At 40.3% G+C, this 72089-nt stretch overlaps 2 protein-coding genes and 2 long non-coding RNA genes across 4 annotated transcripts; 3 read left to right on the forward strand and 1 right to left on the reverse strand.

The window, feature by feature from the left end:
• Window positions 1-355: 355 nt before the first annotated feature.
• Window positions 356-3070, forward strand: LOC134011413 (uncharacterized). The gene is made up of 3 exons (XR_009928424.1): window positions 356-379; window positions 475-667; window positions 765-3070. It is a non-coding gene; the product is annotated as an uncharacterized LOC134011413 (long non-coding RNA).
• A 5384-nt stretch (window positions 3071-8454) lies between these two features.
• paics (phosphoribosylaminoimidazole carboxylase, phosphoribosylaminoimidazole succinocarboxamide synthetase) lies at window positions 8455-17011 on the reverse strand. The gene is made up of 9 exons (XM_062450410.1): window positions 16827-17011; window positions 16502-16699; window positions 15833-16011; window positions 15366-15545; window positions 14736-14849; window positions 14571-14654; window positions 12939-13119; window positions 12709-12867; window positions 8455-8789 (listed from the first exon to the last, which is right to left on the reverse strand). Exons 1-9 carry the CDS (start codon window positions 16840-16842, stop codon window positions 8623-8625), a joined length of 1278 nt encoding a protein of 425 aa, XP_062306394.1. The 5' UTR covers window positions 16843-17011; the 3' UTR covers window positions 8455-8622.
• A 97-nt stretch (window positions 17012-17108) lies between these two features.
• On the forward strand, window positions 17109-58785 carry ppat (phosphoribosyl pyrophosphate amidotransferase). The gene is made up of 11 exons (XM_062450408.1): window positions 17109-17576; window positions 32655-32721; window positions 34074-34280; window positions 55923-56035; window positions 56129-56274; window positions 56463-56535; window positions 56630-56781; window positions 57032-57159; window positions 57331-57552; window positions 57718-57838; window positions 57981-58785. Exons 1-11 carry the CDS (start codon window positions 17449-17451, stop codon window positions 58154-58156), a joined length of 1533 nt encoding a protein of 510 aa, XP_062306392.1. The 5' UTR covers window positions 17109-17448; the 3' UTR covers window positions 58157-58785.
• On the forward strand, window positions 45881-54854 carry LOC134011015 (uncharacterized). Its single transcript, XR_009928368.1, has 3 exons — window positions 45881-45943; window positions 53396-53458; window positions 53557-54854. It is a non-coding gene; the product is annotated as an uncharacterized LOC134011015 (long non-coding RNA).
• Window positions 58786-72089: the final 13304 nt, after the last annotated feature.

The following is a 72089-nucleotide window of genomic DNA, read 5'->3' on the forward strand; positions in this document are numbered from 1 at the left end:
ACCCAATTCCTTAAAGTGGAGATCCAGGCCAGAGAATGACTTCATTCAAATCTAATTAAAATTTTTAGAAAAACACACAATCCCTACAAGCAAATAATAATGAAAACACATCCACAGGGCCAGTGGAATCACGTCATGCTTTAACCGTTTAAAAGTATTTTAATTAAACAAAAAGTCAAATAGTATTTCCACTTCCCCATGTTTTCTGTTATCTATAGTCGATCTGTTTAACTAACCGTATACACAGAATAATCTCAACATTGTGCACATTAAAGATCCAACTATAATTTGTATCAAATCAAAAGTTAACAAAATGGTAGTGTTTTTTTTCCTATTATTATTGAAAAGTACTAATGAGTGGCAAACGAAGAAGATCAAGGTAGCTACCCTTAAATATTGAACAGTACTTCCTTTAAATTCCACCAAAAAAATAATCTGAGTATGTTAAGTCTTTATTTTTATTTTTTTTAAGAGGATGAAACTGCAGGCCTGCAGGACATCTATGAAAAGATAGAAGAGGTGATACTCGCTGCCCAGAGTCTTCCGGAAGTGACCTTGACAATTAAAAGGCTTTCTGAGCTGGCCATCAGTGAAAGAGTGACATACATCTTGACAGAAGCACAGGCAGAGCACGTGCGAGCTGCTTTCAACTGTGTTGTGTGCAAGGGTATGCAGATATTTACACTTTTACTTAAACTGCTGTATAAAACTGTCTACAAAACCTATAGTGGAGTTTGTCCATTTCTCTCATGCCTATCTTGCAGGGCCAGTGAGTGAGCCAGTTATTTCCGCCTGCTGTAAAACCCTCCTAGGATGCAAGGTCTGCATTGACGAGTGGCTTCAAAATGCATCGCAGTGTGTGAAGTGCAGAGGAAAACTTCAGAGCCAATGTGATTGTTGTCACTGGTCTGTCTGAGGCGTTGTTATCCTTAAAGGATATCATAAAAGTGGATTAAGTGCTGCATCAATGGATCTAAGTTTGAGTTAGTGTTAAATGTTGTGTTTTGTTATAGTGCTACTTAAATGTTTACAGTAACACAACCCTGGGATAGTTACACACATGCATAACCTTACTATGCTTGTCTTTTAGTTAAGTTGATAAGATGGATCACTGCATCTTTAAAAGGTGAAAGATTTGCACTGTTGAACAGATCTGCCATGTCAGGGTAAGTTTCAGCAAAAAGACTTTCAACCGTAGCTTTCTCTTCTTCTGTTGAAAAGGGGTCTGTTCCAAATGACGACTCTTGTTAAGGTGCCTCCCAGTTCCTCAGCGTAAAGGTTGGCTGCTTCAGGTGCCTGAGGCAGTAACACCTGCAAGACCTTTTTTGGGCACCCACCCCCTGCAAGTTGATTGGGTATAACCAGAGCACCCACGTCCCACCCCAATGTCTGTAAGGTGCTGTGAAATGTCAGCATGAGTCGCATGCCTTCTCAACATATCAGTAATTATATCACTGTATGCCTCAAGAGAAGCCATGCTGGTCATTCAAATCACCCCCTCAGATAGTTCAAATTACCCGCCAGGTAATAGCCTAGTTTTTCCAGGTCAACAGCATCACCAGGTGGCCCATCCTTAGGCCTACGAATTCATTTGAATGACGTTCTCTCATTGCATTTCCACTTTTTATATGAATCCAAATTAATATTCATTTGATACGTAGAAACAAGAAAGGGTCAATATTTATTTTTTAAATCCTAAGTTATATAAAAAACTATCTACTTTTCATTCAATTAGTGACTACAGATTTTAGGAAAATCAAATACCACTTGTTTTTTGTTTTTCATTTCACTTCCAAAAATAGAATAATGAATGAACACAAAAGTACACGGACCCGCTCAGAATGCATTTTCGTTTTCGAATTATGGGCAGTTCTTTGCGGGCAGAACACGAAAACGAAAAAGCAATGTCTTTTTGATTATGGCATAAAATATGCAGTCTTGAAGAAGAAAATGCAAATAGGATGATTGATTACTAATTTCATTTGTGAGTCAAATAATGCAGCCACATTCTTAAAATGCAAATAGGATGATTGATTACTAATTTCATTTAGGCTATGAGTCAAATAATGCATACACATTCTTAAAATGAAAAAGCATTTCTGCAAATGCATTTGAATTTTGGTCACGATTTGCTTCCATAGTTGGAAGGTACTGCTACACATACCGTTGGTTAAGGGGTTACTGGGAGGGGAAATAAATGCATCGTCAGCAAGCCCCCACCCCTCGGCTTGAAGCAACGGCCCCGGTGGATGTAGGTGGTATTGCATTTCTTGTTAGACTTCCGGCTCTTCCGGTCGTTTTTATTCTATTAACTCCAGTCAACATTTACAAAACTATCTCCCCCAATAATTTGTGTTCCATTCTCGAACCTGGCTCGTACTACTAGCTTTTTCATAAAATATTTTTTCCTGATTTTTGCTAAATTTGAAACCAATCCGAAATGGGTAAACTAGCACCCCATTTATTTGCTTACGTCAATAAAAGTTGCCTGCAAATGTGCTCGCGGATACTAACAGGGCACGAGCACAAAAGTTCACATTGGCCGATAGCCGATTTACCTGGAGCTGAATGAGCCATAATGAATGAGCACAGGGAGAAATGGCTTGAGTTGCCTGCCCTGTTGTAGCAAGTTTAGCAAATGGTTGTCACACATACATTAAATGTTGTTAATATAGTTTATTCCTGTTATTTTAAAACAGATTTGATTTTTCTGTCAAGAACGTTTTTACGTACATGACATGATGGCAAATATTACATTATGTTAAGCGTGAGCATATTGTTGACATGTCTATCTGGAGCAAAGACGAAGATTAATACTTTAACTGATAACCACAATAAGAAATGATATAAATACGATTAGTCTTGCCTTCAGAAGCTTTTGTTAAACACACCCATTATTCTTTTTTTTTTTAAATCTGTCATCAAGCCAGACTGCTTTTGTGGGACAATGAAGGTCCTCAGTGACTGTTTGACCCCCACTTATATCTGATGGAAACGTCTTGTAGGCTATATAGGCCTAGTTCTGTTAATATGCCCCTTTCAAAGGCAAATGTTAAATAAAGTATATTTTAGACACACTTCTCAAGCTTTTATTTATTACATTATTTCCAAGTCTTGTTAGATCACGTTATATCCAATAATAGGCGTTTATTGGTTTTGTAGAACATAAAAAACACAGGCCACATTTCTACACTGATATGTAAATTGAAGGCAGTGTGAATTTCGTGGCATTTCGTTTGAATATACAGTTGACAGTAAGCTATGGTAAGTCTGCATTATGGAAGATTTCTGTTACCAAAATAACTATTGAGCTTTCTTTGCCTGGCGAGAACAACGACGGAACTAGTTGTTCATGTTAACAGTTTATTTAATCCGATACAATGCGTTGGAAATCATACTCAAATCACAAGAAAAAAAGCAACATATGTGATGAGTTCCATCTAGAATAGCCCTATATTTAGCCCTATAGCCTATTTCTAACAACCAAGTGAAAGGAATACTATACAATGACAGCATACATTTACGTAAAGTTTGCATCATGTCTCTGATTCTTATCGGACTTGTACCCCATTCTGCCACTGCAATGCCTTAGTTCACACTCTCGCAACCATAGATATATATAAACACTAGATGTCTTACGGCGGAGTGTAGAACGTCCGCACATGGCGGCCATCTTGCTACAGTCAACTCGCTCACCCATAACATTGTGTTGAATCTACATGTACTTTTTAAATGACCATAACTTGCTCAATTTTCAACCGATTTTGAAACGGTTTGGTTTGTTATCAACGTCAGAGATGTCGTTATGCCACTTCATACTTCTATTCTATTTTTTTTAAATAACATAATTATTCATAAGTATGCAGTGGCATAGCGGCAACGCGGACGAGACATCTAGTGTTTATATATATCTATGCTCGCAACCATATTAATCTATGCTCGCCACTGGCTGTCGCAAAGTATGACGTGTACTGCTAGGTGCGTGCACGAGGTCTCGGAGCTAGGGAAAAAAAGAGCCACTGTTTAAAGCTAGACCGGAAGAGTCGGAAGTGGAAAGATGGCGCGGTCCAGTTTCGCGCTCTCGCTTGCCTCACTGCGCCACTGAGCACTTTTCATAAAAATGAATGGGGACGCCATCTTGGAGAACAAAAGTTGCTTCCTCTAGTTATATTAACTCTATGATCGTCAGCAACGGCAGCCATTATTTTCTGAGGCGGAGCCAGAGAGGATACCATGCGAAATTGTCTACAGTGTTAGATTTACCTCTTCGATTTGAAATCGGAGACGATATTATGAGTAAATCCAAGTTTCTTAATATATGTTGTCAATATTGTCAATTAAAAGTCTAAACTTTTTACTTAAGAAGAATGTGTTTGTGGGAGTGACGTGAGTTTTTTCAGGAAAGAATTACGTGTCCGGCTTGGCCGTTCGTGACAGGCACCTATGACAATAGTAGCACTGTTTAACCTCGATTTTAGTAGATTTCAGTGAAACTAGGAAAAACATCATTAACTAGCTAGATTATGTACACTTTAAGCTAAATGTATGCATTGTTTGGCCAATTCGGTCGATTGTGGAAGAAAGTCGAACGTTTTTTAGTTATGGAGAGTACAGTAGTATCCAGCCATAGCGCTAGCTACTTTTGAGGGAGAGGAATTCCGGTTTCCACTAATCACTAGAATGGTCATAACTTTTAATAAAAATATGATATTTCTAATCTGTCTTCTGTTCTACATTGCCCACAGATTCGTGGATATTCCATATACTCAAAGTTTTCATCCATGGTGTGTTTCCCACTCTTTAACGCTTCAGTATCGCCTTAAAGATCCTGTAAAGTAAATTCCATGTTTTGCTTGTACATTATATACGTGTGAAATGAGTTCATGAAAGCATGTGCAAAGCGCTAAAACTTTGTCACACTGAAATGTGGAGTTAAAACGAAGAACAGTTTCTCTTCCGTTTTCAGATCAGGTTTTAATGGGCGGAGCCAAAAAATGCCCTATCTACGTCAGATCACTGAATGGCTCCTCCTGCTGTACTGTTATTGTAGCCTACATCAGCTAGCTAGCTAGCTTCAGGATGTCTCCCACCACCCACAATTGCATCTTCCCTGGATGCAAGAAATCCAGCTGCGCTGCAACGCCATTTAAGTTCCCTATTGATAATGAAAGGAAAAATAGGTGGATAGATTTTGTGAAGAGCCACGCTCATGGAAAGCTTCGGATAAACTCCAACAGCCGCCTCTGCACTGACCATTTCACGGCGGACAGTTTTAACATGGACCAGAGACAGACGGGGTTCACCAACACACGGCTTCTCTTGCAGCGCGGAGCCGTACCGAGCATCGCCCCTCCGGCCGTTCATCCTCCGGTCGCACCTGGATCATCCACCGCCGCCAGCAGTTCATCACTCAGTTCTGTGTGCTTGTTATAATTATACTAGATAACTTTTCCAGAGGTATCTCTGCTATGAGTTAGTGCAAACCGCTAAATAGATATTAGGCTACTCGGTGTAGAATGATAGTATTTTGGTGAAATGGTAGCTAATGTGTTAGAAGTAGCCTAGTTGGAGAGCTCACTGTCTGCTGTCTCTGGTGTCCATTTTTACTGTTACAGCTCAGGGGAACATTTAATTTATATGCATCTGTATGTTTCACTCATTGAACAAATACATTCTAATTCTATACGGTTTTGTTCGGCTTGACATAGCGTCCATTATCTGGGTCGGAGGTAGGCGCTAGGCAGCGAGGGGCGGAGCTTCAGCTCCTTCAGGCGACACGCCCCCCCAGTCTCAAGCAAAGAAGACTGCTGATTTTTTCACGATTTCAAAGCCTAATTTAACATACATGTCGGTGTTTATTTTTTTCATTCGAATTTGGATGGGTAGTTAATAACACATTATTCTGTGGTGTGGCGAACTTAAAACTCGTTTCCAGGTCCACTTTACAGGATCTTTAACCCTTGTGCTGCCTTCGGGTCACATGACCCAAAGGTTCATAACGAACCATCGTTGTGTTTACTCAATTTTACCCAATACAAAAACAAATTAAAATAATTTTCTTTTAACCTTCGCAATGTGGGGGGTCTGAGACAGCCCACCGGTTAAAAGAAAATGCTTCACTTTGTTTTTAAATGCGGTAAAGTTGTCGCAATACAACGGTGGGTCACAATGACTGATGGGTCAGAATGACCCGAAGATAACACAAGGGTTAAAAACCGCATTACTGGTCTTGAACTGTCACTAATGATGTTGACGTCACTTAACCCTTGTGCTGCCTTCGGGTCACATGACCCAAAGGTTCATAACGAACCACCGTTGTGTTTACCCAATTTTACCCAATACAAAAACAAATAAAAATTATTTTCTTTTAACCATTGCAATGTGGGGGGTCTGAGACAGCCCGACAGTTAAAAGAAAATGCTTCACTTTGTTTTTGTAGGAGGTAAATCTGTCGCAATACGACGGTGGGTCACAATGACTGATGGGTCAGAATGACCCGAAGATAACACAAGGGTTAAATGGCGTTGAATACCGGTGTTCTAACAATTTCTGCTACTTGTCGAGAACTAAAAGCATTTGCTGGATTGTTTATTAGCACAATATTCTATAAAGAAGGTAAAAAGTCAAGTGAGTAATAGTTAAAATGGCTGCAGTGTATTATGTAGCACAGTAGTGGAGGAGTGGTGTCAGTGACAGGAACGTTTGTAAAAACCTGCGGCTTAATGAGGCGACACAGTAGAACTAGCAGAAATGGCTGAAACGGCTACTATGGATACTATGACCTCCTGTGAGAAAACTGGAAGAGTGAGGAAAATAATTTGAACACCGAAAGAACCAGAAGGCTTAGAGGAACGCAGCAACATCTCCTGAAGGAGCTGAACGTTTTGATAGCAAAATTGAAGGAATCGGTGAAAGAATGCAGGAGTAGTTAAAGGACAAAAAACCTACTGAAGAACTAATAAGTTGGAATAATAATAAAGAGAAACAGGAAAACAATAGTGAGAATGCTTAACAGCATTCAGGGTTACGGCACAGGCCGTAACCCCGGCATCCCTGACTTATGGCCTTCCATCAATCCTTTAAAGACTTATGGTGCGTGTCCACTACAGCGACGCAATGCTTTCCATTCATTTTCAATGGAGCCTCGCTTGCGTGGTGCAGAGTAGCGACGCAACACAAACCAAGCAATTCGAGTTGGGATTCTCAACTTTATGTAAATGAGGAGCGAATTTAGCGAGTGATGGCCAATCGGCTTGTTGTTGTGTTTCTTGTAATGTAGCAACCGTTGGTCATGGTAAACATTTCTAGTTTTCAGTTTCAAGATGGAGGACAAACTGATGGTCTGTGTGGCTGCATACCCAGCCCTGTTTGATAACATATCTGTACGAATACAGAGACGTAACAAAAAGAATGAAGCATGGCTCAGGGTTGCCGATGTTGGTGCTCCTGGTGGGGTTTTTGTACTTTAAAATTATCTTAAGAGTCTCGTAACAAAAGGTAACTGTGCTAGCTAGCTTTGCTTAACCCTTGTGTTATCTTCGGGTCATTCTGACCCATCAGTCATTGTGACCCACCGTCGTATTGCGACAGATTTACTGCATACAAAGACAAAGTGAAGCATTTTCTTTTAACAGCTAGGCTGTCTCAGACCCCCCACATTGCAAAGGTTAAAAGAAAATTATTTTAATTTGTTTTTGTATTGGGTAAAATTGGGTAAACACAACGATGGTTCATTATGAACCTTTGGGTCATGTGACCCGAAGGCAGCACGAGGGTTAATTTGTGTAAAAGGTGTATTTTGATCGATATCGCGAGTAAGTAAACTCAAATCTGCACACTTTGCCATTATACGAACTACAACAGTGACTTTAGAGAAACTACAACTCTGCATTCGTCTGTCTGACACGCCCCCGAGCATAGTGAACTGTGGGAATTTGCATCGCTGTAGTGAACACACCGTTAGCGAAAACGCGCCTCTAAGTCTTTGAGGGTGGATATTGGGATTGGCCCTACTAATATCCGTTGGCGACCCCCCCCCCCCCAATCATCCAACTGTTGTTGGTTCGGCTTTTGTTATGAACGGAGGAACACAGTTTAAAAAAGAAACATGTAAAAATAAAATTATTTTACTTACGGTATCGGCTCAATTGCATTTTAAGGCCTTTGAAAAGTGAATTTAAGAAATGTTTGTTCATTATAGCCTTATTTTTACATTTAGGAATTTAAGACTTACGGATCAGCGGATACCCTGATTCTTTGAGAGCCTGTGACTGTCAGTAGCATAACTGTAAGACACTTGTTGAAAAGAGGGGCAATCCCCCCCCCCCCCCCCCCCAAAAAAAAACATGCAAACAAATGGTGTGTTAATACATGGTGGGCATGGTGATAAATGTTTATAGCACACCAAAAAAAAAACGTAATTACAATTTTAAAAAGGCCTAAAAAACAAACATCTGGGATTGAAGTACATTTTATTGTATACATTTGTATTCAATTAATTGATTTTAGTATTAAGTATTAATCAAATTGTTAGTAACATTATGATAACATTTAAATCGGACAGGAAATATGGACAGACATTTTACTACTCTCAGGTTAAAGCTCAGGGATGGGATGGATGCCTTAAACGCTGCATGCCTGCAGCTTCTTATCAGCCAGCTTCAGAGACACCCAGATGTTGAGCATGGAGGCACGCAGTTTGGACCACACCAAATGGTTTGACAGCCCAAAGATCTGGGCAGCAAACTGAGCAGCAGCGTCTGGAGACAGGACTGTGGAGCAGCCGAGACCTGTCAGAAAGAAAGTGTGTTGTTGTCCTGTGGGTTGAGTAAGTCAGTGCAAAATCCTGCAACTAGGGGGACACTGGACAAGTAGGATAACAGCATAACATTAAACACTACTTAACCTATCTGTAAAATGTGTTTTTTCCCAGCGACTGGTTATTGGCACTGCAACTGCCAGTGGGCATTAGTGTATTTGAATCACATTAAGATCTATGGCACCATCCAAAAGAAGCATTGTTAAGGTCCCATGGCATGAAAATGTCACTGAGGTTTTTAAAACATTAATATGAGTTCCCCTAGCCTGCCTATGGTCCCCCCAGTGGCTAGAAATGGTGATAGGTGTAAACCAAGACCTGGGTATCCTGCTCCGCCTTGAGAAAATGAAAGCTCAGATGGGCCAATCTGAAATCTTCCCTGTATGTCGTCATACGGGGAAAGGTTCTCTGCTTCGCCCCCCCAGAGAATTTGGCCCGCCCATGAGAAAATTAGCTACGACCGTGCAGGCGCGATATTGGTTTTTCCTCAAGAGACATCATGGCTTGCAAACGAGCGAAGCATGGCAGTTGCTCAGTGTTTGGATGTACAAATGAACACCAAAGTCTTCTTTCAGTTCCTTCATCTGAACCTCTGAAGAACCAGTGTGTTCATTTTATTTTCTCTGGAAATGCACCGACACAACTTCCCAAAGTTTTGTTTGTCTGCGCCAAACATTTCACCAACGACTGTTGTTTCCTCACCTTTGGCCAATACAGAGCTGGCCTTGCTGAACATCTGAAAATACAGTCTGGATCAATACCAACTCTACTTGGCTCAGCTACAAACCTCGGACAAGTAAGTCAACTAACGCTATATCATTTTGTTGCTTTACTGTATATAGTTACCTAGCTTGCCCCGCCTCTCTCCTCCTCATAAGCATTTAAAGCCACAGACACAAATGGCACGTCCTAAGGAAAGCTCATTGTGGGACTGGCCCGTAGTGGCTGTAATTCTGCACCATGGCTCAATTTCGGGAAAGAGACTTCAGATAAAGTATTAGGGGACCACTAAGGCCTATATAAAACAATCCAAATAGCAGCTTGTCATGGGACCTTTAAAAAACATAAGGCATTGTTTGAAAACAAACCCAAAACCCGGGGGTTTTCAGAACATTGACAGAATTGTCATTGATCACCATAACCTCAGATATGGTTTTCATTTAATATTTCTGAGAGCTTAAAAAAAAAGTTTAACAGTGATTCATCAAGCAGGTCAATCTTTACCACAGGTTTGTGGCGATACTCGCTCTATTGCAACTCACCGCACTGCTGTTGGTGTGAAGGCATCACACAGTCAATGAAAATCGCGATTGGGCAAGGAGCGGCGGATTCGGGATTTGAAAGTTTGAAATGTTTAAAATCCTGTGACGCATGTCAGCTAGATGTACTAACATCCATAAATGCATAAGCCGCAAGCGTACAGAGTAAGATCGATGAGGATTTCAAATTAATGTTGTAAAGGATGTTGATGAGGACACCAATAGTGATGCAGAAATTTTTATCTAGTTACTATTTTATACAGCACCTATTTGTAGTAGCAACATATGAAATCTAATTACAATAAAATAAAATACAATTTATTTTCTTTCAGCAGATGTTACAAGGGCTCCCGTGCAAAAGTATGTAATTCAGACGGTTATAACCTAAATAAGGTGTATAACAAAATATGTATAGCCTATGCAAAATTATTAAACAATTTCATTTAATTCTATAAAGCTCATTTGCTTCATTACATAGCCATGTGTGTGTAGACAGGTAAGCACAATTCTTATGTTATGACATTAGCGGCAACAATTGTAGAATGAAATAGCTGTGTATTTTGTTAAGTAAATAACAAATCATTTTTGAAATATCAAGAGGTATGAGTCGTGAGTTACAATAAATTAGTATTCTACAACATCTTGGAATGCTAAATGAAATGTAGGCCTATTCTTGGTGGTGAAAGAGCTGTGTAAGCATAGGAATGCTTGGAATGTTACGGTAACTTGACTTGAGTAGACGATAGCCTACGTTGAAGGGAATTTGAGGGATCAAATCCATTTACTCACAACACGATCGATCATTAGAAAGGGGGGAGGGATGTTGCACCTTCCAAACAGCCTTAAAAAGGTGTATTCACAGTTTACCAGGTCCTGTGCACAATTCAATGCACGACATTAGCCCAATCGTTCTATTTAGTCCGTGGATGTAGGCTCAAATGAACGTAAGACAGAAATGTACGCCGAATACGCCGAAGGCATGCTTGAAAGTTGACAAAACTAGTGAAACATATTTAAGGATACTTGACTCAAGACCAAATCTGCTGATTCACTACTTGGTGATGAGGAGGGGGGATGGGATATTGTGTACAGACAAACTCAGGCTACATACGAAACAGCCTTTATAGGCTGATCTGACTCCTATGAGAACTGCGCTAGAAAGATAGCCTACTGAATGGAGTTGGGAAATAGGTTTGTAGTAGTAGTTTGCTTCTGAATTGACAATGTTCACTGTCTAGTCTGTCCTTCTAGTTGTAGATAGGCCACCAACTTGATTTATCAAATGCAAATTGTTTTCACACAATGCGTTACTGCTGAATGTTTATGTAATAAAAGGACGAATTTCAGAAGGAATTTCCAAATAAGTTACACTTGAAACTGGTCTACTTGGACCATGCCCTGACCAGCAATGATGAACAATAAATGTTTTGCCAGATTAACTGGATCTAATTAGACCATTGAAGGTTTATTTTGTCCCTGTGTGTTTATACTTTTGGGGACGTAACATTGTCAGCCAACAATATATTGTTGATAATGTCGGGCCACACATTTATAGACCAACTGCAGTGTTTCCCACAGATTAGAAAGCTATTTGTGGCGGGGGGGTTGAAATAATTCAACAATCAACAACAAACAAATAATTTCTGCATATGCAGGTAGCGACGCTAGTGCTAAATAACTATTTAACTGGTCGGCTCCATGACGCCGGGTAAGTAGCTAGCTCCTGAGACTTCTCACCAAAAGAACGAAGGGGAACCTATTGTGTCCATTATGTCCGTAGGTAGCGTTACCTAGCGAAAAGTAGCCTCAACTTTCCTTGACCTTAGCTACGGCACTAATGCTGAAGGCTCGCTGATATAGCTGTCGGTCTTACTAGAACGGCGTAGGTATGCATCGTTGCTAACGTTGTGATTGTGCTTATGTGAGAAAGACGGAGAGACGGAGGGAGAGCAGGGAAAGGAATGCAGCTGAACGAATACGCTGCGTGTTTTTACCTAAAGTGTAATTATTATTATTTTTTGACAAAACACAATATGTGGCGGCCGGTGTTGATTCTGTGGCGCACCGCCACGAATTAGTCAATGTGTGGGAAACACTGAACTGCAGTCTAACCCTCAACGTGTGTGACTGACATCCTTTATAATAAATTACAATTTGCTGAATGTTTGAAGGGCTAGACAACAATCGTTCTTACGAAAGTCACGACTTATCAACACAAGAAGTATTGATAGATTGACGAAGGCCACTTCAGTTTCCGACCGTGTCTTGTCTGTGTGCAAGAAGCGCCAATTAGCGATCATTAGGGAACCATTGACCCCTATCCGCGCTAAAAGTAGGCTAGGGAAAACCGGCATGCACCGGCATGCAAATCACGCATGACTCCCACAACTCAACTGGAAGCTTAGGTATCCAAGAATGCAGTTTTCCTTCCCTTGAGGCTGAAATGTGCTCAAGCCCAGATTCAAGTTATCATGCGTTACATTATGTTAATGAATTGGCGGATTGAATGAAAAGCAGCTGATGTTAATTTAAAGACGATAGCTGTTCGATTAGTTTTTAATACCAACAATCACATCACAATTTCCAAAATGCCTACCAAAACTAATGGTTCTCAAACATGGCTACGCTTACCACTTGGCATGCGGAGGGATGACCACACGTCTTGTACCCCCCAGTCGGGAGTGATTGGTGGGCAGTTGATGACAGGATAAGCAGAGTTTCCAGACACCACAGGACCCAGGCCATTGCTTCTGCCCGCCACAGCCACAAACACAGTTGGCACGGCATCACCTAAGGGGCCCATTTATGTACTTAGAAATTCAATGGTTAGGTTACATAAAAAAATATTAAGTGTAACCCACCTTCATATTCAGCTTTTATACGGAGTGTCTCCTCTGGTCCTTTGTGTGCAGAGGTGACTCGTAGGATACTCTGGATGCCATAGGCTCCACAGGCCTTTCTGATTTTCTCGCAGTGGGCCAGGTCAGATGTGGATCCCATTAGCACCACCACACGTCCACTGACCTGGGGCTCCATTAGTAGCTTGGAACACAGACAGGACATGGCCATAATGAACAACAACAACACTGCACTTAAAAGGTCCCATGACATGAAAATTTCACTTTAGGAGGTTATTTAACATTAATATGAGTTCCCCTAGCCTGCCTTTGGTCCCCCAGTGGCTAGAAATTTGATAGGTGTAAACCAAGCCCTGGGTATTCTTCTCCGCCTTTGAGAAAATGAAAGCTCAAACGTGTGGTTTTGAAAATCCTTTCCATATGTCATCATAAGGAGGAAGGTTACCTCCCCTTTCTCTGCTTTGCCCGCCCAGAGAATCTGGCCCACCCATGAGAAACTGAGCTATGACCGTGCGATATTGTTTTTTCCCCTCGAGAGACATCATGGCTTGCAAACGAACAAAGCATAACAGTTGCTCAGTGTTTGGATGTACAAATACAAAAGTATTTTTTTAGTTCCTTCAGCCGAGCCTCTGAAGAACCAGTGTGTTCATTTTATTTTCTCTGGAAATGCGCCGACACAACTTCCCAAAGTTTTGTATGTCTGCGCTAAACATTTCAGCCACGACTGTTTCCTCAACTTTGGCCAATACAGAGCTGGCCTTACTGAACGTCTGAAATTAAATTCTGGATCAGTACCAACTCTCCTTGGTCCAGCTACAAACCTCAGACAAGGTCAGTCAACTAACGGTATATCATTATGTTGCTTTACTGTATGTTACCTAGCTTGATACCCTTAGAATGTGTCTGTAACATTAGCTCTGCAGCTAACAGCTCAGTTACTGTCGCTAATGTAAAGGTAGATAGCATCAAGTATGTGTGTGAATACACACGCACACACTAACGCGAGTGTTGTACACTTCTTTGTTATTTGGATAACCGTTCTGCTGTTGGTGTTATGGCACGCGCGATATCCGCCTTTCCCCTCATTGAAATGACTGAGTGTACACCTCTGCAAACCAGGGTGATCAGATGAGAAAATTCGAGGCATCTTACAGCAACGGGGCTATGAGCCATTGCGATACATCCACTGTAAACATTAGCGCATGGTGCCGCCTCTCTCCTCCTCATTAGCATTTAAAGCAACAGACACAGACACGGCATGTCTTGAGGAAAGCTCATTGTGGGACTGCTCTTAGTGGCTACTATTCTGCATCAAGGCTGAATTTTGGGAAAGAGACAGTATTAGGGGGCCACTAAGGCCTATATAAAAGCATCCAAAAACAGCATGTAATGGGACCTTTAAGACTTAAGTATTCCACAGTAGGCACAGGTGTGTGTTAGGATCTGTGTTAGATTAATTGCAAACCATTTTCAAATAACTGCCTTGTGTTTGTACATTTGCAGATAACCATCCACAAAACTACTTTGAAAATACTTATACATTATATATTTTTTGCGTCTAAGTACAGATGGAACATTTTGGAAGTTCAGGCAAAAGAGCAACACAAAAAGTAGGATGCATGTTGAAAGTACCTCGAGTCTATCAGAGACCCATTCAAAGTTCTGCTTCACCATCTGCATTGCCTCAGGGGTAACCTCTTTTAGGTCTCGGTAAACCTAATGAAGACAGAACGGTTTCACAACAGCATAGAGAATTTGGAAACAGATTGGGTGTAAAAGACAGTGAAGATAACACACCTGCTTGTCCTTCTGCTGGCTCCGATCTCCTGCTGGCCACAGTCTCCATGAGTCGTTATCAATCACATCCGCAATTACAATCTCTTTGGAAGTCACATTCACACCAAACTCAATCTATGAACGAAAAAGGGGACAATTTCTATTTGCCACTTGTATCTCTTATTCCCTTCTATTCCTCTGTTAGTTGTCTGTTGCAATTAAGAACCGTATTTCTTCGATTAGACCATCCGTGATTAAATGTTGCATTCAATCTAATAGTTAAACGCTGCAACATTATTTACAATAATTCTATGGTATTGTTAGGCTACTACAAATAGGTACATAAGTACAAAACGGTCACTAAATATCAATTTCTGCATCACCATCTGTGTCCTTGCCAACATCAATTAGAAACATCCACTCATCAATCTACCTGTACTTTTGCGGTTTATGCTTTGCTGACTTAAAATATAGTTGACAGCACACTTACGAGACAGATGTAGTAATGAATAAACTGCTTTGCGCTATCCCTTTGTTATTTTTTATTAAATAAAACGCCACCCTTGTATAAATGCTGCACCATAAACATAGCTGAATACGTGGGTTTTTAATAGAATAAATACGGTACTTGAGAACTGACGCACACTGTACCTTCATGTCTACCAAGGTGCAATTCTGGGTGGCCCAAGCCTTCTCCAGGATCTCAAAGATTGTCACAGTGGTATGGTTCATGATGTCTACCTCACAGCGATCTATGGTAAGGCCTGCTAGAGAAAACTGAGCCTCCAGAAGCTGCTCCTCTGACCATTGGGGATCATTATTGGCATCATCCTGTACCAAAGTAAACATGACAAATTCAGCACGTGGAGACAAACTAATTTCTCTAAAATGTAAATCCCTTAAACAATTTGGAACCACAAAGCATCAACATGTTTTGTAGATATAGCAGAAAGGACAATTTTTCATTTAGTGCCACATTGCACATTGTTTTCACCTGTTGGCATAAAGCTGATTAGAAAGTCCCAAAGTAGATGAGTGCTAATAACTATATCAAATGTAACCAACATGACACCCCAGATTACTGCAGGAAACCTTAACATATTCCAACATACACACACCTTCAAAAACATCTCGATCTTAACTGGGGAGAACCGGTAGCCTTCTTTCACCCCAGGATTTCTCTTAAGGAATGATCCAGTTGCTAATCTCCGACACACCCACTCAATGGGAATCATCTCACAATGAGCAGCAATGAATGCAGTATCTGAGTGCTGCCTCAAAAAGGCCGTCTTGATTCCTGACAAAAAAAAACAATAAAACAACAAAATCAGAAACTCACTTCAAGGATCTAATCTGACAGTTGTTAAACTTCCATTTGAATAATGTTCAATTAGGAATCAAAAGTAGCCTTGTCTATTGATGCAGAGATTTAAGTATGGGCTGCTAGGGAGTATTCAATTTAAGCATGCCTGGATCAATTAAAGAAGCATGACTGGGTCACAAGAAAATCAATTTAGATGTAGGACACATGGGATGTACTTAGCTCACTTTATAAAATGTACTTCGAAATGGGGAGTAATTTGGGGAGAAAACTAATGTGACTTCTAGGTCAAACTACACATAACTAGCTGTTCAGAACATCACTGGACTGAACATAGGCAACATTACATGTGCATCAAACTGTCAATCACTTAATCAATCAAAACCATTTTTAAATATACTAAACGAGTTGGTCATTCAAATGCATGTCCAAATGTTAAGTGACTTTTGTCGTCTGGGTAACTTACCAGCCTTCTGCAGCAGATTGAACACAGAACTCGAGGTTTTGTTAGCAATCGCGGCCTTGCCATCCAATTGGTCCTTCCTCGCGGCATTTCCAGCAGTGATTTGATCTTTAGACTGGACCAGAACGTGACCAGTTTCGTTCACAATTTCGAAGATCTGTTTGGTCTTTCCCTCATTAAGTTTCTGTCCAAGTTTTATCTCTGTAGTAGATAATACATTTAAACCACACTTGGCTATGCGAAGATGCATGCACAATACCTTATCACGTGCTTTAAGATGTATACAGAATTATTTGGGGCTATGACTCGAGACATGTTGCTCACATACCTGATGCAGCCGCCATCTTTGTAGAAAGTATGTCGTGCTAAAGGAACAAATTACAAAATGATAGTGGTCGTGATGTTTATACACCTTAAATCCTTGTCTTGATATTCGTAAATTGGTGCTTTAACCTAAAAGTTATGACCAACTTGCTGTTTCCCCAATGTTGAAATAGCAATGATGCAAAAGCAAACCATCCTCACGTGTAAAAAGAAGCCAATTACGTCTCTCCGTGGATTCAGATAGAACCAATAAGGTCAACCCAGTACCGCCCATTTTTAGGAAAAGTTTATTACAACAAATTTGCAAGACGACATTCTTTAACTAGCGAGCACAAAATAGTCGGCTGAACCCTGCTGTAGTGTTCAGTACAAAATAGTGCACTCGATCACAGAAAGACAGAAATCGAACCATTTAGATCTCGTAGTCCCCTAACTAATCGATTTTACTAATCTATTTATTACGGATAGTAATCTATTAGCCTGCCTATGCAACTTTTGAATTAAAAGCATTTGATGTAGCCCTGTAGCTAGTAGTCATAGATTGTGACCGTTTTCAACAGAGTATTCTCAGTTGCACGTGGACTGTGGTAGAACACTGAACACGCTGACTATCAGACTGAAATCAAATGGAGTTTGAAGAGTCGGGCATCGGAGAAGAATGCGGAGTTTTCGGTTGTGTGGCAGCGGGAGAGTGGCCAACACAACTGGAGGTTGCACAAGTCTTAACTTTGGGACTTGTAGCTCTACAGCACAGGTAAAGCTAATTAACCAGCTGTCTGTGTTTTACATTGATCAGTTATGAATAATGCATGCTTAGAGACAACATTCATCAAGCATATTCCCATCAAACTCGTGATGGGTGGAACAATTTATTATCCGGGTACGAAAAACGAACAAGCAGGTTGTACAGACTACCATTAGTCTACCAGCTGGGGTTGGAGTTGGACATTGAACTTGCGATGTGTAGCCCAAAACTATTAATTGACCAATACATAAATAGGCATACCGTCATGAATTTAGGCAATTTGACCAATATGCGTTGCAAGCATTTTGTATAATTCTACACACACATTTGTAGTAGCCTACGTCAGTGTTGTCTAAAAACGAGGGGTAGTGCGTTTACCTCCTGCTGTGGGTGTAGGGCTAGGGCTGGCGCTGCTATTGAGCAGACGGAATTAATCTTTTAAATCGATAGTATTTATTGACCCTTTTTCTCTTAGATTTTTTCGGCATCGTGACCATTAATGCCCAATCGTTGTACAGGTCTCGTGGTATCTGAAAACAAAATTCTAGAGGAGGTTAATCAGAAGGGCCACATTGTTCTCTAGTTCTTGAGTTCACAGTAGATTATTGGGGTCAAGCACTATTTTTTTCTCTCAAGTCCAGTCTTGAATTGTTGCATTGTGCCTTTTAACATTTGTCAGCAGTTTTGGTAACACTACCTCTCGTACATTCTTTACTATTAACGTTGTAATTAATTTATACTTGGTCTAACTGCAGTTTCATGACTCCCCAAATTTGATTAGTTAGGAGACCTGTAGTCACACGACAGAATTACACCATCCATAGTAAGTCCACTTTTATCTTGTGCAGATTGTTCTTGCTCTTGTGACATGCTGGTAAGTAATCAATAGAAAATTTAGAATTTCTAACCTTCATCCATGCTTCTCAATGTTTTCCTCTTCCTTATGCTGTCTTCCATACTATTCTCATATTTATTCTCATAGAAGAACAACAATCGCTAAAAACACATTATTATAAACCCCATTTCCTATCCTTCACCTGGTCTTTGTGCTCCACAAGTTTATTTGTAATATTTTTACCATAATGTCTGTTTCCCACACATAGACTAATTTGTGGCGGTGCGCCACAGAATCAACACCGGCCGCCACATAGTGCGTTTCGTTATTCTAGGCTGCAAGGTGAACCACAAAGTCTTTTAGAAAATGATTCCCGCTCCACAGTCTGGCATCTACACAATCTTTAGCTCATAAAAAAGAACGATTCGTGCTAAGCTACCAAAAAAAAGTTTGTCGCTGAAATTCCAGTCGATTATTGTTGCGTTTATGTTTTATGCAGAACTAGTTTCTTCAGAGCGTAATAGGATTTTGGTGGCACGGTTCGACATGTGATCGTTCTACACCAATAAGGTAGCTGCTTTTTGTCAACATGGATGGATATGTTTTGCAAATGGTGGATGGGACCTTGCACGTAACAGAAATTCGGCCCCTGACAGTGTTTTGCATGTGATACACTGCGGCTGCAAAAGTGCGTGTGAGACAGGCAGATGTTCATGTTTTTCTGCAGGACTGTGTTGCACAGACTTGTCGTTGTTGTAATTGTGCCAACACAAAAGAAACTGAGGAACTGGGAGATAACTTTCCTGACACTGACAGTGAGGACTGAGTGTCCTTAATCTGTTATTCCTTATTCTGTTTTGTACAGTTTTATATATCATATTTCATATTTTTCTTTACGATTGTTTTTATGGTTGATCAGTGTTTTCATTTGTGGAAGAATGAATGTTACAACAACGACCATAAGTCTGTCTCCTCCCCCCCCCCAGGTTAATGTAATAGCCTAGTTTAATAACTAATGTAATATTGCACATATTTTCGTACTATTTCCCCTAAAGCAATAAGGTTAGGCTACTTAGAGACCTTCCACTCATAAAGTATGTTCTAAATGGCATAAATGCTGCCCATTAATAATTGACGTTGGTCCGTAGCCTATCGATTAAGGTACTCGAAAGCATGTACACTGTCTGCTTCATTTGAGCTTGATAGGCTAAGCTTTCTGTAGCAAATAATAACAATAAACCCACTATTTATTAATTAAAACTACTTCTGCATAGTAATGCACCGAAAATACAAACGTAAGCAAAGGCAGCAATCGCTAAAGAATCAACAGATATGTGCAATTTAGCTAGCAGGGGAATAATACAGATCACCAGTTAACTTAATTTAAATTAGCAAGAATATAGATTAATACAATAACAGGCTTAAATTAACTGACAAGTTAGCTATATGACTTCTCAAAGACGCACAATCTCAACTGCGGTGTGAAGCGCGTATCCATGCTATTCTCCGACATGCACTCTTAACAATCACATAGACGTCCTAAAAGTTTGTACAGCCCTATTTCTGATACCATGGCGGCAGAAATGTAGTCGTGGCGGGCCGCCACGGCAAAATAAACATAGGAAACACTAACGTGCAAGGTCCCATCCTCTATTTGACAACCATATCCATCCATGTTGACAAAAAGCAGCTACCTTATTGGTGTAGAAGGATTACGTGTCGAACCGTGCCACCAAAATCCTATTACGCTCTGAAGAAACTAGTTCTGCATAAAACATAGACGCATCGACAATCGACTGGAATTTCAGCGGCAAACTTTTTTTTTGGTACCTTAGCAGGACTCGTTCTTTTTTATGAGCTAAAGATTGTGTAGATGCCAGACTGTGGAGCGGGTTGAAACGATAACAGGGTTCACCTTACGGCCTATTCTTTTTTAAAATTTTGTTTACGCTTTTTAAAACACGCAGCGTATCCATTCAGATGCGTTTCCTTTCCCTCCGTCTCTCGGTCACTCGCACGTCTCTCTCACATAGACACACAGTCACAACGTTAGCAACGACGCATAGATACGCCGTTCTAGACAGACAGCGATATCAGCAAGCCCTCAGCATTAGTACTAGGGTGACCATATCCATAACACCAAAAAGGAGGACACTATGCGGAATTTCGGAATCACAGAATTTCTTGGAGCATGCTCCCCTCTACAATACAACTTTGTGTGATTGATATATGATGTATGTGTAACAGAATAGGAAAAAAAATTATTGAGTCAAAAAGTGTTTAACAGTATTTGTATTTATTCAATACATTGTGGTGTTCAAAAACTGAGCACTGAGATTAAACTTTTTATTTGTGAACTTAAAATGTACAAATTTAATCACAGGTCACATAAATAATAAACAGATACATTAATGTTAAGCATAAAGAAACCCAAACAATTTGGTTAACATTTAACGGCTCGAAAAGTAAAGAATTTCTAAAGTGATTCAGTCTATTGGGGACTTGTGTGCAGTGGCTTTATCTGTGTATGTGTGCAGCAGTCCACCTGTATTCAAGCAAACTCCACCTTCACCCTCTGCAGAAGCTCAAGAGATAACAGCACCTCTGTCATCATGGTCGCCAAGCCCCCACTGCCCCTGGGCCTGTTCATCTCCTGCAGGGACACATAACAACATAGCAACAATACTGTTATCAGCATTCAAATTCTGTATTGTTTTAAACCCAATGAATATTCATATTATATATAACCCATTCATAAAATCAAAATGCTGCATTAAAAAACAATTTGGCTTAAGAGCTTCCTACAGGAAATTAGTAACCTATATTTGCTGAATTAAATACACAGCAAACAAACTGCATCATATCAAGTGGATGCCACTGACACAACATTATCATAGTGTGTCTGTTTGGGAAATAACACAAGACTAGTGTACTCAATAGTTGATTCTCTATTTGCAATATTTCTGATTTTTCCTGGCTGCATCCAAGAGTTTTTTGTCTCCAAGGAACTTCTTGTACTTCTTGCTGTGCAGGAAAAGGTGAAATTGACACAAACTTGCAGCTCAGCCTTGACACTGTCCACCTCCAGCCGATTCCTCTCGTTTCTCCATGCAGATGTCATCATTGAAAAGACTCGTTCTGTGTGTGCATTGCTGCATGGGATGGAGAAAATATAGGCGCTGACCTTCCTGAGATTCACGAGTGGTACATCTGCTTTGGAAAACAGTTTCAGATATCGCTCCTCACTGTGGCAACCTTCCATTTCTGGAGAGCTGAAGGAAGCTTCCACCATGGCATATTCCTCATACAGTCCATCCATATCAATGTCTTTCAGATTGCAGGCGTGGATAGCATCACTGTATTTTTCATATGGCACAGCAGTTGTGAGGCCAAGCTTTGCCACTTTGCTATGAAAGCTGGTCTCAGAGAAGTCATATCTGTCACTTATGTATTTATTTGCTCTTTCATAGAAACCAAGAAAATCTATCTCACATTTCTTTGCAAGGTAAGCTGGTAGCTGCTTGAGTTTGCTGTTCAAAGTGAAGCCAAATAACCTGTCCTTCAGCCTTCTCAAGTTTCTGTTTCAATTCAGTCATTACCTTAAACACAGATGTAATGCTGAATGATTTGGCCTCCAAGTGCTTCAATTCTGTCTGAAAACGCCTTAAGAATGTGACTGAGGAAAAGAAAATGTCTCAGACATTTCAGTGCTTTCCTCTCCAAAACATTTCCACAAAATCTTGGTGCATTCCTCCTCACCTTCACTCTGAAAGTAGCTGGTGGCTTCCATACTTCAGCATTCTGTCAATAGAAGGAAGCAGGGACAACCACCTTGTGATGACATGCCGCAGCAGATAGCATTCTTCCGCTTCCACAAACTCACAGAATTCCTTCAACTGTGCTGTTATGCTTGCTGAGATGCTAACCTTGAGCACAGCATTTTCAACATCAAAATCCAGGCTGCCTGCTGCATGTTGTGTTGCATTGTGCAGAATATGGGCTAAACAGTTTGCAGGTAACACATCCTTCTGAATCAGTTTCAACTTCTGATAAACACTTGTGTTTTCCATAGTTAACACTGGCATTGTCTGCTGCATATGCAGACATGTATTTTACATCATAAGCAATAAAGTTAGACTACATTCATAAAGTATGTTCTAAATGGCATAAATGCTGCCAATTAATAATTGCCGTAAAAACTTATTGTAAATGGTCAGTAGCCTAGCCTATTGATTAAGGTAGGCCACTCTGAAGCATGTACACTCTGCTTCATTTGATATTGATAGGCTAAGCATTTTGTAGCAAATAATAACGATAAACCCACTTTATTAACCCTTGTGTTATCTTCGGGTCATTCTGACCCATCAGTCATTGTTACCCACCGTCGTATTGCGACAACTTTACCGCATACAAAAACAAACTGAAGCATTTTCTTTTAACCGTTGGGCTGTCTCAGACCCTCCACATTGCGAAGGTTAAAAGAAAATAATTTTTATTTTTGTATTGGGTAAAATTGGGTAAACACAACGATGGTTCGTTATGAACCTTTGGGTCATGTGACCCGAAGACAGCACAAGGGTTAACATTGATTGGGATAGATTTACTGCAATAGAAAATACAGTAGGCCTACATTATGAAGTGCAAAATGAATTTATTTTAGATTTCAACATACTATGGTTGGGGCACAGATGGGCAGACTCCTGAAATCTTGAGGAAAAATAAATGCAGAAATGCAGACGGGAGTGCTGCTGCGTTATGAGATATGTAGGCCCTACCGGTCTCTACACTTCGCGTGCTTCATAACGTCATTGTGAAGCTTCAATGTTTAGTGTTTGAATTGTTTTGACGCTGTTACAAATTTGGACAGTCCTGCAATTGAAGGCCCACAGAATTTACAGTACACACAGTGCATTGCTCCGTCTTGGTACCTTAACCCAGGGATTCCTAAAGTGTGGTGTGCGAGCTGCCTCTAGGGCAGGGGTGTTCAATCCTGGTCCTCTAGAGCCCCTGTCCTGTTTGAGATGTTTCCCTGCTCCAGCACACCTGATTCAAATGAATGGGTTGTTATCAAGCTCTGTGGAAGCCGGGTAATGACCATTAATTTGAAATCAGGTGTGCTGGAGCAGGGAAACATCTAAAACAGGACAGGGGCTCTCGAGGACCAGGATTGAACACCCCTGCTCTAGGGGGTGCGCGAGAGGAAAAATTTAATGGTGGTCTCATGGTGTAATAATTAATATAAATTATTATATGACAACGAGCGTTCTGATTGGCTAATGGGTAGTCATGCCAGCCGCGTATTGCCCTCCTCGCCGGTCTGATACGGATCCTCTGACGTCAGCTTCAAAATGAGCGATATTGATAGACATCAACAGCCATGAGGAAATTCAGAAGCAGCAAAATGTTGTATTTGAAAGTGATGATGAAGACTAGAAACTATAGTTTGAATCACTTGTGTTGTTACTTTACTGTAAATTAAAGCCATTTTAGCTGAGCCGTGTTGTCCGTTTTCTATTGATCATTGTAACTTGAAGTTGGCAAGTAATTGGTTGCTATGCAACACCTGAAACACTGTGTTGTGAGAAGACTTGAGAGCTGAACAAAACAAAATGTTTTCAATTAACAATTACCATTTATTTTCATTTACAAAATGAAAGGAGCGAAAAATGCCATATAATAAGCAACTTACTAACCTCGACCATTTGGCCATGCCGGGAAATATCTATCAAACGAAAGCCTGTGTGTGTCCTCGCCATCCTTATTGCTCTTTAAATTTTTTTTCAAATTTCCTTGTGTAACTGAAATGTATTGAAACTTTTTTGCAGTGTTTCAGGACGTTTTCACACCTGTAGTTGTTAACAGAATAACACAACTTAAAAGTCTTTGGTTTTGTTGTAACAATGATAAATTACAACTTTTGGAGGGGGGGCCAGTAAGTTTCAAACCCACTGGCCCGGTGGGGCCAGTGCCAAAAAAAGTTAATGTTGAGCCCTGTAACCACTGGTATTCTTTGAGCCACTGGTGTCGAAATTCATATGTCCGTATCATTCTCACTCACATGCTCCGTACATGGCGAATTGTCCACTTAATTTTAACACGTCAGATTGAGTAGCCTATATGCGATTGCTGTGTGCATCTTGACGAAAGGTTGATAATTTTTTTTTTTTTAAGAATCAACGTTAGGCTACACCATTCCGGGAGGTGGGCGGGGCTAAAGCCAACTTGATGTGTTGAATGCTCAGAGCACGTTGAAAAACGTATTCTTAAAATACACATTACTGTTTTAACAAATGCTCATAATAAATCATAGCATATTGCCTAAAACCTATGGTAAGCACAAAAATAATCAGTGATACATTTGCGGCCCATAAAAATTTCGGTTGAAATGGCATTTCAAAAGGTTGCAAATGCGACAATTTCAGTATATCAGGGAACTCCCTGATATACGGAAATTGTTGCGCCTCGCTCTGGACTCGAGATCCACACATTTTGCTGTTAGGCTAGCATCTCGTTGTAGCAGATAGCGAAGGACTCTTTCGTGTCGTTGTCTTATTTCGGCAGCACCCAGCCTCTGTTTGTATTCTGTCACTCGTTGCTCAAGCTGTGTCGTACTTTCAGCTACCTCACAGAGCGCAGTCTTTTACTCTTGCTAACAAGTTTTTGGTGTTTTTAGAGGCTTCACAGTGCTCCTTTCTGAATGTGTGCAACTCGGCTAGCACAGCCGCCATATTCTGTTCATAGCCTGAGTCACTTTGACTTTGTTGGTCTTTGTCAGACCCTCGGCTTGAGGCAAAGGCCCCGGTGGATGTAGGTGGTTAAAACCACCTACATCCACTACAAACAAATTCTTAACTCCAGTCAACATATCTAAAACTATCTCCCCCAATAATTTTTGTTCGATTCTTGAACCTGGTTCATACTGCTAGCTTTTTAATAGAATAATTTTTGGACAAGCACAAAAGGGAACATTTAGCAAATCGCTGATTTACCTGAGCTGAATGAGAACAAGGACAAGCAAGCTAGTTGCGGTGGCTAGCCAAACATCACTGAGTGAGGGGATTGTTTGAAAGTGCCGGAAATGAGAACCGTTCTTTTGACATAAAGTTTAGGCTGTGGCACTGAAGCCAGCGACGCACCACACAAGCTTGAGTTTAAATACATTATACATTAGAAAACACCGTTCAAACTTCATTTGATAAAGTCTGAACTGCTCTAGTGTGCTATTACTTTTCTCATTGATAACTTTTAAAGTTAAGGTATTAAAGTTTAAAGTGCTAAAAAAAAATGAATGGGTTTCAATGGTTCAGAATGTTCAAGTCAAATTCAATTGTGACGTCATGCACTGACAGAACTGTTTCTCACCGCGTACATTTTTGACACTGTTTAACACTTTCCTGTCTGAATATGCATTGTTTTTCAAATAATAGACCTGAACTGTTTATACAATTTTGAAGACAAGTAGTAGGGCTTTCTAATGGAAACGGAAAGAGTTGGTACTACACTTCGTTGCTGAATGGATGCAGTAACTAACAAGAAATTGCTCGACAGAAGTACAAAATGCAATAGCCTGACAGTTACGTGCCCCAGGACATTTGTTTGGCTATCGAAGCATGTAGCAAGTAGTAGGCTACTTATGCAAAAGTATAAATGCATGTTAAACGTCAAAATCGATAGTGAAACAACCATCCTGGTCCACATAACTCTGTCATTACCATGAAGTTGATCGTTTTGGTTGGAAGAAAAGAAGAAACATTTGTGTTAACAATTCAGAGTCATGACTTGCACTACTCTTTATTTTAATCAGGGACATTCCTAGGAAATAATCTTAGATATGCTGTTAACGTTTCACAACATTAAAATAAGTAGCCTATGCGCACGCTAAAAACACAGTTGAAGGAAGCAGGACTTTTCAGAAGAAAAAACGAATAGTCCACAACAGAAGAACGAAATGCCACAATGACAGAGTTACGTGGACCACGATAATTGTTTGGCTATCGATTTTTACGTTTAACACGCAATATATATAGGCTACTTTTGCATAAGTAGCCTACTATTTGCTACATGCTTCGATAGCCAAACAAATGTCATGGTGCACGTAACTCGGTCAGGCTATTGCATTTTGTACTGAAGGTCGATCAATTTCTTGTTAGTTACTGCATCCATTCAGCGACCAAGTGTTGTACCTACCCTTTCCGTTTTGAGTTAATGGAATGTCGTTTCCCATTTGGGGGAGCGTGTCTTTGTGTTTGGGGGAGGTGAGCAAGTCATCCTATTTGGGGAGAGTTGACTCGTATTTGGGGGCAGTGTTTTCATTTGGGGGATGCACTCATGTTAGTGGGTGCGATTTGCACTTCAGGGCCACCGTAGAAAATACCCTGAGTGATGTGTTGACCACTATTCTGATAATAAATTATAAACTTAAAGTATTTGAACTACAGATTTTGAGCAAGGAATACCAGTTTGTTGACTCTGTCTGGTTTCAGTGCTGTTCTGCGGCATGTGATGATGTTACCACTTGTGCTGAAAGCCCGCTCTGATGGGGCACTTGTGGCTGGGATGCACAAATACTTTTTTGCCAGGCTGGCCACCCGTGTAAGTTGGCCTCATGCTGCTTCCACCATTCCAGTTTGTTGGTCTCACCATCAGCCTCCACTGTTTGTATATAGCTATTAAGCTCCAGTTTTATGGACTCTGTCTGATTGAGGGACAGCTTGGCCTTGGCGTGATTTGAAGAAGCTGCCCAAACTCCTCCTCTTCTTAGCAGGAGGAGACTCTGGCTTGTCTGTGACGGCATCAGCTGGTGGAATGGAGACTCCCTCTGCAGACTTTGCCTGTTCAGCCACCAGGCTCTCCATCTCTGCAGCAGATTTGGACTTCATGTGTTCCACCCTCTCTGCCTCCCATGTATGTAATTTTAAAGCGAGGGTCAAGAAGGGAAGCCATGTCAAGCACGTCTTGGGTGAATGGTTCAGCATATTTTTCATTCAAGTACTGGAGAATATTTGTTTTGATGTCCTTGGTTAGCTAGGTGTCATCATCCTGTGGCTTAAGAACCTGCTCATTGAAAAGATGGAGCACAGGTTTTACACATTCACGTACTGCTCCCCAGACAAGGCATCTGTGAACTCAACGATAGGGCTCAATGCCTTGTTCACAGATTCAAGAACATCCACGTCCTGCCATGTTAGAACCAGATGCCTGGTCTTTCGGTCAGCCCGAAGGACGTAGCCTTCTCCTGCTCAAGGACTCGTTAAATCATTTGTTATCGAGAGCCCCATCTGGATGGAGTCTCTGTTATGAGCTTGTGAGCAGGCAAGCCCAGCTCTGCCTGAGCAGTGGCCAGTTCACGCTTCCTTCTCCAAGTATTGGAGAAGGCACTCACCACTTTCTTGCAGACACTAACTGCGCGTTCCACTTGGGGCACTTTCACGCTTCTCTCTGTTTATAAAGATGTGGGGGGAAAGATTTGTATAATACATGTTTTGACAATTACATTTACCAGTGTTTCCTCTAGGATTTTTTTTTGCAGTGGGGGCAGGTCTGTCCTATTTCCCCTAAAGCAATAAAGTTAGGATACTTAAAGACACCGTACACTCATAAAGTATGTTCTAAATGGCATAAATGCTGCCAATTAATAATTGACGTAACAACTTATTGTAAATGGTCAGTAGCCGAGCCTATTGATTAAGGTAGGCCACTCTGAAGCATGTACTGTCTGCTTCATTTGATCTTGATAGGCTAAGCATTCTGTAGCAAATAATAACAAACCTACTATTTATTAATTAAAACTACTTCAGCATAATAATGCACCTAAAATACAAACATGAGCAAGGGCAGCAATCGCTATCGAATCAAGACATGCAATTTAGCTAGCAGGGGAAGAATACAAACAACGAAAATCACCAGTTAACTTAATTTAAATTTGCAAGAACTATAGACTAATACAATAACAGGCTTAAATGAACTGACAACATAAGTTATACGACTTACAGTTCTCAAGGACGCACCCACGCAATCTCAACTGCGGTATGAAGCGCGTGTCTGTGCTATTCTCCGACATGCACTCTAACGTTCACTGCTGATAGACGGCCTAAAATTTTGTACAGCCCGAGTTCTGATACCGTGGCGGCAGAAATTTTAATCAACATAGAGGCATAGTATTTATCATTTTGCTATCATGTATATCATTTATTATTATTATGTTATTATTAGTAGTTGTAGTAGTAGTAGTGAAATCAGAATCCTCTTAATTTCCATGTAAGACACTCACCGATGGCTAGATGACGACGGGGGCCAAAACATTGTAACCTTGTCCAGTCATTCAGTTTGAGTGCTTTTATGTTGTAGGGGAGTCAGGTGGCTGAGCAGGCTAGTAATCTGAAGGTTGCCAGTTCGATTCCCGGCCATGCAAAATGACGTTGTGTCCTTTGCGGCTTGGCATTAGATACCTTGGGTCAAGAGTTTTGACCAATTCTCTGAACCACCTTTTTTTTCTATTGTGTAGATCGGGACCACGTCTTAACATATGTGGGTTGTAATGGCATGTGTTATCTCCTTCCATCTTTTTGATGATTTATCATACACAGTGCCTCTGGCAAAAGACTCTTCTAAACTCTTCTGTGACTGAGTTGATTTTTCTTTTGGAGCAATGGATGCACCGCCTCCGCCACGCATCTTTTGGCATTCGTAATACTCGTGTTTCATTTTTAAATGGTGAAATAGGTTACTGGTATTTCCACCTCCAGCAATGACCGTCGTGCGACACAGTTTGCACAATACTATTTTCTGTTCCGTGTCGGATTTTCGAAACCGAACCATTTCCACACTACAGAGGTCCCACCCTTTCTTGGAACAAGTTCCTCATCTTGGGTTGGTTGGGATCCCTCCTGCTCTGTAGAAATTTCCCTCTCACACATTCTATCATGGGTATCATACAGTTGGGAAATATACAAAATTAATGTCATACGGCATACAATTCAAAACAGCAGAACAACGCTCATAAAAAGGTAACACTACACTCGTGTGGTGGAAAAACGGTATTGCATGTACTACAAGACGTTACTGGCTATTACATCATCATAGGTCATCCTGTTTCGCCCGCGAGACAAAAATGCTGCCTCCCCCTCCCTCAGTTAAGACGCACTAAATTCTAACAAATATATTTTTTAGACGCTACACATGTTATACATCATTGGAAAGCTACGATTCTTGTGCTTCCATTGAAATAAACCAATTCAAGATCAAGTCGCAATAGCAAGCAAAGTCAACGTCTTTTTCCGGTGAACATTCCTTCAACAATGCCAAAGAAAAAAGTTTTACTCACCCTAAGTGGTTCAAATAGGTCCAGGTGTGCAAATCATGCCATCAAAACTTGATCTGCTTACAGTCCCATGGGTTCAAAGTATCTAACCATGTAAAGTAATTCGTCCAAATACAATGTTTTACGTTCATGAATATCCATTATCCTTTGTTTCATTATGCAAGTTAGCCGACGGAAGAAACAACTTGTTCACATAAGTGTTCTTTTCTCCGGTTAGCAACGGAGTATTTACAATATGAAGGCATCAAAATGTCCGTTGAACCCTCCCCTTTTGATTGACACCTTGTTTGACCCAATAGGAGCTTCCATGCCCCGTTGACAGCCCTCTAAAGCCAACTAGGTCTGTGCGTCCTGCCCCGCCCCCCCCCACACACACACACACTCGTTCTAAACAAATTTCTCGAACTGGCTTCGACTGGCTCTGAAATTAGCTCGTTAGCCTTGTAGCTGACAGCTAGCTGAAAATGCCAATACCTCATTTGTATGCGTCTGTGGAGCCTTCAAAATAACAGTCGATTGCGCAATATGGTTGACAGAATCAGTGTTCTTTGTGCGCCAATCCTTGGAATCAGATAAAGCACTCCAATGTGTTCATACTTCAGTTTTTGTGTTTCAGTAATACTAATTAGGGATTTAGCTATTATATATGATAGTTCTAAGTACCACCTTTCATTAGAGATAACAATTATGAGAAATAATACCTTTTTATCCTGAGTATTTGACCTTGGTTACAAAGGGTCATTTTGGAGTCTCCAAAAGGCCCTTTTAGAAAATAACTGGATGTACTCTTATAAAAACATGTGTCAAATATGAATATATTGTGGTATTATGTTTGACTTTTGATTTGAATTGGGTAAGGCTTCAACCTGTGGTCCAATTTAGTCTTCCAGCTAATACCTACCACCTCTAGGCCTCTTCAGGCCTCTGTTTTCAAAACAAAATCTAGGCGGAAAGAAATTTTCACTTTCCTCGTGTTCAAGCTTCTATTACTCAACACTAGTAGGACTGACAGGGGTCCTGACAACAGGGGACATAACTTCAGAGTGTCAGCTTTCAAAAGAGATCATTTACATGCATGTACTCCAAATGGTTCAAGAACAGCTTCCAATTTACTTTGGGTATGCTGTTTAGGCGTTTTTAGGCACATTTTTAAAGGCAACAACAGTACGAGCGTTCTGATTGGCTGATGCGCAGTCATGCCATCTGCGTGGTGACCTACTCACAGCTCAATACGGATCCGTAATGCCCTCCAACGAAAATTTCTAAATGAGTGAAAGCGATCAGTCTTAGAGTTTTACTATCCATATCTAACTTCGGTTTCGGCGTATCAACCTCATTAAAGCTCGGTCGATACGTTAAAGCCTCAGTTTGATATTTCCCGGCATGGCCTCACTCTGTTAGTAAGTGTTAGCCATCACTGATCATCTTAGATCAAGAATGCTAGCAACGCCACCAGTGTAATTTTACAACAATACTTTTACAGCACGAGAGATAAAACTTGAAGAACAAATCGAATTGGTTACCTGATTTTATGACCCGAATTGGTCATAAAATATATAATTAATTATCATCGGCATGAATGTGGTCCGCTTAGACAAAATACACTCCACATCGAAAATTCCGTCAGACCAACACAAATGTACTTCAAGGTCAAACGAAAATAGCAAATCAAATAAAAGTTAAACTACAATTCTAAATATCGCAAGAATGCGATTTATATGATGGCTTGTATACAATACAACAACCAGACATTTAATTGACACGTGTAATCCAAAAATATCACAAATTTGTAAAGACTTTGGATGCAAGCCCTTTTTGCCCAACCTACCTGCTGCAGTTATCGTCTTCTCTGCTGCAGGGCAAAAACAACATGCAACTACTGTGTGAATTTGTTTTCAAAATAAGTATACATTTGTTAAATGAATGTATCTCATGTGAGTAGGGGGGTGGGGGTTATGGCATAAATGCCTAATAAGAATGTATGAAATACATAATTTAAACCAAAAAAAAAAAAAAAATGTATACCGCGGTTGAAACGGTATAGCCAAATCTCTCCCGGTAGACACATTTCTACCGTCATACCGCCTAGCCCTAGTCTTTGTCATATGTGGAACGTATGTTCCATCTAAAATAGTAATATTTAAAAAAAACAAGTGAAAGGAATACTACAGTACTAATAGCATTGATTTTCATAAAGTTCACATGTATCTGCTTCGTGATCGGACTTGTACCACATTCTGCCAGTTTTCTGCAATGCCTTAGCTCCAGCTCACGCCCGCGAGTGGTTGTCTCAAAGTCTGACGTGTACAGCAAGTTGCAAGCGTGCACGAGTAATCATCACGGTTAGTTGTTGTGAGTAGTTTAGATTGGAAAAAAAAAGTGTGATTACATTTTGGCTAGTTTTAAAAAGTTCTCCTCCAGGAGCTTCTGAATCAGGCTATTGCCTCGGTCATGACGTCACAGGAAGTCTAAATTACTCAATTTCAATTAAATCATTAGTATCGTTTCAGTATCGAGTACCGCAATACTACACTTGGTATCAGTATCGAAGTCCAAATTTTGGTATCATGACAATACTATTCTGTTTTTTCTGCATACTTAACCTTTCTTTTAGGTACATGAGGTTCTTGTATTTAGTTTGGCAGTTTTCTGCCCCTGTCTGATCGTTGATACATCAGCAATTTTTGACATTTGCTTGAATGTCTCTCTTCCTGTTGGTACTGTTGAGCTGCTTACTCATGTCCTCCTCAGACAACACCTGGATAAGTTCACGTATTCCCATTGCATAAATTAAAATCTTCTATGTGCTTTTAAGTATTTTTTTTATTAAATGTTTTTAACATTCCAGCAGATATACCAACATTGAGCATTGATGAGCGTCATATTGGATTAATACATTATTAATCAATGTGTTTGTTTGTGTCCACATTAGGGGACAGGAAAGTGCTGGTGTTGTCACTAGTAATGGAGCCAACCCACCAACATACACAGCCCTGAAGGTAAAACAGTAAACACGAAGCATATATGTATCTTATGTGTCTCATATTTCCCTAAATCAACTTTTAACCAAACTTTCTTTGAAAAAAAAATCATGGTATTAGCTTTACTTTAAATGTGTAGTCACATATTCAGTACCAGTTGTTCTTATGCAAACTGAATACCAGGGGATGTTCTTGCCTGAGACCAATTGAAATGATCTTGTAGCGGTAGTAGACATGGGTAGCTTTAAGTTTGATGTTTTAATAAACACATCTAAAGTCATAGGTTTTATTATTAAAACTATAAATACATGAAGCACCCAGATAAAGTAGCTGAAAGGTAAACAAACATTTAAATAATAGGGGATGTTTTAAAAATACTAAGTAAGATATGCAAGATCCTCAGTGGCTGTTTTCATTCATAGAGGCAACTTGTTTCTTGCTCATCTCCTCAAAAGTTTGATTAATTTGGGACTAAAGTTTGTGCAACGTTGCTGTGTTTATTTACATGCATATACTGTGCCAGCTGTGTTATGCTAGCTAGTTTCGTTGAGACTGGCAACATACTACTGTTGCTCATCCACAGATGCCCTAATAAACGCATAGTTCGCTTCTCTTGCTAGGCTACCTGTTTGCGCTGCCAGGTATCTAACACTGCCTTGCGGGACATGACACATGACTTCCATTGAAAATGAATGGGAGGCAAGATTAAGGTCTACCGCCCCCCCCCTGAAAAACTCCTAGGGGAAACACTGAAGTTAAGATGGGAAACTTTGGAAGAATTCCAAGTTGGACATTTTATGGGAATTTCCTGGAATTAAAGGGAATTAATTGTAAATTTGGGGTAATTCATACAAACTGTATAATAATCACATTTTGTTTGGTCATAAGCAGACATGCATGCAAACAACTACAAATGTGAGAAAAAAAAAATAGTTTGTGAGTTGAACTTTAATCGATTATTTCATTGAACAACAAAAAACCATGAATGTTGAATAATGAATTTAATTAATGCGATGGAAGGAATGCATAGTGCATGCTGGTGGTGTGGCAGCAAGTAGCTAAGTACCGTTTTGTGTGCATGCGATTTGAGGAATGTTCAGGGTAGAAATGAAACTGTATTCACATTTAAATCTGTTTTTTTACATAGCTTATGCTGAAAGATGTTTTATTCAACTGCATTCAAGTTCCCTGCAGTTTTGTAAATGTCCAGTTCATTCCCATATATTCTCATTAATTTCCATATAGTTAGTTTCCAACTTGGAACATTTCCGGCATTTTGCAACCCTGCAGGCTATATATTTGTTTGGTGTGCATGTATGTTTTTGTGCATATGTACAACAGCTATTTTTTTTTCTCTCTCTTTGTATTAGGGCATGGGGTTAGTGAACAATGCTTTCCCTCCTGAGGATCTTCTGAAACTGCGCTATGGTAACCTAGGAATTGGCCACACGCGCTATTCCACTACTGGCATCTCTGAGCTGCAGAATTGTCAGCCGTTTGTGGTAGACACGCTACATGGCAAAATTGCTGTGGCACACAATGGAGAACTGGTCAATGCTGCAGTGCTCCGCAAAAAGGTGGGCAGTGTAACTGTGCATGAAAGCAACATTGATCATGATTACTGTACAGTACAGGTTTGGCAAGTCACAAGCTATATTATCACGTGTATATACATTTTTTTCATTTATTATTTTGCCACCCTAACTAGTCCCTCAATTTTTGCACTACATAGATGCTGTCGGTGTCAAAATGTTCGTCTTGATCTTGATTGCAATGCTTGCATTTCCGCAAAGGTTCCCTTTCACGGTTTAGGCAGAAGTTTACATTTGTGTTAAGTGCAGCTAATAGTAGCTAATGTCGAACGAGCGTGTGGGGACTCGAGGTCGCTGACCGGGGTGCTGGTCCCCCGGCAACAAAATCACCCAACTCTCGCACGGGGTCTCACGAATTTGTATAGGCTACGTGTGCGGAGAACACACGCTTGGCTACGAGTTAGTCCGAGGCTCCCTCCCCTCCCAGGAAAGGAATCTCCGCACCCAACCAAACCACGGTGTCACAGACGCTCACCGGGGCCTCCTGACTGACGCAAACCTGGAGGGATCTTTTATAGCAGCAAACGTTTATAGGCCCTTTTTTGGGCAAAACATCGTAATTTATCGATCACTTATTCCTATGGCTATACGTTTCGCTCCCGGTTACCGCGCCCTTCCCACCCGATAACAAAAACGTTCAAGGGCCCTCCTCAGCCCTTATTTCCCCCGTTAGTTTATCTGTGAGACGCAACACCGCACCTATCGAGAGAGTATATGTGTCTGAGCAGATGAACACTTCATAGACCCTGTTTCGCGTAAACACCAGCTGGGCAGTTTTCGTGCCTAAATGACTGGTCGCGATTCCCGGGGAACTCACCTGAGTATCGGCGTGGGGCGCTGAGTGGATCCCTTGGTCTCGAGCGGGGGGCGCACAAATGGGCGGTAGAGCAACGACTGTCTTTTCAAATTTTTATTGGCAGATTATTGGAACAGATACAAAAGTGTAAAAAAGGAAAAGAAAAAGGTACGCTAAAGCCTCCTTGATTAAGGCCCGAAAAAAAAAATAGGAAAACGCGGACCCTGGGTCACTAGTAAAACAACAGCACAACTGACAGAAAAGAAAACTTTTTGCTAAAATAAGCACAGGCGGACACTCTACAGAAAAACAGGCTCAGGAACCAACAACCTCGACTACTCGACTCACGGAGTACAACTCTCAAAAGGCTTTCTCTCTACCCCCAACTTTCATTCTTATTTCTTTTAACACGTGATGGCCCTGTCTAGACTTTGACGCAGGTATCGGTCTACACGTTTCCTGTATTCTTCAAAAAGTTAAATGTGGTTCCATCTATTCAAGCATTTCCTAACCACATCCTCTGCATTTATCATACTGAAACACTCTGTCTTAAACTTTTACACATTAGCAATACTACATATCTATTTTAAGATGCACATCTACAAAGTTTTTTTTTTTTTTTCAAAAAAAGGTAAAAAAGGTTCTAAAACATTTTCCAGCTATTTCTTAACACTCTTTAAAATATTATGCAAGCACTTTCTTAAAAACCATTTGCCAATGCACATTCTTTCTAATAAAACACATGCGTATGTTAGAGGTCAAAACTCCTCTTAAAAACACCAAACTTAAAATTGCAAAACCTTTATATATGTATGCAAGCATCTACAACTTTTTAATGCACAACTTGGATATACGTATGCACAAAGTCGAACACATTTGCCAAAACGCACACTTTTCATTATTAAGCATTATTCTTTTTTTTTTTTTCCAAAATTGTTTCTCCAAAGTCCATCAAAACGAATGCTCCTTCAGGGGCGTTCGACACTAACTTTCTAATCAGAAATGTCACATAATGTGCGTTCGTAACAAAGCTTGTACAATAAATGCAAGCTGGTATGTTCAAGTGGAGACCGACTCAGTGAACAAGTCATTTTTCTACTTATATAAACCCCTCAAAATTAAATTGTTTTATGATTGTAATTTGTACCGTAGCGCTTTGAGCGCAAGAAAGGTGCATTATACATATTATATTATTGTTATTATATTCTGAAAAAACATCAAGAAAAACCATAACAAAACCTGTTATCTGGCAGTACCTCCTGGAAGCTAACTAGCTATATCTAACAAAACTGATAAATATCTGCAAAACAAACAGGGTGACACTATGGATGTAGCCAGCTATGTTTTCTGTGATAACACCAGTTGATGGCTCAACTGTAGCTAACTAAACTCCTCAAAAAAAGTTCGGAAACGTTATTTTGGTCGATTATTCCTCCCCTTCAATAATACCAATTGGTATTGTATTTTATATCGTTGGAAAGCCTGATTAGTCACCTTTACAACGAGATACAACTTGTAAGGATCGTGCATTCGTGGAATGAGCAACGCAGCTAACTGTGTGGGTAGCGGCCCAAATTTTTTTGCCAAAATCCCCTGCAATATTCTTCTGTTGGTATTCACTCTTGTTTTGAGTTGCTTGGTGGATTGGATGATGGCACTCTTCCACAGTAATAAGGAAAAAACAACACATATTGGCCATTTTTACACTTTATTAAATTTACACTGTCAGGGACCTCAGTAGTGTGCGGAAGATCCATAGCAGCCACAACAGCTTGGCACCTCCTCCTCATGCTGGTCACCAGCCTGGTCACACACTGCTGTTGGATGGCATCCCATTCTTCAACCAGGATTTGTCACACGTCAGCCAACATGTTTGCGTTGGTCACTCTGGCACATACAGCATGCCCAAGCTGATCCCACGTGAAGCTCAAAACGAGAGTGAATACCAACAGAAGAATATTGCAGAGGATTTTGGCACATTTTTTGGGGCCGCGACCCACACGGTTAGCTGTGTTGCTCATTCCACGAATGCACCTTACAAGTTGTACCTCGTTGTAAAGGTGACTAATCAGGCTTTCCAACGATATAAAATACAATACCAATTGGTATTATTGAAGGGGAGAAAATAGTCGACCGAAATAACGTTTCCGAACTTTTTTTGAGGAGTTTAGTTCGCTACAGTTGAGCCATCAACTGGTGTTATCACAGAAAACATAGCTGGCTACATCCATAGTGTCACCCTGTTTGTTTTGCAGATATTTATCAGTTTTGTTAGCTATGGCTAGTTATCTGGCAGTACCTCCTGGAAGCTAACAGGTTTTGGTATGGTTTTTCTTGATGTTTTTTCAGAATATAATAACAATAGTATAATATGTATAATGCACCTTTCTTGCGCTCAAAGCGCTACAGTACAAATTACAATCATAAAACATAATTTAATTGTCTTATTAATATTGTATATTATCAATTAAAAACCAGATTAAAAAGGTTACGACTAATCGAAGGAGCATTTCTGATGGAAACAGGTAGCAAGTTCCACAATTCAGGAGCGGAGCATGAGAAAGCCCTTCCCCCCATGGTCTATCATTTGCAGAGAGGCTGGTACAGAGTAATAGTCAGCTGACCAAAGAAGTCTGGGTGGAGTATGAGGTGTAACCAGATAACAAATGTAAATTGGGGCCTGTTAAGTATAAACATTGTACAAAATCAGATTGGACTGGCAGGCAACTTAGAGAGAACAGAGGTAATGTGAAGATGTGTGGGTCAGGATACGAGCAGCCGAATTCTGTACGAATTATATCCTCTTTATTGAGTTGGCCAAGACTGGGTCCAGACTGGATGAAAGAATAAGCCTTTCTACATCTGGCAGACAGAAAAGGCCTGACACAGGCATTATTTCTGAGATGGAAAAGAAAATCCTACTTTTGTCATAAAGAGTTGTGTATCAAAGAGTACCACCAGGTTCCCCACTTGGTTTGCAGGAGTAATTGAGCAGTCATCCACAGAGTTTCAAGTTGCTACATTTTCTCATAGCAGTCAGAGTGCCAATCAAAATAATTTCAGTTTTGGAACATTCTATTTCCCAAATTTATTATCCACCAGTTCTTGATTTGCAGCAAATAAATAGTGTGGAGGATGCTAGTGAACAGTCTGGCAGAAGGCTGATGTAAATCTGGGTATCAACAGCATAACGATTACCCAGAGGTTTTGGGTAGGTTATCTGTCCAAGAGGCAATATTTCGATTTTGAACAGAATGGGACACAGAACTGACCCCTGCGGAACTCCCTGACACATTTGATTGTCTGGGATCTACCTATGACAAATTGTGAATACTCAGCTACATAGTATTTAGAACAATGCCAGAAGCGCCAATCCACTGTGCTGTCCGTCTACCAAGATAGTGTGTAAAATGCGTCAATGAGGTCCAAGATACTAAAAGCTCTCGAGTCGGCAGTGGTGTAAGAAGCTCATTCATGACCCCCACAAGTACTATATCCAGACTGATTCGAAAAGGTTCAAACAGATCGTTCATAGATGATTTTCCAATTGATCCATAACTACACGTTTGCGAACCTTAACCAGGAATGGTAAGTAAGAAATGGACCTGTAATTGGACATCTCAGCAGTGTAATTTCCAGTTTTTTTAAGGACTAGTATACAGTTAGGTCCATAAATATTTGGACATTGACACAATTTTCATCATTTTGGCTCTGTATACCACCACAATGGATTTGAAATGAAACAATCAGGATGTGCTTTAAGTGCAGACTTTCAGCTTTAATTTCAGGGTATTTACATCCAAATCAGGTGAACGGTGTAGGAATTACAACACATTTTATATGTGGCCCCCCCCTTTTTAAGGGACCAAAAATAATTGGACAAACTAACATAATCATAAATCTAATTGTCACTTTTAATACTTGGTTGCAAATCCTTTGCAGTCAATGACAGCCTGAAGTCTGGAACCCATAGACATCACCAGACGCTGGGTTTCGTCCCTGGTGATGCTCTGCCAGGCCTCTACTGCAACTGTCTTCAGTTCCTGCTTGTTCTTGGGGCATTTTCCCTTCAGTTTTGTCTTTAGCAAGTGAAATGCATGCTCAATTGGATTTAAGTCAGGTGATTGACTTGGCCATTGCAGAACATTCCACTTCTTTGCCTTAAAAAACTCTTTGGTTGCTTTCGCAGTATGCTTCGGGTCATTGTCCATCTGCACTGTGAAGCGCCGTCCTATGAGTTCTGAAGCATTTGGCTGAATCTGAGCAGATAATATTGCCAGAAACACTTCAGAATTCATCCTACTGCTTTTGTCAGCAGTCACATCATCGATAAATACAAGGGAACCAGTTCCATTGGCAGCCATACATGCCCACGCCATAACACTACCTCCACCATGCTTCACTGATGAGGTGGTATGCTTTGGATCATGAGCAGTTCCTTCCCTTCTCCATACTCTTCTCTTCCCATCATTCTGGTACAAGTTGATCTTGGTCTCATCTGTCCATAGGATGTTGTTCCAGAACTGTACAGGGTCTTTCAGATGTTTTTTGGCAAACTCTAATCTGGTCTTCCTGTTTGAGACTCACCAATGGTTTACATCTTGTGGTGAACCCTCTGTATTTACTTTGGTGAAGTCTTCTCTTAATTTTTGACTTTGACACAGATACGCCTACCTCCTGGAGAGTGTTCTTGATCTGGCCAACTGTTGTGAAGGGGTTTTTCTTCACCAGGGAAAGAATTCTTCTGTCATCCACCACAGTTGTTTTCCGTGGTCTTCCGGGTCTTTTGGTGTTGCTGAGCTCACCAGTGCGTTCTTTATTTTTAAGAATGTACCAAACAGTTGATTGAGCCACACCTAATGTTTTTGCTATCTCTCTGATAGGTTTGTTTTGATTTTTCAGCCTAACGATGGCTTGCTTCACTGATGGTGACAGCTCTTTGGACTTCATATTGAGAGTTGACAGCAACAGATTCCAAATACCATACTTGAAATGAACTCTAGACCTTTTATCTGCTCCTTGTCAATGAAATAACGAACTCCCATGAGGGAATAACATACACCTGGCCATGGAACAGCTGAGCAGCCAATTGTCCAATTACTTTTGGTCCCTTAAAAAAGGGGGGGCCACATATAAAATGTATTGTAATTCCTACACCGTTCACCTGATTTGGATGTAAATACCCTGAAATTAAAGCTGAAAGTCTGCACTTAAAGCACATCTTGATTGTTTCATTTCAAATCCATTGTGGTGGTATACAGAGCCAAAATGATAAATTGTGTCAATGTCCAAATATTTATGGACCTAACTGTAACTGCAGCCGTTTTAAGAGCAGAGGGGACAACCCCATTTTAAGTGAATCAGGGCTTGAAATTGCGAAAGTTTTGGTCACGTACGCTCACGAAATGTAGTCTGTGCGACCTCAAAATATATTAGAGCATTTGTGCAAGTTCAAATAATCACTATGATGCGACCTGTTTTAATTTCTTAAACGCTCGCTAATTTGCCTACTTCACAGTACGTGCCTGCTGTGAGCTGACACTGACCAGTTCGCCGTTCTATCCAACGTTCCATAACCAATTAAACTTCATCTTTACGTTCTAAACTTTACTGCAGATTTTAAAAAGAAAGACCACGTTGCTAGCATTTGCGAGTCAAAAAGACCGCCAGAGCCAAAAGCTAACTTTCCACATCCCCTAAGAAAATATTAAAGATGGTTGAAATCAGATTAAGTTAATTTGGACTTTTTAAGAGCTGCATCATTTGATCCACCACATGGATTATAACTTTTTCAATAGAGGAAGGGAATGATTGCAATAAATTCTGGAGCTTTTTAAATTTATTTCCTAGGCAGTGGCACAGGGGAAAGTGTGTGACTGCATTGAAGAAACACACATCCCCTTATGGAATCACGGACTATCAGTGTTGAGGGGGAGAAAAGCGGCCGAAGTTTAGTCTGGTCTCCATAGGTCAGGTGTGTGCCGCATTTACCGACTGTGGTTGGATGGTTGTAGCTGTAGACTGCACCAGCGATGGGGTGCTGTACTTATCAGAGGGGTTCCCTGCCGTCACTGGGCAGAAGAGACTGAGAGCTTCTCCTGAACACGGCTTTTTCGGCAACCTCGAGGGAGAGGAGGAAGGTTTGGCCACTGGATGGCAAGAGCATCCTTTAAATGAAAGAAAATCCTTCATATTCAGGATGTCAAACCTGTTTGCCAGCGGGATGTTTGGAAGTGGAGGAGAGGGAGACAGGCGCTTAGCATCATGTTTGTTCCTGCTGGAAACAGTCTGGTGCTCCGGTAGATGTGTAGATTAACTCACAGGAGTTCAATGAGTGGTCATGCCTCTGCTGGGATGTGGCAGTGATGAGAGCTGGCCTTTTCTTTGGGCAGTTCTCTGATGACGATCCAAGGATCGTCAGGCAGGGCTGAAACAGCCTCAGGTTGTAGAACCCCACAGACAATGGAGCCGAACCATAGAAGATTTGGATCTTTGTCCGCCACTGGTGAGGAACAGCCGGGGAAGAGAGATGTGCTGGTCTCGTACCAGTTTCCGCAGCCAGAGGAGCTCAGGACTGCTAGGTGTTGGTGACACACATTTTTGCGATGAAATGTGCTTCTAACACGCAGTGAACAATAACTCCTAAGTCATTTTGCTACCTACTACCTAGTTACTTTTTTACTAGTTATTTCACTACCTAGTTACAGCTGTCAAAAATACAGACCAGGGTGGTGTTTTATTTCAGGAAACATGGCTGGCTGCATTCATGATGTTTCCCTGTATGTTCTGCTGTTTCTCAGTTTTTGTTAGCTTGGTGCCCATAGCTTCTGGCAGATAGTTGGCTAGCTATAACTGCTACAGTACAGTAAACAGGCACAAACCAGTGTGATAATGTGTCATATGATAGCATTCTTGTCTGTAAAACGTAAGTAGGCTACCCATAGTTTAACTTAGCAATCCCACACAGCAGTAGTTAGTAGTTACTTAATGGCAATAACTACTTTCTCCGGTCTGAAACTATGGAGGAAGAAGCAAAGCATCACGACTGCAGCCTGCTTCTCCACGTGAACAAAATGGTACATTATTCCTGCTAGTGTGCTACTGTAGTTGCACTGGATCTGCCAGCTACCAGCAACTATCGACTACTAGCCAGTTAGCCAAATACTTTGTCAGCTTTTGTTCTACCTGTCCGTGCTCAGCGGAATTCTGGTGGGACTGATCGATTATTAAAACAATAAACTATGAGGGGCATGAAATGATGATCATAAGGCCTGGAGATCAATCAATGCCATCCAGTAGTTAACACATACCGTATTTCTTCGAATAAACGCTGCACCAAAAATGAACGTTGTGGAATAAACGCCGCCCTCGAATAAACGCCCCACCCAAAAAATCTGAAAACGGTTATTTAATTGGTTGAATTCTACCCCAGTATTTATTACACTTGTACATAACTTTGTTTGAAAGCTAACGTGTATGAACGTTTCGGCATGCTGCTTCAGAGTTCTACACAATGTAGAACACTTGTATTTGAGACATTTGTACTACCAACGCACACCTAATTGATAGCCAACGAGAAAGGGAGTTGCCGCACTCATAGACAAAGAATAGACAAGGAGGTCAACGGTAAATGAAACCTGAGTTTTTAGCTGCATGATTCATTTGTCACAATGCCAGCAACAAAGTTGTCTTTGGCTGCGCTGCAGCTACAATTCACGAAATCTCTCTTATGATAAGCGGTATCACGACGGTGGTTATCAACTCTCTAACTTTTCCATCTAGAGTCGTGCGCATTCACATAAAAGGGGCGGTGTTTGCACCGTATCCGCAAACATGGACAAAACAAGCTGCATATTTCACGCAGGAGGAGCAGATAATAATCTTACTAACTTTGTCTGCTCCTCCTGCGTGAAATATTGTAATACAAACCTCAGGAACCATCAAGAATACAGACATATAATACAGGCAAAAAGCAACACAGTCGCTGCTGCCAAGCTGGCAGACGCTGTAAATGCGTAAGCTACATGACTTATTGATATCACTGCCCCAGGCACATGATGTGACCATAATTACACTTGTGCATTCCATAATGTTAAACTTTTGTTGCTGTATTATTTCAGTTGCAACTCTGGCACTGGCAAACGATCGTGGGAGCAGATAAAAAAATAAATATAAAAACATAATTCAAACTGGTAAGTGGCAGTAGGCAATACTTGCACATATTTTAAGGCCAACAAGTACAAGGCTGAATTGCTTGAGTCAGTCCCATTTGTAGGATATTGTTTTACAAAGGGCCTATAAAACAATGAAATTAGGAAGAAAAATTTGGCAAAGAACTGGAGGGGTCCCTCCTCCACAGGACTTCACTTCTGCTAAGGAGCTGGCCCTCTCCAGCAATCAGGGTCGCCCCATGATGGAAGGAGTCGAAGGGGGCATTTCGTCAGACCCTGGTGGCAGCAGCTCGGAAACCCAGGCATAAATTTACATTTATTCATTTAGCAGACGCTTTTATCCAAAGCGACTTCCAAGAGAGCTTTACAAAGTGCATAGGTTACTGATCAGGGCTCCAGACTAACTTTTTCCCTTGGTTGCACTGGTGCGCCTAACTTTTTTATTTAGGTGCACCCAAATTTTTCCTTGCGTCGCCACAATTTCAAGGTCACCTTTTTATCACGCTCCATATACATTCATATATATTATGTAAATGACCTTAAACAAGAATAAGGTGTAGGTAAATATTGGTTTTATTTGACGCACAATTAAACTGTATATAAAAATATTTTAAGTGCTTCACTGAGCTGCCAAACTAAAACATTGCAAGCAAAATAAAACATTTTAAAATAGAAAGTGCTACTGTTTAAAAGTGCTTCCCTGAACTGAGACCTAACATTTCATGGCTCAAAGTCTTATAGCGGGTCCCCCCTTGCTCGCATGCCCTTCAGATGGCCAACACCTGTAATTTGGCTTTCTTGCCCTTTGGCCTTGGCTAAACCAGCTTGCCACACTCTCCCTAGCATCAACATCCTAGCTCCATGGGTTAGCTCCATGGCCCAGCTCCGTAACTCAGGGGTGGGCAATTAATTTTGACAAGGTGCCACATGAGAAACCTGAAATGTGTTGGAGGGCCGCATCAACGATAACTTGAACTTAATTCTGCTCACTATTCATTTTCCCCCATTGTAAAAAGCAGTAAAGTATATATTTTTATTAGCAGCTATTGGTTATCAGAAGAATAAGGATATTCTGTGAATATTTATATAAATATTTTACATGTTGGTCAACTAGGAAAAGACTATCGAAGTAACAGTAAAAACTAAAATAATCATTACATCATTTTCATCATTACGTTTCATTTTCTAGTTAATCTTCACCAACACTGAAAAGTTGTTTTGCAGTATGTTAAAGATATGCAACTGATCAACTTTATACAAAAAGCAATACTTTTTTGCAGTTCATTTTGTTATGTGAGAGGAATCCAGTGGGCTTGAACAAGTGCATCGAAATCTGGCTGAATGTCTGAGGTGGATATGCGAAGGACAGCTGACAGGTGATGATCCGAGTGTGCAATTTAACTAGCAAACCATCAGCCCGCGCCCACTGAATCAGTCAAGTTCTTATTATGTCCGCGTTCGTTTTTTTCTTGAGTCCCTTAGTGCCGATTCAATTTGTAATCCTTCAACACAGCGACCTGTTCTCCAAAACTAAGAACACAGCTTTGACTTTGACCTCAGTAAACAGATAATTAGAAGTCCATGTCTTGTTAAAAACTCTACATTCTGTATCAACCTTTCGTTTTTCATTTTCGAGGGCTAACCACCTAACTCTCCTGTCGGTGAGGTTGCGCAAGCACACATATGTAAATTGCCTGATCACAAGTGTTTCAGGACTACATATTTACAACCGCTCAACACTATTTATTTTTAATTTTTGATTTACCTCACGCGGGCTGGATTGGAACAGCCTGTGGGCCGGTTGTGGCCCGCGGGCCGTACAATGCCCAGGTCTGCCATAACTGATTCTCTGGTGCTCAGGTCGTAATTTCAATCACACAGCACGGAGCAGTGTAGGCCTACAGGAATATCTGGACCACAGCCAATCAGAGGCAAAGACCCGCCCCATCTCTGTCTCTGATTAGTTTAGACCACGATATGATCCAACCATGAGTGCGAGTTCCGTCAAAGAAGAAACAAACGCTTCGTTCCTGGAGAGGCAGCTGATGCGAGGAGGTTAGGTGCACCGGTGCGACCTAGTAAAAATTTTAGTCGCACCCATACAAATTTTGGTCGCATATGCGACCAAATTGGTCGCACTCTAGAGCCCTGCTGATCATAACAACAAGATAGCCACAAAAACATTGCGAGTAGCCAAAACATGAAGCACACATTATGAACAACCAAAGTAAGTGCCAAAGGGAAGAACCATAAGAGCATGTAGTTAAACAAGTTACAATTAAACAACATGAACCGCTATAAGTGCAAGTGTACCTGTGGAAAAAAACAAGCAACAATAATAAAAACAATATATCACAGCGAGTACAAAATTTTTAAATCAGTTACCCCTAACCACAAGAGCAACAAGTCTCTAAGCAAGAGTCATTGTGATCCTTGAGGAAACTAACATCGGGTCAAGCGAACCATTCCTAAGTACCGTTGTACTCCCGGAACAAGTGCGTCTTGAGCCTTGTTATATGCATATGCACAGGGTATGTTTCAAGTAATCTATGTGACCATGTTCATTCAACAATTATTTATGAATATTGTAGGAGTGAAATGTATTACTGTTATCTGCAGTGACAGGAAATACAGTGGTGTTGCTGCCACCACCCACTGTCGACCCCCTGTGCCATACCGAGGTAACAGTGAAACTAATAGTCATACGCCAGTATGTATGCCATATGTGGTTGCTGAATATTGATCAAATAGGCCATTTACTTTCTCAAGTGGAGGTCCTAGATGATCAGGAAACTGTGTCTGCCTGCTCAGAGAGCGCTTTGGGGGTACACTTTTGATTTTTCTTTACCACTTGCAACACAGATGGTGAGAGTGTGTGAACGTGTGGCTGTGATTGAAGTGTCTGTAATGACTTGCTAATAGTGGTGGTCTGAACATGATGTAGCGGGGTATACACGTTTAAGATGAGGAATACTTGATCTATAATAAAGTATTTAGTTGACGGGACACCACCCCAGGATTTGTTTAAAGGGACTGGGGAGACCTTGTTGAATAATAGCCTTCGTAATAATCAGTCTAATCTTAAGTAGTGAATTCTATGAAAGTAAAGCAGATCAGATAACGTGAGAGATACGCGAGTATTATACACAATGATTTAAGAAAATGTAATTATTATGAACAGATACCAGATAAGTTATGGGTTAGTTTGGCTAAAGCAGTACAGTAGGCCTAGATTCTAATGATGGCGAGCTACACAATGGCTGTGTAGAGCACATGGGGAGGGGGAAGGGAGAGAGAGAGAGTGAGAAAGAGGTAGAGAGGAAGAGGTAGGCCTCTATAGCAACAAATGGACGATCAATGGCAACTGACCTAACGATGGTTAGGTTAAATCATTTGTAAACTACAATCAAACATCAACAATTAAACCACAACATGCCCATATGTCACAAGTAAGAAATATTGCAAATCGCAGTTACTTTTGTCGGTTTGAAGAAAGGAGTCAATGGTTTGTTATGTCCAACGAATAGAAAGCGGAATCTCTCGTCAAAGTTCCGGGCGCTCAGTGAATTTGCAAGTTAAGAGGAAAGTCAGAAATTACGCGTTTCACTCAAGCCCCCACCCCTCGGCTTGAAGCAACGGCCCCGGTGGATGTAGGTGGTATTGCATTTCTTGTTAGACTTCCGGCTCTTCCGGTCGTTTTTATTCTATTAACTCCAGTCAACATTTACAAAACTATCTCCCCCAATAATTTTTGTTTGATTCTCGAACCTGGCTCATACTATTAGCTTTTTCATAGAATCATTTTTCCTGATTTTTGTAGTTTGAAACCAATCCGAAATGGGTAAACTAGCACCCCATTTATTTGCTTACGTCAATAAAAGTTGCCTGCAAATGTGCTCGCGGATACTAACAGGGCACGAAAAGTTCACATTGGCCGATAGCCGATTTACCTGGAGCTGAATGAGCCATATTGAATGAGCACAGGGAGAAATGGCTTGAGTTGCCTGCCCTGTTGTAGCAAGTTTAGCAAATGGTTGTCTCACATACATGAAATGTTGTTAATATAGTTTATTCCCGTTATTTTAAAACAGATTTGATTTTTCTGTCAAGAACGTTTTTACGTTCATGACATGATGGCAAATATTATGTTAAAGATCCTGTAAAGTTTTAAGTTCGCCACACCACAGAATAATGTGTTATTAACTACCCATCCAAATTCGAATGAAAAAATAACACCGACAAGTATGTTAAATTAGGCTTTGAAATCGTGAAAAAAATCAGCAGTCTTCTCTGCTTGAGACTGGGGGGGCGTGTCGCCTGAAGGAGCTGAAGCTCCGCCCCTCGCTGCCTAGTGCCTACCTCCGACCCAGATAATAGACGCTATGTCAAGCTGAACAAAACCATATATAGGCTGCAAGGTGAACCACGAAAAGTCTTTCAGAAAATGATTCCCGCTCCACAGTCTGGCATCTACACAATCTTTAGCTCATAAAAAAGAACGATTCGTGCTAAGCTACCAAAAAAAAGTTTGTCGTGATACACTGCGGCTGCAAAAGTGCGTGTGAGACAGGCAGATGTTCATGTTTTTCTGCAGGACTGTGTTGTACAGACTTATGTCGTTGTTGTAATTGTGCCAACACAAAAGAAACTGAGGAACTGGGAGATAACTGTCCTGACACTGACAGTGAGGACTGAGTGTCCTTAATCTGTTATTGGGTGTGCTCAAGCCTTCGGCGAAAGCACAACCTTTGTTCTCTCACATATATATTATTATTATTTTTATTTCTTTTTGCCCCCCTAAAACTCAGTCAATATTTGGCCTACATAGACAACGTAGGTGTCAAAAGTTTCGTCTTGGTAGCGATTGAGTTGCTTCTATTGGAATTTACGTTCCGTTGCATGGTTTAGGCTGAAGTTAAGTTTTTGTGGCGAAAAGTGAAGCTAACGGTGGCTAATTTGCTAGCCACAGTCACTGACGTTACTAACGTCACTAACGTCACGAAAACACGCGTGACTACCTTTGGCAGAACATTCGTTTCGCATCTGTTAACTTGGGGGATAGCTAGGCTAACTATAGCTTTACTGCAAGGCAGCTGCAGAAATTCCACAAGCAAAGAGGCCAGGGTGATAACTATTTACTCATTTTACTTTGTGATATGACACACAATTGTGATGTGTAATGTACAGTATAAGCTGATATTATTAAGGAAGTACATCTACTTTCGGAAACAGTAGTCTACTATTTCACTGAAGTATTAGCATCATGACATTAGCCTGTGTTGCCCGGGCAACACATACTACAGTGGTCTATGATGTAGCGTTATCTGTTTTCAATCGTTAAAATAAACATTCCTCACATATACATTTTCGTTGTAGGATTTATTCTGACATTAGTAAACGATTTGTTGGTGAAATGACCATTACCTGTGGTTTCAAACCAGTGTAGCTCACTGCAACGCTGTAGCTTACGCGAGACACACGACAAAAACATCTAACTTACACAGCTGTTTAGGAAGTCAAACGGCGACAGAACATGTTCGGCACTCCCCTTACTTAAATCAAAAGTCTATCTAACTACTAACCTGAACTTCATTGCCACAGCCTAAACGTTGTCAATCTGTTCATGAAAATAATTAATTTCAGCTTAAACCGTACAACGGAACGTTAAATCCAATTCAACCAACGCAATCGCTACAGTACCAAGACGAACACAGCAGTAGTCTAGTACTGTACCGTAGTAGTACAATTTACCGGGGCAGCTTCTCCACACAGGGCTATATCGCATTTTGCGTTGTTACTGACAATGATCGCTACCAGTGAGCTTTTTATAAATGAGCGATTTTCCACTAAATAAATGTCAAGCTTATTTACGTTTTGGGGGCATATTTTCAGTTAGCAGATGGTACTGTTTGAATCGCGATTCCATCTTCTACTGCCGGGTACTGTAACGTCGTAGAATAATCTTCAAACGGGGTTCTTTATTAATGAATGAATGCAATGAGTAGGCTAAATGCCTGAAAATATCATGAGAAGGGAAAAACTTAAAATGACGTTTAAATCATAGAGATTAGGTCAATTTTTACACCGGTCTGCCAAATTTATTAGTTTTGATTCAACGATGAGGCTGCCTCTTGCAGGGGAAATGAGAAGACATCTATTTCATTCTACACTTCACTCGTATTTTCAGTTGTAAATGAGCAGCAAAAAAAATATGCTTTTAAATCTATGTAATCTTTATAAATAATAAGTATGCATTTTTATATAACATATACAGAAATATCAGTTGTAAAAATGTAATTCAAAAACGGACCCCTGTGCAACCGACGCAAGCAAGCACACCCTACAATTTCCCCAGAAATTGTACCCTCTCTAGTTCCTTATTATGTTTTGTACAGTTTTATATATCATATTTCATATTTTTCATTACGATTGTTTTTATGGTTGATCAGTGTTTTCATTTGTGGAAGAATGAATGAATGAATGTTACAACAACGACATAAGTCTGTCCCCCCCCCCCCCCCCCCCCCAGGTTAATGTAATAGCCTAGTTTAATAACTAATGTAATATTGCACATATTTTCGTACTATTTCCCCTAAAGCAATAAGGTTAGGCTACTTAGAGACCTTCCACTCATAAAGTATGTTCTAAATGGCATAAATGCTGCCAATTATTAATTGACGTATTAATAATTGACGTTGGTCAGTAGCCTATCGATTAAGGTACTCGAAAGCATGTACACTGTCTGCTTCATTTGAGCTTGATAGGCTAAGCATTCTGTAGCAAATAATAACAATAAACCCACTATTTATTAATTAAAACTACTTCTGCATAGTAATGCACTGAAAATACAAACGTAAGCAAAGGCAGCAATCGCTATCGAATCAACAGACGTGCAATTTACCTAGCAGGGGAATAATACAGATCACCAGTTAACTTAATTTAAATTAGCAAGAATATAGACTAATACAATAACAGGCTTAAATTAACTGACAAGTTAGCTATACGACTTCTCAAAGACGCACAATCTCAACTGCGGTGTGAAGCGCGTATCCATGCTATTCTCCGACATGCACTCTAACAATCACATAGACGTCCTAAGATTTTGTACAGCCCTATTTATGATACCATGGCGGCAGAAATGTAGTCGTGGCGGGCCGCCACGGCAAAATAAACATAGGAAACACTAACGTGCAAGGTCCCATCCTCTATTTGACAACCATATCCATCCATGTTGACAAAAAGCAGCTACCTTATTGGTGTAGAAGGATCACGTGTCGAACCGCGCCACCAAAATCCTATTACGCTCTGGAGAAACTAGTTCTGCATAAAACATAGACGCATCGACAATCGACTGGAATTTCAGCAACAAACTTTTTTTTGGTAGCTTAGCAGGACTCGCTCTTTTTTATGAGCTAAAGATTGTGTAGATGCCAGACTGTAGAGCGGGTTGAAACGATAACAGGGTTCACCTTACGGCCTAATAGGCTAGAATTAGAATTTATTTGTTCAATGAGTGAAACATACAGATGCATATTAATGAAATGTTCCCCTGAGCTGTAACAGTAAAAATGGACACCAGAGACAGCAGACAGTGAGCTCTCCAACTAGGCTACTTCTAACACATTAGCTACCATTTCACCAAAATACCATCATTCTACACCGAGTAGCCTATCAATTTAGCGGTTTGCACTAACTCATAGCAGAGATACCTCTGGAAAAGTTATCTAGTATAATTATAACAAGCACACAGAACAGAGTGATGAACTGCAGGCAGTGGTGGATTGTCCAGGTGCGACCGGGAGGAGGAACGGCCGGGAGGGCGATGCTCGGTACGGCTCCGTCTGTCTCTGGTCCATGTTAAAACTATCCGCTGTGAAATGGTCACTGAATTTATTCATTTAGCAGACTCTCTTATCCACTGCAGAGGCGGCTGTTGGAGTTTATCCGAAGCTTTCCATCAGCGTGGCTCTTCACAAAATCTATCCACCCATTTTTCCTTTCATTATCAATAGGAAACTTAAATGGCGTTGCAGCGCAGCTGGAGTTCTTGCATCCAGGGAAGATGCAGTTGCGGTTGGTGGGAGACATCCTGAAGCTAGCTAGCTAGCTGATGTAGGCTACAATAACAGTACAGCAGGAGGAGCCATTCAGTGATCTGACGTAGATAAGGCGAAATGACATAGGGCATTTTTTGGCTCCGCCCATTAAAACCTGATCTGAAAACGGAAGAGAAACTGTTCTTCGGTTTAACTCCACATTTCAGTGCGACAAAGTTTTAGCGCTTTGCACATGCTTTCAGGAACTCATTTCACACTTTTGTTGGACAATGAAGGTCCTCACTGACTGTCACCCCTACTTATATCTGATGGAAACATCTTGTATATAGGCCTAGTTCTGTTAATATGCCCCTTTCAAAGGCAAATGTTAAATAAAGTATATTTTAGACACTTCTCAAGCTTTTATTTATTACATTATTTCCAAGTCTGATCACGTTATATCCATTAATAGGCGTTTGGTTTTGTAGGTTGAACATATAAAACACAGGCCACATTTCTACACTGATATGTGAATTTCATGGCATTTCGTTTGAATATACAGTTCACAGTAAGCTATGGTAAGTCTGCATTATGGAAGATTTCTGTTACCAAAATAACTATTAAGCTTTCTTTGCCTGGCGAGAACAACGACGGAGCTAGGGAGTCAGGTGGCTGAGCGGTTAGGGAATCGGGCTAGTAATTAGAAGGTTGCCGGTTCGATTCCCGCCCATGCAGATGACGTTGTGTCCTTGGGCAAGGCACTTCACCCTACTTGCCTCGGGGGAATGTCCCTGTACTTACTGTAAGTCGCTCTGGATAAGGGCGTCTGCTAAATGACAATGTAAATGTAGCTAGGTGTTCATGTTAAGTTTATTTAATCCGATACAATACGTTGGAAATCATACTCAAATCACAAGAAAAAAAGCAACATATGTGATGAGTTCCATCTAGAATAGCCCTATATTTAGCCCTATAGCCTATTTCTAAAAACCAAGTGAAAGGAATACTATACAGTGACAGCATACATTTCCGTAAAGTTTGCATCATTTCTCTGATTCTTATCGGACTTGTATCCCATTCTGCCACTGCAATGCCTTAGCTCACACGCTCGCAACCATATAAATCTATGCTCGCGACTGGTTTGTCGCAAAGTATGACGTGTACATCTAGTTGCAAGCGTGCACGAGGTCTCGGAGCTAGGGAAAAAAAGAGCCACTGTTTAAAGCTAGACCGGAAGACTCGGAAGTGGAAAGATGGCGTGGTCCAGTTTCGCGCTCTCGCTTGCCTCACTGCGCCACTGAGCACTTTTCATAGAAATGAATGGGGACGCCATCTTGGAAGACAAAAGTTGCTTCCTCTAGTAATATTAACTCTATGGTTTCACTTCAGTTATTCCTACGAACAAGCGGGGGTGATTGTACGTTTGGGGGTTTTATACTCCAAAGAACAGGGGGGTATCCATGTGAAGGTGAACTCGGTCATTGGTCAGTTATTCCCCACCTGGGCGTCATCCTGAGATTTGCCTAGAAGTGTGAAGTGGCTGCTAGCTTTGAGTTCCGTTATTTCAAATGTCCATGGAATGCTTAAACTTCAGAATATAACAATACAACATTTATAAATGGTTTTGTTAGTATGACACAATTATTTTGGATCTACAATTGACTAACCTAACTCTTCCTGAAGGGAAGTTATACTCAAACATCAATTAAACAACGTTCTAAGTAAATGAGAAAAGCACACATTATAACACATTAACTACTGTCATTGAAATAGTGTCCATGAGCCATGTAGTCCTTGAGAATATGTTTGTAAATCCACAAAAGAAAGTTCTTCCTTAGAAATCCTTTGTCTGATACTATGAGGCTGTGTGGCCTCTGTTCCTGACCCCATGCTGGGCCAGAAGCTTTGAAGCTCCTGCTCTGGGAGATAAGGACAAAAGGGGGAAGACCCTTTCCTTGTTGGGGGTAGGAGAAAGGTGTGGATGGTACCATGCTTTGTCTGTTGACTCTCTGCTACAATGAGACACAAGACCTTACAGTGCTAATTTCAAATATGACTCAATTGATTAAATTGCTATGGTGTTAAACTCAGCAGGAGGAGGAACTTCTTCCTCCCCCTGAGCCTAGGGCCTCCACTTCAAGGCCAAGACAAAGACACAAGGTATAAGCAATGAACCTTGAAACACAGTAGTCAAATGGACACCTTCAACTTTCTCCAAGTGTGCCTTGCAAAGGGACAATGTTCTTAATTTGTTTCAGGTTGGAGCAGACAATGTGAGGGCCCTGTATAAAAGAACCCTGGAGCACGATATAGAGTATAAGAGGCGTTTAAGTAAGGCTGTTTTTGAAAAATGCTATAAAAGTGAATGAAACATCCAAATTCAATTAAAGTAGTGAAATGATCATTTATTTAACTTGTGAAGAGCATTGTACGGTACCATACACGTTATTTTTGGTTTGAAATGTTTTGGTTGAAGGAAACCCAAATTTCTGATATGGAAATAATTAGAAAATGGGTCAAAGCAACCCAAGGACAACAGAAGGGGTTAAGGGGAGACACCCCACTGAATAGGGATAACATATCAACATGACACTACATAAAAGTACCCGTAGCGAAATAACGCAAGACTATGCATACAGTCTGTGGGACTGTGAGCACACGGCTTCGATGTGTCGCATTGGCAACATACGACTCAAGAAGTTGGCAAAGATAAGTAATTCCCTTGGGAATCTATATCTTTCATAAAGATAATCATCAGGGAATGCCAAAGGGTTTTGTCGGTCTCTAAATGTTCTGCCTCTTCTGAGCGCACCTCTCACTATCAGCGCACCAAGCTTCACAGAATCCTCTATGAACGGTGAAGCCATTATCCTCAAGAATTGAGTTAGAGAGCGGGGCTTTTATACCGGTTGATCTCCGATCTCCAACTTAACCTGCTCCTGACCAGGTTAGGCTTTCAGCATGTGTTACCATGGCGATCTACCCCGGTAACAAGTGATCTACCGTCGTGATACAGAAAACTCCGGGTTGAACCTGAAGTTACCTCGTTACACCAAATCTTGATTCGTAGTACAGGCAACTGGTGTCGCTTTTATGTAACCAACATGTAGATAAATCTTGTCCATGTTCACCAAATTTGGCACAGATGACCTTCAAACCAACCTAACAAAAGATATCGTATGGATTTTTTATTTTCTAAACAATTTTTCCAATACATCCAATTGGCGCTTAGCCACCAAACAGGAAGTTGCTTTGTATGCTCTTTGATGCATTTATACCAAACTCGGTAAATGTACTCTGAACCCAGTTCTGCAGATTTCTAAAAGGTTTTTGTGTCATTTGACTTGCGGGACTGCTTGGCCTCCTTTATTGCAGCTGTATTTGACATGTATCATTGACAAAGCAATGTCAACACTTGTTTAAATAAACTATAATGAGTTGTGTTTGCAGGTAACATTGTAACATTGTAAACTACATATTATGTCAAAATCTCAAATTCCTATGGAAAGTTTCATAATGTATCCAATAATTTAACAATTTAGGGGAGATCCTAGCATTGGCGGAAATACCAGGGGGGGTGGGGGGGACATGACCCCCCACCCCCCCCAGTCCTAGGCAAAATACAATTTGTCCCCCCAATATATATTACAACGTAGGTAATGTGTTACAGCACTACTTTTGATGTCCCCCCTCAAAAATTGCTATTGAGAACATTTCATGTAATTGTCCCCCCCAAAGTATATATGATATTTTTGCACCTGGATCCTAGGTACTCAAACACACAGCATGGTTGTATTTATGGTCATCTATTGATTGGTATCAGGCATAGGCGTAAATTTAGGGTGGGACGGTAGGGACATGTCCCCACCAATGTTAGGAAACATGTAATGGTCCCCACCAATAATTGCGAGTCTAAACATATTTTTTTCATTCTTTTAACATTTCTGCATTTGCTACTTAACTCTGAAGGTCAGCGTTACTCCTGATTGGCAGGAGAGCGCTGATCACAATGTGTACCAGCCTGTCAGTGTCAGTGGTCAGGTGAGCATCGAAGCGAGACTGTGACAAAGAATATGGAAGAACAATAATAATATTGATAATATCCAAGCTATTTGACTGTGAGAAGAGATTTAATGATTGGCTTTCTGGCAGGCTAATCCTGTAAGCTATATGTTAACATTGAGTGAATAATAAATGATAAAATCAAATTATATTACATAGTTAACAAGCCTTTGCTAGCTCTGGAACACAACTACGGAATTGTCTGCTTGCTAGACTAGCTATCGGACATTCATTTGTCTTGAATGGAGACTATGCCGTAGTTGCGGTCAAAGCTATGCTAGCTAGTACCTGCAAACTTGTAAAAGGATTTGTTAAGTATTTGGTAAAACTGTGTCCCCACCAATGTTCTAACCAAACCTATGCCCTTGGTATCAGGTGTACATGAGCATCAGGTGTCGGATTGATGCGTATCAATGTGTGTGGTGATTAGATGGCAGATGGGAGTTGTGCTCTTCTTCCTCCTATATAACTCTACAGCCAGATGGCTGGTTTTAAAGTATCTGTGCAGATCTAATTACTCTGTATGCACTATATTTATTCTGATTCAATATGTGACGTGCAGGTGATGCGTCATGGTGTGGGCCTGTCTACCAGCTCAGACAGTGAGCTCATCACCCAACTGTTGGCTCTGACACCACCAATGGAGGAGCTAGATGCTCCTGACTGGGTTGCCAGGTAATTCACAAATCTCAAATTAGCAAATGCATAGATAATACTTATGACAAGTGGTATCTAGTTACCTTGCTTATGTTATTTATTCTCTTACAGGATAAAGAATCTGATGACTGAAACGCCTACTTCCTACTCCTTGCTAGTGATGTATACAGATGTAATCTATGCTATCCGTGACCCATATGGAAACCGACCCCTCAGTCTTGGACGCCTTGTCCCCATTTCTAAACTCCACACATCAGGTATAGAGACACTGAAAGTTTGTTTGTTTCTGCAGAAAAAAATCTAAATTAATCAACCAAATAATGTTAATGAGGCAAGTTATCTAAGTAACAGGCATTATGCTTGGATCTAAGGCAATCCCTGATTTGGCAAGCTGGTTTCTAGGGAGAATGAATCATTAACTGCTCAGTTATATCACTCTCGCTAGGTGCTGGAGAAGGAGATACAGAGGGCTGGGTGGTGTCATCAGAGTCTTGCAGCTTCCAGTCCATTGGTGCCAAGTGTGTTATCACCTGACCTCTCTTTGCCTCATTGCCATAGCAAAGTCTGGCCCCATGGCTCATGCACTGCAATCCCTGGTTGTGTGCTCCTCAGGTACTACAGAGAAGTCCTCCCAGGAGAGATAGTACAGATCTCAAAACATGGAGTGAAGACCTTGAGTATTGTTCCCCGCCCAGAGGGAGATCTCCCAGCCTTCTGCATATTTGAATATGTTTACTTTGCCAGACCTGACTCCATATTTGAAGGTACATTTAGTGGCCTCAAATTGGCCAAAACTGCAGCAATCTTCTCATTACACAACAAATACATACAATGGTATATGTACAGTTTAACAGTACAAAACATGTATGTCATTTTGGATGCCAATGTCTGCTAAATGAATACATGATACTACAAACAGGACATACTATTTTGTCATATATTAATGTGAACAAACAGTCAAGTTGATGCAACACTAGTAGCAGTTGTCTAAGTGTTTCCTCTTGATGTCTCTAGGTCAGATGGTTTACACAGTAAGACAGCAATGTGGCCGACAACTAGCCATTGAGTCTCCCACAGATGCAGATGTTGTCAGCACTGTGCCAGAGTCTGCCACCCCTGCAGCATTAGGTTACGCACAACAGGTGAGTGAAGTGAAGCTACGAACTGAATGTATACATTTGTACTATGAACACATACTTTGACTTGTTTAAACTAAGAATACAAAGACAATGCACTTATTTGTTAAAAAGTGTGTGTGGAGAGGAGATGGGGGGGGGGGTTTCAGTCTTTATGCTTATATTCCCTCTCTGAAGTCCGGGCTACCATATGTGGAGGTTTTGTGTAAGAACCGATATGTTGGGAGGACGTTTATTCAACCAAATACACGACTGAGACAACTAGGAGTGGCAAAGAAGTTTGGTGCACTGACTGACAACTTTTCTGGCAAGCGAGTGGTGCTTATAGACGATTCCATTGTCAGGGGCAACACAATCTCCCCCATAATCAAACTGCTGAAGGAGGCAGGGGCAACTGAGGTGAGAGCAATCCAAAGTAGTTAGAAAATGTACACAGTACACAAATACATTAATACACAGTACACAAAAACTGACTTAAGTACAATCGATGTCAATTTATCTTTCCTTTACTAATGCACTTTTACTAACCATGGCTCACATGGTCTATAATAATTTTTACCACAGGTTCATATCAGGGTAGCTTCTCCTCCAATAAGGTTCCCTTGTTACATGGGGATCAACATTCCTACCAAGGAAGAGCTCATTGCCAACAAGCCAGAGTTCAAGGACATAGCTGGCTACATTGGTAAGAGAATTAACATAGCCAGTTGGTGTTTATTTTTGTACATTTAGCTTTTTAAATGAAGGTGATTGCTGACAAGGCCTTATCATTTTCCGTAACATCTGTAAGGAGTTATTTGATTCAGACACAATTTGATGTTTTACAGGTGCCACCAGTGTTCAGTACTTGTCAGTGGAGGGCCTGGTGTCAGCCGTTCAGGGAGGGATCCCATCCCTCCTGGAGAAGGATGAGATGATCGACTCAAATAACAAAGCAAATAGAAAGGTTGGCCACTGCACTGCTTGCCTGACAGGGAAATACCCTGTTGAGCTGGAGTGGTAATGACACAACCCCACGACCCGCCCAGGTTGGAGGAGAGAATAGATGCCGAATAACGTTTTTAGTATATGAGGTATAAATTAAATTCAAATCTAACCAAGTGCCAGCAGTTAAGTAAAATAATACCTGTTTTCCTGATCTGAAAGAATGCTGTGGGTTGATTGAAATTAATCTGTTGTAACTCATCATTGCACTACAATAATAGTATTCACTATTGTTTAGCATAAACTGAAACCATCCATTCCTCCATTGGGATCTTTGAATTTCATATTCCTTTATTAAACCTGCAAATCAGTGTTTGATGCATTGTCCCATGTAGGAGGAAATTGTTGCCAGATTGGTTAGTTTAAAATGCAATTAGTTAAAACCAAAAATTAGAGTTTATAAAACTCTTCTAAATATAAAACATCTAGTAGAATTACCTCACTTGTGTTACATGATTGTTAATAGGTGTTTTGCATGTATTTTTTATAATAACCATACCATACCAAACCTTTCTCTTTACCTAAATACTTACTGCTGTGCCATCATTGTTCAAAGTGTATATTATCGGCACCTGGACAGATAGGGCTTCATTTTGGATTTTACATGGGTATGTGTATGTATCAAACTGAATAAAACTGATTATTGACAATGTGTTTGTGCAATGCTTCCACCTTGCAAACAGGCCTTCTCAAGTTGGTACTGGACCAAGGGGGTCATTGGAGTGTCACACTGGAAGGCAGATCCTGGTGACCTGAGAGACACATCTTTCTTCCTGCTGTGTTAGATGTAGGCCTACCGCTTTTAGCGTTTTGTAAATGAATTAAAACAGGTCGCATCGCAACGATTATTTGCACCCGTACAAATGCTCCCAAATATATTTTGAGGTTGCACAAATTTTATTGTGAAAATACCTTAAAGTAAAATAGACCTGTTTATGATTTAATGAAAAATAGAAAAGAAATGTATTTTGAAAACAGTCAATCTACCCTGGAACTAAAACACTCAAGTGCTCCTTATCTGAATTCCAGCATCCGAAATCCTGATGTGACTCAGTTCAGTCTCTCCACAGAATGGAATCGGACACCGCTAGCCACACTGCATCCATCTGTAGAATGTCACTCAGGACATGCCTATCCATAATTGTCTCACACGGCTCTCATCCATGGCAACGGCATTGAGTCCCCAGACAACCCCTTATTATTGACAGCCTCAATTAGTCTAGTCTAGCCCTTCAACCAACATAAACCCTTAAGGAAGACAAGGAAAAACTTCCAGCATAACTCATTGACAAAGATCTTTTGAAACCTTGGAAGGAGAAATTCAGTGCAGTACTGTTACAGGTAGAGGCATAACTAGTTAACATTGATTAGTTTGACATTTCAACACCTCATTCATCAAAATTACCAGTAAATGTTAACAGGTAGGCTTATACCTTCTGCCTACCTGCACAGCGGAATAATGATTCAGAGGAATGAACGGACATTTAGACGTTTGTCTCTTTAGCCATCAATGCGTGGCATTATTTATTGAAAGTATAACATGCTTCTCTCCGTGAGAGTCAGGTAACGAGTGAAGAGAGGATGAACATCCCCCTTTATAAGATCATCAGTCACACGTGACTGTCATATGAGGCGCAACAGTGCCTCCTCCTGGACAAATATAATTACATACATTCATACACTTATCCACTCAACAGTAAAATCACAAACTTTAGTGTTTGTCATTCTGTACTGGAGATTGCCTCAAATTTAGCTAGCTACAGCGGCATTTAATTTGTAAAGGGATTGGCAAAATGTGTTTCAGACTAGTAACTGCAGTATATACTGCTATATCACAGAAATCACTGGGGACAAAATAAATAAAAAAATGATTTATGACATTAGATTGAAAGTAAACTATAAGTTGGTGAAATAAACATTATATACCTGTAGTTTTAAACCAGTGTAGCCCACTGTCACTGGTAAGGAAAACAAGTCCACCACTGTTCTAGGAAGCCAAACGGCGCTAGTACATTTTCGGCACTCCCTTAGTTTTTCGGCTCTCCCTTATTTTTGCAAATGTGAAACAATCTGACTACGAACTTGAGTTTCCAGTGTGCCAAAGCCTAAACTGTAAATCTGTTCACTAAGGTTTCCTCTACAGCGCTGGAAAACAGCTAACATTTTCCAGTTGGGACTTTTGAGGTATTTGAGTTTATGTCCGACGAGTGCTCCTGTTTTAGGGCTACATTCTGAGCGTTGACAAACTGCCCTTTGCTATAACTAGTTAGCCACGGACATTTCTCTCCCGGCTGCACAAAAACAATATAGAGAGATTAGGGAAAATAGTGCCTTGTGTTCGCCCATTTAGTCCGATCGACCTCATAATCGGTTTCCATTAGGGATGTGCATCTCCATCAGGACGATGCAATACCCATCTCGATGCACTGCCAACGATCCAATACATTAAAGATACATAAAAGCAACTACTAATGCCATACGATACAATTCACCCCTATTGCGATCAGTAGCGGAGACAGAGGGGTGTCCGGGGTGGCACTGGACACCCCTGACATCTGATTGGCCACCCCGGGTGCCACCCCAAAATTTAATTCGCTACTGGAAATTTGATGCTGATTGACATCTCATTTGACCTCTTGTTGAAAGAAGAATTTATTTTGCTGCGTTGCATTATTCAAATCGAAGAGAGACGTTTGTTGTGAGATACAGAAGAATAAGAACAGACAGCAGAATAGACAATATTTCCACAGCTCCACAAGCTCTTTTCGTGATTGAAAAAGGCATAATATTTGAAGTAAGTTTTAAGGTTTGCATTGGGTTTAGGTTTCCTGAACATTTTTTACGAATGTTGATTAGCCTAGTAAGTTAATGTTAGTACTTCGACTCCAATAACAGACAAACTGACACAGTCAGTAGGCTTGTACTCCGATTTTACAGTTTGCTTGTGCGGCTTATATTTCAAAGCAGTTTATAATCCGGTTTTAAAACAAAAAAAGTGGCTTCGTCTCAAGATCTCTACAGACCGTGCAGCTAATTTAATGCTCAACACTTGAAAAGGGGCTTATTACTTGACAGAGGAATTATTTAGGCAACACAGTAGTCTCAGTTACACTATCAGGGCTTGGTAATACAGTGACTTGCTAAAGTAGGCAAATGGCTAGTAGAACATAACATTTCATCATAATTTCAGTTAATCAAACAGCTGCAAGACCCAGTGAAATGTTATAGGCTAGCTAGCTCTAGCAAAAATAACGCTAGCATCGCTAACAACATTACTAATTCAACTTTGGTAGTGTAACCAAGCTCTTTGTAAGTTTGTTTTAGATCTAATTGTATATGATCGTGTGGACAATAAGACACGGACGCGGTCTCTTTTCATAACTTGTATTTTACCACTGCTCTTCTTGGCATCGCTATTTGAACAGCCCTCACTGATTTTACAAATGCTTTCAGCATCAAGCCTACGGCAACTCCCGAGGGACAAAACACCCTTGTCCGTTGTCACATAGAAAGGTCTGCTACAGTAGGCTATCCTCAGGATTTGCAAGTTAGCTAAACTTATACTATATCTAAAATAATTTTGTAGACATAACAATGGATTCTGCCACTAAATGAGTGCTTTATTTCTGGACATACTATCCACAACCGAAGTGTGTTACACAATGCTGTAGATCGCCTATACTTGTGCATTGCTCTTGGTACCCAGAATGCCCTGCGGCAAGCTGAAAAGCTACTAAATTAAGGGCATTAGCTTAGTTAAATAAGCATTGTTTGGAGTTCTATAGTTGTGTTTGTTCTGTTTTGAATGTAATGCTATGGCCTTTAGATCATTTGAGTGTTCACCCTGATTGGGAATGTTGTCTAGTTAGATGGCAAGTAATCAATTGTGAGCACTGGTCCGCTCAACGTTAACCGGCGCAACGGTAACGTTGTTTCCTTTCAAAGTGCGTCTTATATTCCACAAAGTGCTCATTCTGGGGGGGTGCGCCTTATACACGATGCGGCTTATTTTCCGAAAAATAGGGTAATCAGATAGACGAGAGATCAGTTCCCAATTTAGCCTAACATTGTGTTTACATCGGTGTTAGCTAGTAGGTATAACTAGAAAGGCATTTCCTGCAGAAAATGCGTTGGAATGCTGAAAGATGAAATTATTTTTTTTTAATTGCAGAAAATATAGAAATGAGAAAATACCCGCAAGCTGAAATGAATTTCAAAAATGTGTGTGTCACACAAAAGAGGCAGTGTGGAAACTGAACTGCATCATCTAACAATGCTAAGAGCTGAAATACAATGCGGGAGAAGCTTAAGCAGGGCTCGACAATAACGATGGCCCGATGGCCCGGGGCCAGTAAAAAGTAACGTCGGGACAGTTAAACTAGCAACTCACTGGCCCGATCGGGCCACTACAAATTATTGATTGAAAAGAAAATTTGCATTGTAAAAGTTAACATCCTTCATATGTTTTGCTAAATGCATAAATAACTTCAGCTTGTGGGGCGCACAGTTGGCAAATCAAGAGTTGAGTAGTGAGTGACGAGTGGTTGTCAAATTGTAATTCTCTAATCTCGATACATTTTTAACAACTGGCGCGAGACAATAAAGTGACGATGGCAGCAAAGTAGAGCTACGAGCTCAAACGGAAGCATTTTTATTTATGGAACGAAGATGCACTGTGTCGTCTGTCGTATGTTCCCATCTAAAGCAGACAAAAGTGGATCTTTTTACACAGGCACCGACAATTTTCGAAAACAATCCCTGACCAGCCATGCTAGCAGACAGCACCTGGTTTGCGTGACAGCTAAGCGGATGGTTGACAATCCATCTTCCAGGCCGTTGACCATGCTGGTCAGGAATTTAAATGTAGATACCCATCGTGTTATTGCACGACTTATAACAACGGCATATCACGTAATAAAGACGGGCCAGCCGTTCACCTCGTTCCCCCAGGCTATTGAACTGCAGCAGAAGAATGGTGTCGACTTGGGTATTTAGTATCATACTGATGAAATGCTATGGAAGCTTTTATATATTAGCATTGAGAGACCAGAGGTTTCAGTTTCAGCCTGACAGAGTTGTGCAGAGATGGCTGTCAGCGGGGAAGAGAGCACGTCATGTTTGAGGTTAAAAGTCAATTGTTTTGCTGACTATTACCTTTTTATTTTTTATCACTAGAAATGTGATTTCATTTTTGTTCTTTTTATATCCAGGATGTGTTTAATAAATGGTTAAACATGTTAACAGAATAACACAACTTAGAAGTCTTTAGTTTTGTTGTAACAATGATAAATTACAACTTTTGGAGGGGGGGCCAGTAAAAATTGTCTTGGGGCCAGTAAGTTTCAAACCCACTGGCCCGGTGGGGCCAGTGCCAATTTTTTTAATGTTGAGCCCTGTTAAGGTTGAACTGTTAAACAGAAGAAGAAGTAGGCCTAGGCTAGCTAGTCATAAAAAGAATATTATAGTCTTAACAGCTGAAATTATAGTTGGGATAGTAATAGCAGTAGCAGATGTAGCCTATCATTGAGTGCGTTTACTCGGCTTTCTTAGTAGGATTCAATGTGTTGATTGAATGAAACATACAGCAGTAGGGCCGATACAAGAAGACACGGCGACACTTTGTTGCAGAAGGATGATGGTGCAAGTTCTGTCCGTGGAGCATACAACGATTAATAAAAAGAATCATGTAGACGCGCTTATTGAGTAATCGCATAACTAATTACACATGTAAACGGAGTAATCGTATGGCATAAACCGACAATTGCTAGTAATCGGGTTTCTCATGGTCAAGTAAACGCACTCAGTGGCGTAGTACGTGTGAACGTGCCTGATTCCACCTGCAGGTGGATCACAGACTTCTTGTCTGACAGGAAGCAGTGCGTTAAGCTGGGAACACAAGTCTCTGACTCCCGGTCCATCAGCACCGGATCACCTCAGGGCTGCGTCCTTTCTCCTCTGCTCTTCTCCCTGTACACCAACAGTTGCACCTCCAGTCATCCGTCCGTCAAACTCCTGAAATTTGCGGACGACACCACCCTTATTGGGCTCATCTCTGGTGGAGACAAGTCTGATTATAGGTGGGAAGCGGCCAACCTGGTGACCTGGTGCAGCCAGAACAACTTAGAGCTCAATGCTCTTAAGACAGTGTAGATGGTTGTGGACTTCAGGAAGAACACAGCCCCACTCACCCCCATCACCCTGTTTGACTCCCCAGTCAACACTGTGGAGTCCTTCCGCTTCCTGGCCACTATCCTCTCCCAGGACCTCAAGTGGGAACTGAACATCAGCTCCCTCATCAAGAAAGAACAACAGAGGATGTACTTCCTTCGGCAGCTGAAGAAGTTCAACCTGCCAAAGACAATGATGGTGCACTTCTACTCAGCCATCATTGAGTCCATCCTCACCTCCTCCATCTCCGTCTGGTACGCTGCTGCCACTGCCAAGGACAAGAGCAGGCTGCAGCGTAACATCCGCACTGCTGAGAAGGTGATTGGCTGCAATCTGCCTACCCTCGAGGACCTGCACACCTCGAGGACCCTGAGGCGAGCGAGGAAGATTGTGGCCGACTCCTCCCACCCTTGTCACCCTGTTTCAGTCACTCCTTTCCGGCAGAAGGCTGCGGTCCATCAGGACCAATACCTCACGCCACAAAAACAGTTTCTTCCCTTCCGCTGTTGGCCTCTTCAACAAGGCCAAGGGACCACACTGACTCTAATGACTTCCTGCTTAAAACACACTGCTTTTTGCACTGCATTACAAAATTGTATCTTGTACATTTGTATTTTTTGTAATATTTGTATTTTTATATTGTAATTTACGGCAATTTATATTTTATTTTATTGTATATTTAATTCCATTCAATTCAATCCCACTTAGTACTGCTAGTTTATGTACCCTTAGTTATAGATAGTCCACATATTTAAATTTTAGGTCCCTATATGTTTATTGTATGCACCTTCCTGCCAAAGCAAATTCCTTGTCTGTGCAAACTTTCATGGCGAATAAATCCCATTCTGATTCTGAGTAGAATAAAACAGTTCCATTAGCAATAGTAGTAAAAGAGATATTAGCAGCACCTGCAGTCACCTCTTGTAAATTGTATTAGGTTGAAATACTATCAAACTCTGTCTTGTGACTCCACTAATCAGCTAATACCAATCACCTGCGTGAGACTGAGTGGTGTCTGTCGTTGCCACGGTGATGCAGGGCCGGATTAACCATTAGGGCAACTGGGCACTTGCCCAGGGGCACATGACATCTAAGGGGCCCTGGACAATGTCAACTAAAATGTTATATCACGTTATGAACGCAGTCCTGACTTTCCTTAATGTGAGTACTTTATTGCAACTCGTTCGATCAAAATGTTATGTTAAATCACGTCAAAAACAGTGTTTGTGTTGTCTAGTAGCCAGTGCCGCCGCTCCCATAACGCTCACTACGCGCTGTGCGTAGGGCACCAACTCCTGAGGGGGCACCAAAAAATAGCCAACTGAAAAATCATCATAGTTATAATACTTATAATACCGATATTATTTTAGTATAGAAATATTAGGCACGTATATTACAAAACAGGCAGAACAAGAGATGTATTTAAATGCTCACAAAAAGTTACGATGGTGCCTACGGAGGACCAAACCTGCCATATTTACAAATGAATGAATGAATAAATAAATGTCCACATCCATGCATTTAGACAGAAATAAATGAATATATGTATTCATTAATGCACAATTGTCAAACAATAGTTACATATATTTTACATTTATGTATGTATTTATTTTTGTATTCATTTATTTATTAATTTATTAATTGATTGAATGATTTATATATTCATTTATTTATTCATTTATTTATTCATTTATTTATTCATTTATTTATTCATTCATTCATTCATTCATTGTTCCCAATATGATAATGAGAGGAGGCCAGTAGGCGTGGAAACTGACGTTCAGACATTGCAATCAATCCAGAGCCATAGATTCAATCTAGCTAACGCCTGGGACACACTGGCTGCGAAGCGCCCTGAAGCGCCACAATCTGCTACGAATGGCGCGATGCTGTTCACACTAGACGCGCATTTCTCCACGCCGGTCACCAAGCCTTTCACCTTGTCTGAGCTTTCCTTTTATACATGTCAAGCTGACATGGTACATAAACATGGCATAGGCTACAGTCTAATTAGGCAACTTGTTGCTCCAACCCGTTGCAACAGCATCCCATTCCCAACATAACGTGGCAACGTTTGGCTTTTGTTGCCGTAGTCTTTGTAAAATACGTGCTGTGGGGCATACAACTCCATGTAGGACTAAGCTACATTTCATCTTCGATGATTAACTTTGTGTCGTCAATCTTCACAAATTTCTCTTCTGCTTGATTGGGGGCTATGACAGATCGTCTATCTCGCTCTTACACACAGGACAAAAATGTTGGTTTGACAATCAACAATCAGGATTTTTTATTTTTAAATGTTTACATTTTGAGAATTGATCGTAGACAGTTGTCTGTTGAATCCAACAGACGTACACATTTGTTCAGAGCCCCACGAAAGCGAGACAACGTCCAACTCTCGCCCCATAGAGACCAATGCAAATCTGGTGACGAAAATCGCTAATCTCTGAAAATAGCATGAAATCTTCACTAATCTCAATATCTTTTTCAAATTTGTGTCAATAAATCTCAAATATACACCAGATTATTCTAATAATGTCTGGCCTACTTCCACCCCCTTTACTTTTCCAATAAAGTTTTGAATAAAATTCCAATTAATTGCTAATATATGAAAATAGCATGAAATCCTCGCTAATCTCAATATCTTTTTCAGACTTGTTTCAAAAAATCTCAAATACACACCAGATTATTCTAATAATGTCTGGCCTACTTCCACACCCTTTACTTTTTAAATAAAACTTTTTTTTAAATGATATAAAATCGCTAATCTCTTTAAATAGCATGAAATCCTTGCTAATCTCAATATCTTTTTCAAACTTGTGTCAAAAAATCTCAAATATACACCATATTATTCTAATAATGTCTGGCCTACTTCCACACCCTTTACTTTTTCAATTATGTTTAAAAGAAATGATAGAAAATTGCTAATCTCTGAAAATAGCATGAAATCCTCGCTAATCTCAATATCTTTTTCAAACTTGTTTCAAAAAATCTCAAATACACACCAGATTATTCTAATAATGTCTGGCCTACTTCCACAGCCTTTACTTTTTCAATAATGTTTTTAAAAGAATGATAGAACGTCGCTAATCTCTGAAAATAGCATGAAATCCTTGCTAATCTCAATATATTTTTAAAACTTGTGTCAAAAAATCTCAAATATACACCAGATTATTCTAATAATGTCTGGCCTACTTCCACACCCTTTACTTTTTCAATTATGTTTTTAAAAGAATGATAGAAAATCGCTAATCTCGCTAAACATCATAACTCAAGTCTTTATTATTGTGGTATTAGTCATTTATTGTGGTATTAGTCATTTATTAAAACAAAGACATTATTTTTAGTGCAGGACATTTTCAGACACCGTCTGTTGAAGGCAAGGCATTTCCAGTCTGTTTCTTTTCTTGCTGCGTTGAACTCTCTGTGGGTCATGTCCAAGCACTCTGCATGATACCACCTCATGCATTCAGAGCATGCAATCTATATAATGTCAAGTAGAAGAGTATTAATGAGAGTAGCAATTGTTGTTCATTCAGACGTCAAAGGATTATTCCAAACACTATTCACTGAATAAAAACTGTGTTTAAGATATAGCAAAACTGTTCATTACTATGGGATTAACATCATCCAATTTCAAAAGACTAGTTATACTTTCTCATTACAAGCTATGCAAGGCACTATGCAATTTGTAATACTGTAGTCTGACCTTCATGCCAGGGAGATATGTTGCCATTATCACTGTATGTTTAGCCTGGTCTTTATTGTTTTTAAAGTATGTAGAGACTCTCCAATCATCTGGTTGCTTTGTAGTTAAACATTTCTAGACTAAACTGATAGTCATGCAGTTCCAGTGGAGACATACATTTAGTCATTTAGCAGACACTCTTATCCAGAGCGACTTACAGTGAGTACAGGGACATTCCCCCAGGGCCGGATTAACAATTTTCTGTGCCCTGGGCAACAAGGCTTAAAGCCCCCCCCCCCGTGTTTGATGTGATGCTAGTTACGGATGTCCAAAATTAATGCGAGTGCGTGAAGGCCATTTTTTGGGGCCTTTATTTGAGCGCAAAATAGTTTTTTGATCTTTATGTAAAATAAACATTTTACAAGCTGTTTTTCAATTGGTAAAATCTTGTCAGACAGTAGGTAAGAAAGTAACAGCTAGCTGGCGTCAGTTACTTGTAAAATGCATAGATAATGTTTAACAGTAAAATCTCAATCTAGCTTGCACCTAACTAAGTTAACATATTTGAGTGTGCTAACATTAGCAATAACGTCAGCAAGTTTGAGGTGTATGCATAACCATTAAATTAGCAGCACATTTCCCGTATTTAACAATGATTAAACATGGACTTACCTGAAAGTGATGCACGGGCACCATCTCACAGTCTCTTTCTTTTTTCCTTCCCCTGACTCCTGTTATCGTTTTAAACCCATCTTAGAAAAGTTGACTTAGCCTACTGTCAAAGTTCGTCAGCCCACTGAGGGAAGGGCACCCACAGCGAGCTTGGGAAGTTGAGTGTGTAGCCTATTTGTTTTGTTTTGTTTTTGGGGGGGGGGGGGGCACCATCGTAACTTTTTGTGAGCATTTAAATAGGCTACATCTCTTGTTCTGCCTGTTTTGTAATATACGTGCCTAATATTTTTATAATAAAATAATATCGCATTATAAGTATTATAACTATGATGATTTTTCAGTTGGCTATTTTTTGGTGCCCCCTCAGGAGTTGGTGCCCTACGCACAGCGCGTAGTGAGCGTTATGGGAGCGGCGGCACTGGCTACTAGACTACACAAACACTGTTTTTGACGTGATTTAACATAACATTTTGATTGAACGAGTTGCAATAAAGTACTCACATTAAGGAAAGTTAGGACTGCGTTCATAACGTGATGTAACATTTTAGTTGACATTGTCCAGGGCCCCTTAGATGTCATGTGCCCCTGGGCAAGTGCCCAGTTGCCCTAATGGTTAATCCGGCCCTGCATTCCCCCGAGGCAAGTAGGGTGTAGTGCCTTGCCCAAGGACACAACGTCATTTGGCACGGCCTGGAATCGAACCAGCAACATTCTGATTACTAGCCCGATTCCCTAACCGCTCAGCCACTTGACTCCCTTGACAATTTCTTCCACACTCTTCTTTCATTGGCTCCCTTGCATAGACCTGGCGCGCGCGCGCGTGTGTGTTTGCGTCATCAACCCTAGTTGAATCTCTGGTTCTGGTGTCGTAAAAACTCAACCATATAGGTGTCAAGCAAATGGTCACCAGAGTTTGCGTCTCCATCTAGCCCTTGTCAAACAGTATCTCTTTAAAACAAACAAACCCCCCCTTAGTCCTCAGCTCCATGATAAGGGTCTTGTGTGTGTACCCATAGTTCAGATTTGGGGGTAGGCCTCTCTTTGCACACAAGGAATGCTGAACACAGTATCATTTTATACAGAATAAAAAAGTTACATCTTCAATTTTTCTGACACTCCATGTGATGGGGTGTGTCGAGGGGTTACATCAGAGTAATCTTACACATACCTCTCTCTCTCTCTCTCTCTCTCTCTCTCTCTCTCAGTATTGACTGGATTCAAAATATTTCTTACATATAAAGTGTTTTACCTAAGACTTGACAGCTGAGACTGTCAATGGAACCGTTGTGGTGGATGTGATCCTGTCTTCTTGTATAAAATGATTACTCGTCTTCTATAAAATTAGCGAGGATTTCATGCTATTTTCATAGATTAGCGATTAATTGGAATTTTATTATTTTATTATTGAAAAAGTAAAGGGTGTGGAAGTAGGCCAGGCATTATTAGAATGATCTGGTGTATATTTGAGATTTTTAGACACCAGTCTGGAAAAGTTATTGAGATTAGTGAAGATTTCATGCTATTTTCAGAGATTAGCGATTTTCTATCATTTAAAAAAAAAGTTTTATTGAAAAAGTAAAGGGTGTGGAAGTAGGCCAGACATTATTAGAATAATCTGGTGTATATTTGAGATTTTTTGACACAAATTTGAAAAAGATATTGAGATTAGCAAGGATTTCATGCTATTTTCAGACATTAGCGATTAATTGGAATTTTATTCAAAACTTTATTGGAAAAGTAAAGAATGTAGAAGTAGGCCAGACATTATTAGAATAATCTGGTGTGTATTTGAGATTTTTTGAAACAAATTTGAAAAAGATATTGAGATTAGCAAGGATTTCATGCTATTTTCAGAGATTAGCGATTTTCTATCATTTTGTAAAAAGTTTTATTGAAAAAGTAAAGGGTGTGGAAGTAGGACATACATTATTAGAATAATCTGGTGTATATTTGAGATTTTTTGACAGAAGTTTGAAAAAAATATTGAGATTAGCGAGGATTTCATGCTATTTTCATAGATTAGCGATTAATTGGAATTTTATTCAAAACTTTATTGAAAAAGTAAAGGGTGTGGAAGTAGGACAGACATTATTAGAATAATCTGGTGTATATTTGAGATTTTTGACACAAATTTGAAAAAGATATTGAGATTAGCAAGGATTTCATGCTATTTTCAGAGATTAGCAATTTTCTATCATTTTTTAAAAAGTTTTATGGAAAAAGTAAAGGGTGTGGAAGTAGGACAGGCATTATTAGAATAATATGGTGTATATTTGAGATTTTTTGACACAAGTTTGAAAAAGATATTGAGATTAGCGAGGATTTTATGCTATTTTCATAGATTAGCGATTAATTGGAATTTTATTCAAAACTTTATTGAAAAAATAAAGGGTGTGGAAGCAGGCCAGACATTATTAGAATAATATGGTGTATATTTGAGATTTTTTGACACAAATTTGAAAAAGATATTGAGATTAGCAAGGATTTCATGCTATTTTCAGACATTAGCGATTAATTGGAATTTTATTCAAAACTTTATTGGAAAAGTAAAGGGTGTACAAGTAGGCCAGACATTATTAGAATAATCTGGTGTGTATTTGAGATTTTTTGAAACAAATTTGAAAAAGATATTGAGATTAGCAAGGATTTCATGCTATTTTCAGAGATTAGCGATTTTCTATCATTTTTTAAAAAGTTTTATTGAAAAAGTAAAGGGTGTGGAAGTAGGACAGACATTATTAGAATAATCTGGTGTATATTTGAGATTTTTGACACAAATTTGAAAAAGATATTGAGATTAGCAAGGATTTCATGCTATTTTCAGAGATTAGCAATTTTCTATCATTTTTTTTAAGTTTTATGGAAAAAGTAAAGGGTGTGGAAGTAGGACAGACATTATTAGAATAATATGGTGTATATTTGAGATTTTTTGACACAAGTTTGAAAAAGATATTGAGATTAGCGAGGATTTTATGCTATTTTCATAGATTAGCGATTAATTGGAATTTTATTCAAAACTTTATTGAAAAAATAAAGGGTGTGGAAGCAGGCCAGACATTATTAGAATAATCTGGTGGCACTTTGGTTTTTATATCCATAAAAATATTATAAAAGTCATCATTTTTCAAAATTGTATGGGTAATTTTCACCCGGTCCCTAACTCGACGCTGCAAAGTAGCGTTTTCCGAATGTGAGACGAATGTCGAATGTCGAATATGAAACTAACTTCACCTCGCTGTTTTATTCTACTACGCCACTGAGTGCGCTTACTTGACCATGAGAAACCCGATTACTAGCAATTGTCGGTTTATGCCATACGATTACTCCGTTTACATGTGTAATTAGTTATGCGATTACTCAATAAGCGCGTCTACATAATTCTTTTTATTAATCGTTGTATGCTCCACGGACAGAACTTGCACCA

Source organism: Osmerus eperlanus, chromosome 24 (assembly GCF_963692335.1).
Source record: "Osmerus eperlanus chromosome 24, fOsmEpe2.1, whole genome shotgun sequence".
Lineage (NCBI taxonomy): Eukaryota > Metazoa > Chordata > Actinopteri > Osmeriformes > Osmeridae > Osmerus > Osmerus eperlanus.

Coding starts and splice junctions, on each gene's coding strand:
- paics (XM_062450410.1), bottom strand. Junction 16,012..16,501: donor CAATCTGCTGCAGAAGGCTG/GTAAGTTACCCA, acceptor TTTTTTTGTCAG/GAATCAAGACGGCCTTTTTG. Junction 15,546..15,832: donor AGATCGAGATGTTTTTGAAG/GTGTGTGTATGT, acceptor ACTTTGGTACAG/GATGATGCCAATAATGATCC.
- ppat (XM_062450408.1), top strand. CDS start 17,449: ATGGAGTTTGAAGAGTCGGGCATCGGAGAAGAATGCGGAGTTTTCGGT. Junction 56,036..56,128: donor GCTCCTGACTGGGTTGCCAG/GTAATTCACAAA, acceptor ATTCTCTTACAG/GATAAAGAATCTGATGACTG. Junction 56,536..56,629: donor TTCCAGTCCATTGGTGCCAA/GTGTGTTATCAC, acceptor TGTGCTCCTCAG/GTACTACAGAGAAGTCCTCC.